Raw genomic sequence first — 72089 nt, forward strand, 5'->3', positions numbered from 1 at the left:
AGCTGTCAGTATGCATTGTTACTGTCCAGCACAAATGCAGGTGAAATCTGAGGTGAGCCCAGGGGATATGGGGTTGGACATCAACAGCATCTGCTAAATATCTTTGAGTTCATTATGATGATACTAAAACAAAGAAAGAAGAAGAAACACACCAGCTCATTGTTCTGAAAACCAGTAAATGCAAAGAGTCAGATATTTACTGTGCTTTTCCTATATGATATATACCTAGAGGAAATCATATCATTGATGAAAGAATGTTTCTTTTATGGATGTATCCCTGATAATATAGAGGAATAATGGAATTCAAATATCACCATTTTAAAACCCCAGCACTATTAATGATCTAGGCAAAGATCATAAATGTCTGCTACCATTACAAAAATAGCCAGACATCATGCACCTCTTTGTGGAAGTACACAAATGCTCCAATAAAAAGGCATCACCAAAAATGTAATATTTTTGGTGAATTTGACCAAGCTCCTAAATTTAACTATCATTTACAGAAAATATAAGAGGTCCAAGGAACATATTAAAAAACAGGGAGACAATCGACACACTCTAGATTGCAGGAAGGTCTCCAAGACAAAAGAAACAGTTTACTTAGCAAAATAGCTGCGATGAAAGGGGAAAAAATTTTCTCTCATCTTGTTAGGGTGGCAAATATCTGAGTCTCACAGCACCAAATATGTTACCAGCGGAAGATACCTGAGTTACTGGCAGCGAATCCGTATGGGCCTGCAGCAACCCCAATTCTTGCCTCCTCAGAAGAAAGAATTAAACTGAGGGGTATAAGGCAGAAAAAGAGACCAAGGCAAGTTTCAGAGCAGGAGTGGAAGTTTATTTAAACAGCCTTTAGAACAGGAAAGAGAGGAAGAAATGCAAATGGGCACATGAAGGTCAAGTGCAGTGTTTAACCTTGATCCTAGGACTTTATAGGCTGGCCCCTTTCCCGTAATTCTTCCCTTAGGGTGGGCTTCCCGCACGTGCAGTGCCCTCCTTACCCTTGGGAGGTGAGCATGCGCAGTGTGTTTAGGAAGTTGTAGTCACGCCCATCTGAGACTTTCTTCCCTTTTCAGATGGAGTGTACCCAGAAGGTCATACTCTGCCATTTTGTCTCTTAAGGCACATGCCCGGGAAGTTGTGCCTCCCTGGCATCTGCATTCAATTAACATTTTAGTGCAACAGGTGTGGACCATCAGGAAATGGCCTCTCCTTGGTCTGGCTGCCAATTTATTACTTTTAGAGAGGCAATGTGATAACTTCCGAACCATCACCCATCATTCCTAGTGGGTGGGGAAGAGCCCTTTTCTGCCCCACTCATGACCGACTAACTACCTGCCACAACATTACCCTGAAAAACAGAGAAAGCCAGATAAACTAGTTCCTTTTAGTCTTCTTAAATTAAAACAAAATATTGTTTGAAAACTCATGATTTGTTCTTTTTGGCTAGAGTTGCTTTAAGCAAAGGTGTGAATTCCTACAAACAGAGGAACTGAAAGATAGTTTTTTCTGCTGTGAGTCTCAGAGAGAAACTGTTAGGTAATCTCTTCATACATCTCTCTAGATATTCCACATGTCCAAATATATTCCATTTATCTCTACATAACTACAATTTTTCTATATATATTTAAGTCAATCAATACAAGAAAATCTTTAAAAGTTAGATTGGGTCAGGATAAATGCTGAATTGGCACCTGGGCAGTTATGACTTCGAGTCTTCCAACACTTTCCAGCTAAAGGAATTTGTCTTATGTCTATTAGGCTGCCTCCTTTCCCAGGCTGTGAGTATTGGATACTTCTAGCGCATGGCCTAAGTAAGTTCCTCCCAGTTTCCCGTGGTACTATGTACGTACACCAGAAAACTTTTGAGCAAAGTTCAAATAGGAAGGTCAAGGAGGGGAGGCAGTCTCTGGTTCTTTTTGTGCCTTATAAGTGGTTTTGCTCTTAAGAGTTGGCTGCAGACTTGTCCAGGTGTCCCCTACCTCCTTCTTTATGTTCTCTGCTCTCTTCTCTCCCACAGCCTTTGATGACCAAGGTGGCAAGCTCCATTGCTGGTCGGGGTAGCCGTTTGCTCTTTATTTCCCCATCTGGAAAGCTCTGCCTACGTGATTTCTAATTTTCAGCCCTTGCCCCAAAGCTCCTGGCAGTCAGCTGCCTGAGAAGCGGTTTGGATGAGGCTGATACCTATCTTCCTTCCCAGTTCCTTCTGCCTCCTCAGCCAACAGTCTAGGTCAGTGACTGAGGGAACTAAAAATAGCTGAACATGCTCTAGCTAGTCATTCTTTAGTAGCTGGGTCAGATGAGGCACCGGAAAAGGGAATTGTGGAACCTGATGTACAACCCCAAGAACTGCAGGTGCCTATTTACTGAAAGCCAGCGTGTGATTTTGGCAGCAGAAGAGCAATAGAATATACATTCACACACATACTCATGTGTACTTGATACTGTGCACAAGCTGCACACACCATGACCAAGCACTGCAAAACCTCATGGAGAAAATACAGTGCTACCTGCAAGTCTAGAGGCTGACAAGCATGGCTTGGAGGGACCTTCCTGGAGGAAGTGACTAGAAAACCAGATCTGGAGTGAAATGCTGAATGTGGACAGACATAGGAGAGTAAAGAGGAAAGCACTGTTTCCTACATAGTTGGTACAACAGTCAGGAAGATGAGAGTGGTGGGCTCTATGGAGTTGGACAGCCGTGCTGGAAATCTACTTTGTTCCTTACTAGCTGTGTGGCTTTGGGCATGCTCCTTTACATCTGTACTCATCCATTTTTTCATCTGTGGAGTGGGGATGATGCTTACCATAGGTGGTTGTTGAGGGGATTAAGGGAGGCCATTCATATAAAGACCTCGCATGCCCACCTGGCACAGGGTTGGCACATATAAATTCTTTCCCTTCTAATCTACCTTTCTTTATATAGGAAATGGCACAGAGAGCAAGTCAGTTTATTCACTGCATTCTGAAGCTCATCTGGTTGTAGCTGGAGCCCCTAGGTTTGGCTTAGGCACCAGCTTGACTTGGGGCTTCCTGAAGAACTATGATCTTGTAAATATGAGATCAAGGTGGGTGATGCTATACTAGGTCAGTTTAGGTCAGGGTTTTTGGACTGCAGGTCATAACCATTAGTGGTTCAAGAAATCAATTTTATGATCTGAAACCAGCATTAAGAAAAAAATAGAATAGGTAGAACAGAACTGCACAGAGGAGATCCAGCAATATCAGACTGCATGGCACAAAGAGCTTCGCTAATACATGTGTGTGTATGTATGTGTGTGTCCTGGGTTGCAACGTGAACCATGTTTCTTACTGAGGCTTGTGGTCAAAAAAGTAAAAACAAAATTGTGGTCTAGAGGATGAAAGCTTTTGTTGAGAGAGTTCTAAATACTTGAAATCCAGGCCCTCTAAATGGTAAATTCCTGAAGAGTTTCATGCTGCTTGTAGCAGTTTTGAAGGCCTGTCAGGGAATTATCTACTTGGACCTTTTCTGGGTAAAGCAGATGGAAATGTTGGTCCAGAATTCCTCACAAGGTGCAGATGACTGAGAGCTGCTTGATTTGTTAAGGAGTTCCCACTGATCATTTTTGACTGTAAAAAGCACCAGCATTTGGCTCGATGTAGTAAGGAGGTGGAGGTATGGAGTGGAAGCGGGTAGAGAATGACATGTAGCTTGACAGTGGGTGTGGTGAGAGGTAGAAGTGAGACTTCTTTTATGAAACTTCCTTTGCTCAACACATAACTCCTGAGTGTCTACCGTAGGCCAGGCCTGTGCTCAGGCCCTGGGAATACACAATAGGTGTCAGGCATTCTTCCTGCCCTCCTAGTATTTAGTGGTAGAAACCAGTAAGGGCCTGCCAAAGAAATAGTTTTATTCAGTGAGTTAAAATTTTTGCTTATCAAGATTTTTGGCCAGGCGCGGTGGCTCATGCCTGTAATCCTAGCATATTGGGAGACCAAGGCGAGCAGATCACTTGAGGTCAGGAGTTTGAGAACAGCCTGGCCAACATGGTGAAACACCATCTCTACTAAAAACACAAAAATTAGCCAGGCGTGGTGGCACGTGCCTGTAATCCCAGCTACTCAGGAGACTGAGAGGCAGGAGAATCACTGAAACCCGGGAGGTGGAGGCTGCAGTGAGCCAAGATGGCACCACTGCACTCCAGTCTGGGTGACAGAGTGAAAAAAAAGATTTTAAGTATCCCTGGGCATAATATGGGACTGCAATATGCTTTTAAACTATTTGTGCTATATATCATTGTTTTATTCTCTGCTCCTAGTTTAAAAACTAGTTGAGAAAGAACGAGGTATTTCTCTCTTCTACATACATACTTATGAATACACCCATACATACACAATCATACATATACATACACATATTCACACACAAAATGCTAAATTCAATTGCTTTTGGTTCTGTGGCCCTGGTTTTTCAATGGGCCAGTATTCTTTAATAGCAGAAAGCTCTCTTTGCCCACTTCAGGACTGAGAAAACCCCCTGATTCCCAGGAGTCCTGGACACCCCACTCTCTGACTTGTAAGACCAGAATTTGTAATTTTGTTTATAGAAAGTGCTTGTTGTCATTTCTTGATAATAAAATATGTGCACATTATGAAGTATTTGGACAGGTTAATCAATTTGCAGAGCCTGGAAATGATATGCAACTGTCTCCTTTTCCCAGAGCTAAATCATTCTCCTTTTTGCTCCTGTAGGAAAAATACAGAGACCGTTCCTTCCCCAGGCAGGCTAGGGTGATGACAAGTTGTATAAACCTCACAGAACCATTCTTGGCCATCCGTTGTGCCTTGCTAAGCAGAAGGGAGAACACTACTAATGAAGTTTAGAATGGAGGTCATATGGTGTAGAAGGCACTTAGGGATGAAGTCTTGCATCCGTATTTGGATAGTGGTTTATATAGAGCAGCGGTTCTCTACTGGAGATGATATGTGTTTAAAAAATCTCTGGTGGTTTATCTGAACTACAAGGCCCTTTCCATGGTCATATATCCTGGCGTCTATCAGATTTTCAGGAGTACGTGTATGTGGTTCAGAAAAGCCCCACAGCTAATTCTGATCCTCCCCCTCCCTCCTCTCCCTACTGATACAAAAGATAAAGCACCTAAACCCTGATAAAAGATACAGAGAATGGGTGTGAAAAATATAAAAACTGGAACACTCCACAGCAGGTACTATTTCTCAGAATGCATCTTTCCCTGCACGGAACAGTCCTCTGACAGTTCTAAATGTGGTATCCTGTGCAGCATTGTGATCTGAGGGCAGACAGAGAACTCTTTGCCCGAGGCACACGTTATCCCAAAAGCTTGGTAAATAAAGCCACGGCATCGCGCTGGAACGCTCTGTCCTTTTAGAGTGCCGCACGTTGTTGGCACACTGTTCTGGAGCCCAGGGATACAATGCATTGTTTCAGCCAGCCCCGGTCAGAAACCCTGAGCAAACAAGTCATCTGACTGGAAGGAAAATTGCAGCAATTATTTCCAGGAAATTGCTCATTTAAAAATATTTCCAATCTTTTTGCATCTTGTTTTAGATGTGTCTCTTGTAAGTAGCAAATAGATTTTAAAATTTCTTTTAACTGATTTTTTTGTTTGTGTTTTGTTTTGAGATGGAGTTTTGCTCTTGACACCCAGGCTGGAGTGCAATGGCATGATCTCAGCTCACTGCAACCTCTGCCTCCCGGGTTCAAGCAATTTTCTTGCCTCAGCCTCCCTAGTAGCTGGGATTACAGGCATACGCCACCAGGCCTGGCTAATTTTGTATTTTTCGTAGAAATGGGGTTTCTCCATGTTGGTCAGGCTGGTCTCGAACTCCCAACCTCAGGTGTTCCACCTGCCTCAGACACCCAAAGTGCTGCGGTTACAGGTGTGAGCCACTGCGCCTGGCCTCAACTGATTTTATGTGTGTGTGTGGGGATATATGGATCATTCACATTAGTTACACAGAATTTATGTATTATTATCTTTAATTTTTTGGTATTTGTCCCACCTGTTGTTTTGCCTGTCATTTTATTTTGAAATATTTTAACCATTCCACCACTTTTTCCTGTTAGTTTGAAAGTAACATACTTCATTTCTACATCTACTAGTGCAATAGAGTAAAATTAATCACTTTACTTCCTCCTGACAATTGAAATGTCTCAGAACACTTTTAATTCAATTTACCCTTCTTCTAATATATGCTGTCCTTGTATATTTTGAATATTGTTTAATTTCAATCCATAAGACATTGGTTTACAATGTTTTAGTTTGCTCATACACACTTACTACCTTGATGGCTCTTTATTCCTTCATCCTTTAGAATTCCCTTTAGTGACAGCATGCTAGTGTCGAACTTTCAGGTTGTGGTGGTCTGAAAGTGTCTTTATTTCATCTTCTTTCTGAGTTTTAGGGGAACAGCGTTCTCTCTTGGCAGTTATTTCCTTTCAGGACATTGCACTGTCTTCTGGCTCCCAGTGTTGCTGCTGAGAGTTGAGCAGTCAGTCTCCTTCCTCAGATTACAGTCTTTTTTTCCCCTCTGGCTGCTTTTAGGATACTTTGTTACTTGTGATTTGCAGTTTCACCACAATGTATCTGGATTTAAATTATCTTGCTTGGGATTCATTGAGCTTTAATCTTTAGATTGTTGCTTCTCATCAGTTCAGGTAAATCCTGAACCCTTCTCTCTTAAAATATAGCCTCTACTCCACTTTCTCTTTCCTCTTCTTCCATTGCTCTGATTAGACATATGTGAGGCCTTCTGTTTCATGTTGCTTAACTTTCATTCCATTTGCTTTGTGTTGCATTCTGAATTTCTTCTGATCTGCCTTCAAAGTCATTGGTGCCCTTTATAGCTGTCTAATCTGGTTGTTAATTTCAATTACGGAACTTTTTGTTTTCACAAATTCTATTAATCCCTGTAGCAAATTTGTAAGGCCTTTTAAAAATTTTCCTGTTAGCTGCAGATAGATATTTAAGTGTACGCTTCATTTTTCTTTTTTTTTTTTTAGGCAGAGCCTCACTCTGTCACCCAGGCTGGAGTGCAGTGGCGCAATCTCAGCTCACTGCAACCTCCGCCTCCCCAGTTCAAGTGATTCTCCTGCCTCAGCCTCTCCAGTAGCTGGAATTACAGGTGTGCGCCACCACATCCGGCTAATTTTTGTATTTTTAGTAGAGACAGGGTCGCACCATGTTGGCCTCAAACTCCTGACCTCAAGTGATCCTCCCGCCTCGACCCCCGCAGAGTGCTGGGATTACAGACGTGGGCCACGGCAGCTGGCCTCACTAAAAAAAAAAAAAAAAAAAAAAGCACAATGATTTTATGTTTCATAATTTCAGTATCTGAACCCTTTGTGAATCATTTTTCTGCTGCTCTCATTCATGGTGTCTTGTTGCCTATGTGATTATTCTGTGAGCTGTTCATTTTCCGTAGAAAATTATTTTGGGAATTCTTTGGGGTGTAGGATGAAAGTATCCCTTCAAGGAGAATTTGCATTTACTTCTGTCGGGCATTTAGGGAACCCTGGACTCTGCCAGTCCAGTTTAATTGAAGTTTATAGTTTAAGGTTTCTGTAATATGTAGGGGAGGTAAATTTGGACTGCAAGGGCCAGCTTGCAATGTCAATTTCTTAGATTTTTCTTGATTTGCTCAAGCTAAAGCAACTCTTCTTGCAGTTCCTCAGAGGTGTGGGGATAGAGTAGCACTGGTTCGTCCTCCTCCTGAAGTGGAGCCTTTTGGGAGACCTGCTTTATGGCAGGAGAGTCTTTGATTTCTGTTCATGTCCTTTCAGGCCCTAAAAAGTGAAGCTCACAGTCCCCAGGTTTGGTAAATACTCTAGGGCAAAAGCATCGTCAATGCCTGGTTACCTCTTGGGGTTCCATTTTCACTTGGATTTGACCTAGCCTGTTCATATTTCTGGAAACAGAATTTTCTAGTTATAAGAAAGAGAACCTTCTAGTTATAAAAATACAGAGAAAGTTTTTGTCAAAAGCTTGGTGTTGCTGGTTTGTACAGAAGATTCCTGGGTTTATTCTTAATCTTCTTTCATCATATGGCCAGATTTCTTAATTTCACTTCCTAAGCTTGTTTCTCCACCTACAAAAAAAGGCATTTAAAATAGCCACTAAGTTTGAAATCTGCATCAGTGAAGTCTGTAGAATCTTTGAAAGTGGAATTAAAATTATATTTATGTTGACTTGTTCCAAAAACAATTTAAATTAAAACCTTAAAATTATTAAGACTACTACTAGAAGTTCAGACAGAGAGGAACATTTGCTAGAAACAGCCCTGACATCTAATCTCTGCTCTGTCATTAACTTAAGAGTTCTCAATTAGGTGCCTGTGAAATGAACCTCCTCAAATTTTAGGCAAATTTGTTGTTTATTCACAAGTGAGAATTTTTCTGAGAGAGGCACAACTCTCATCAAATTCTCAGAAGCCTAAGACCCAAGAAAAATTAGGAACTACTGAACTACATACAGGGTAACCTCAGGCAAATACCTTCTCTATACCATAGCTTTCTAATCTGTGTTTTGATGAAACACCTGTACTTCATGAATTTAAGAATTAAAAAAGACAGTAATATGTGAATATCCTTTAACATGTTCAGGGTACTTGTATTACAGAGAAGTTATCAAAACACCTTAAAAGTGTTTATTTTAATGACATTCATTTACTCAGCAGACATTTCAATGTCTACTATGTGCTGATGAAGGAAATATAGATGAATGTCTCATATAGGACACAGACCTTTAGACCGTAAATGCTAGAGATACATTCAACACCTACAGAGGCCAGAGGAAGGGCATGTGAAGTGGGGATGGCAGGTGAGTTGTTGAAGGCCTCTTGGAGGTGTTATCACCTAAATTGCGTCCACCTTAAGGCATTGTCACCTAAAATAAGTACCACCTACAGGGAAGGCATTCCTGGCCGAGGAGTTAGAATACACAAAGGCAGAGAAACGCAGAAAATGGTGTAGAGAATGTGTGCATGTGTGAGTCTAAGGTACAGCAAATCAGTGATGCTGGACAGGAAATGGAGTGGACATGAGGCTATATACGCAGCACAGGCCAGATCGGGACGGGTCAGGCTGGATACTGAGCAGCATCCTGCAGGCTAAAGGAACACTGAGGTGCTTTCAGCAGGGGACTGACACTGATTTTGTTAGAATACTCTGGTAGCAGAGTGGAGGGAGGCTGGATTGGAGTTACGAAAACTAATTAGATAATTTCTGTATTACAAGTTGAAGTAATACAGAAATTACTTTCTGAAATGCTTGGGACCAGAAGTGTTTTAGATTTCAGATTTTGGAATATTTGCATTTACTTACTGGTTGAGCATCCCTAATTAGAAAATCTGAAATCCAAAATGCTTCAAAGGACGTTTCCTTTGAGTGTCATGTAGGCATTCAAAATATTGCATGTTTTGGAGTTTTTCAGATTTTGGATCTGGGATGCTCAGCCTGTACTTCAGGAAGAAATTTGAGAGCCTGAAGTAAGAGTTGGAGAGGACACAGATTATACATTACTCAGTAGGTAAATCAATAGGATTATGTGGCCGATTAAATGTATAGGGTAATGGAGAGGGAAGTTTCATGTTGGGGGCTGGCTGAGCTGCCAAATGAGAGAATCAAAATAAATACAGTAAGTTCTGGGGGAATATGGTAAGCTTGGATTTGTTGCATCTGAGTAGAAACCTATCACTGACAGGTAGAATAATCATTCTATTTTGAAGTCTAGGCTGGAGACATAAATGCATGGAAGCTGTAGTAGATAGCTCACAGCTGACACCACGTGAATGGCTGACAACAGCCAAGATGAACATGGAGATAAACGGGACATGCCAACATTTAAAAGTGTGTGAAGAAGAGACCAAGAGAGAAGGGACAGTCCATAGGGATTAGAAGACGCAAAAACATCATAGAAGAAAGTAGTAAATAAATGAATTATTAGTAGTGGCAAATGCAGGAGAGCCCTCAGATAATACAATAACTAAATTTATTCATTGGGCAATTAGAAGGTCACTGCTTTGCCCAGTAAGGGGTGAGAACCAGATGGAAGATGACTGAATGGGAGTTGAGGCAGTAAATGGAGAGAAGTCTGATGTAAATGGGAGAAGGGAGGCTAGAGCTGGTGTTATCAAGGGAGTTCTTTAAAAAGGGTGTGAGAAAAAGGAACATGTTTGTTAGCTGAAGAGGAAGGGATAGAAAGTGAGAGGCTCAGAGATCTGGTAGAACTCCTCTGGCAAGTCAGGAAGACCTAATCAGAATTAAATGTGTAGCCAATTCTAGAGAGTTTGTAAGTGAGATCGTTAATCCATCTCTATAAAAATTACAACATGCATTCCCTACTTCATGTCAAAGAAATAATAGCTCAGTATCCAATTACAGAATTAAAAAAATAAATAAAGCAGGTCAGGATAACTGTGTTTCTAACTGAATTCTGTTGCTAACCATGAAGAATGGCGCTTCTCTGGGGTGAACATAAATGAATAATAAACCATGTACAAGTGGGATCTGGCCTCTGACTTCACAGAACACCCAAGTAGACACCTGCTCCCATCTTCTCCTTTCTTCTAGAATAGAAGGACCCCTATCATTTAAGGCCAATACCCTATCAAGTGCTTTGGATCTTACCTTTCTCCACCGTCTCTGGAACACCAAATCATCACTGATCTCTTTTTGCTTTTATTTTCAACTCCTTCCTCTTTCCTGGACCTTTTTCAGAGGTAAGGCTACAGCTAGAAGGACAAAGATACTATTGCCTCACTCTCTCCTCCCTTTTCACACCCCACATTCAAAGAGGTATATAAGGAAGCTTCTTTCAGAAATGAGCCTCTTCTACTATCTGGAAAGGAACATGTCTAAGGCACCAATTATTTCCAGGTGGCTAAATCCAGTAGCTGTTTTAAATTCTTCACCCTATTTGAGCTCTCGGCAGCATTCAACACCTGGGCTGAAAAATGTTTCCTCTGGCTTTTGAGACTTTACTCCTGGTTGGAACTTTCATCTCTTTAGCTATGCTTGTCATTTGGTCTGCTCATGTTCTGCCACTTAACCTTCAAGAGTTACTCATGGTTTAGCCCTAGATTCTCTTTATACTCTATAGCAGAGATCAGCACTTTTCCTGTAACGGGCCTCACAGTAAATTATTTTAGTTTTTGCAGCCATAATTTCTCTGTTGCGACTAATCAGTGTTGCCACTGTGGCATGAAAATAGCCAAAGGCAATAACTAAATAAATGGGTGTGGCTATGTTCCAATAAAATTATTTACAAAAACAGATGGTGGGCTGGATTTGGCCCATGGCCTGGGGTTTGCCAACTCCTGCTCTATATTCTCCCTAGAAAAGTATCCTTTACTGTGTGCTTCCAATGACCTTGTGCTTCCAAAGATGTATACCTTCCAAGGTATACATCAGTCATACCTTGAGGCCCTTCTATCCACAAACCTGTATCATCAATTGCCTACTTAATACCTGCATTTAGATGTGTCAAAGGCATCTCAAGCCTTACCACAGGAATCATGCTCTTTTCTCTCAAATCTGGTGTCCCTCCAGTGTTCTTCCTTAGTAAGAGGCACTGTCATCTATACAGTTGCACAAAGCAGAAAAGAGGAGTCAGCTTTGACACTTGCCCTTCTCTCATCTTCTAATTCTTTGAACTGGAGGAATACTTAAAACAGGTAGGCCTGAAAATGGCATTACTTGAAGCACACAAATTTAACACTTCACTAATAGAGCTAAACTTTATTTCCATGTTTATTACATGTTTATAACTTGATGTTGAGTACATATTAGAATAGACTTAACATACAACTTGGGAGAAAAGCTGACATTCTCCACTGACTGGGTTAAAAAGGAATGTAAAACTACAAATACTTAGGTTTGAGTTCTAAATTATGGCAAACAGAACAATAAATACCTTGCCATTTTTCTTTCTAATTTTCCAAGATAGATTTCATTATAAAAATTGTTTGATAACAATTTAAGAAGGGAAAATAAGGGATACTCATAAAAACCATTTTACTTTAATTATAGGGTACAAGTAAGAGTCTTAACACAGAAATCCTACCTCCTATTTAAAATATAAATACTTGATGATATAATGAATCAAGGGGGATTAATTAATGTCAGTTTAAAATCTAATGACTTAAATCCGTAAATGCCATTTGCTTTTATCGGGAAGAGTTAGGCTGATTTAAGGGTGACACACAGCAGAGTTCTACTTGACATTCACGTTAACCGTTTGGTGCTCAGAATGGAGATGGCCAAATACCAAGTGCTTAGTGACAGAAAGTCAGAATTAATCAGTTCCAAGTGACTAAGAGCCAATAGAATTAATCTCCATCTCCTGATTTATGGTTGTGAACAAATGGATAGCTTTTTTCACTGCAAGTTTCAAAGTTAAACTCTATTCTGAAGCTGCTGAAATTCACAGAACACAGAGAATACTGTCTGTAGAATAATTTCAATGTTTAAATGGTTTAAATACAAAATTACGGGTGATTATCAAAACTATTACTGGTAATAGTTTCTTTTCATTCTTTACACGCCCCTTAGCACATTTTGTGAAGAAATGTGTGTTCTTTTTAATACTCATCATTACTCAAATACATTAAAAAATCATTTTAAAATTATTTTCTACCATAGATTACAGAAGGCTCTTACTAAAAGTGAATAATGCTTATTGTTCTCACTAAATGTTTAAAGCATCATCTGAAAAACATATTCTAATACCACTTACAGAAAACATTTAATGAAGATAACTCACTTCTAATTAGGTTATTCTAGTGATAAAATATTTTCTCAGGTAACTATTTAAAACATGATTTATGGCTTTTCAGTTTTAAAAATTTCACATTTAATGTCATGTTAAAACTTTTCTAAATCAGTCTTCCAGAATCAGATTCTTAAATGAGAAAAAAAGAGGACAAAAGAGGAAAATTCCTTATCAACTATTTAGCCTCCTCCCTTCCCTAGAAACCAATATTTCCCTTTAAATGCAAGGCACACTCCTTTTCTTAGAACAGAGATCAGGAAACTTTTTGTGTGATTTTGTGTAAAGGGCAGGTAAATAAACATTTTGGGCTTTATGATTCTCATTTGGCTTCTTATGATTCTCATTTGGCTTCTATTGCAGCTGTTTACCTTTGGCTGGAGTAGTGGGAAAGCAGCCATAGACAATCTGCATTTATAAAAAGGAGTCCGAATTTGGCCTTTGGGCCATAGTTGGCCAACCGCTGCCTCAGAAGAACAGAGTTAAATATATAAAAGAATCATTCGAAAGAAACTGGTCTCTAGATGTGATGTCTGATTCAGAATCTAGTAGCTAATCACTCTATAACATTTTGATGTCAAGCACTTTGAATTTAGCCAACTTAAGATTCTTCTATTGAAACACGTCATGCTTTTCACTGGAGATAATTTATCTTCATTTAAGAATGTGCTTCAGTATTACTTATTGAGGGGATTCAGTTTAAAATTAACAAATGATGTCCATACAATTTAATATCCAATTTAATTTTTAAAAAACTTAATAAAAAATATAACAGAATCAAAACATTTAAGATAAGTACACTCACTACCCACTCCAGTAATTCATTTAAGTCATACCAACTATAGAATATGAAAAATAAATTCAGAAGTGTAATTACTTTAAAATACATTACTTCCACTTTTGTCAGTATTTTACATTTATGTATATATTCTATAGTGGAAGCAGAAATTCTCTCTAAAAACATTATCTCCTTAAAATCTTGAGGTGCATATTAGAGCCACAGGCAATCTCTGACATATAAAATTGCAGTACAGGCCTTTCAAATTTGGCATTTCACTGGTACAATACAACGACCAAGATATATAATAACTGTACAGTGCCTAGACATTCCAGTAAGAACCATTATTTTCTTTAATGTAGAATGATTAATACATATTCTACAAGGGGCAGTGAGGTTAGTAATTCTACAGGGTATGTCCTGACATAATTTTCAAATTGTACAATAACACAAACAACTTTGTTAAGGCCATGTTTTATTTGCTGATTAATGGACAAAAGGCAATGTAATTTATTTTCAAGTATTTTCTTGAAAGTCTGTGCTCATAAAAATCATGAAAAGTTGGAAAGACTGTTAAATCACTGAAACTTTAAATATATCTTACACAATCTTGTTTGTACAAAAATACAAGTTAAATATAAACATAAAGCAATCATGGTAATTTTATGCAAATCTGTTTTATGTGATCAATTATATATAAAAGTTTCTCAGTTCTGTTATTTGTGAAAAGATCAATACCACATTGAGTGACTACCTACTGGCAAAAGGCCCTAAAAAGCTTACTTTAGCACTGATCTTTTACATGGTTAAGTGCATTTCCTATTTTGATATCACCTAAACACTGGAAAAAAAAAAAAAAGGGCAGTATGTCCATAAACCAACAAATAATTTGGCTGTAATGTATCATAAAACACAAAGAAACCCCACACATCTGTACAATGAACATTATGTATTACATACACACAGGTGTATGTGTGTGTGCATGCACATATACACACACACACACACACAAAAACACCCAGTCATAAAACAAAGCCTAATGAGGTGCTGCTTCCAGTTCAATATTCAGCTGTGCATTTTTTCTTACTTCATCAAATGAATAGCTTTTTGTCACCTTGCCATTCTTGAAGACAGTATGAAGAAGATCCTGCATAAATGGAAATTTCATGATTAGATTACATTATGAAGCAAAATACCTGAATCCTGGTGTGATGAATTAGACCAACCAATCAAATACACAAGAGATGCCAATGGTGTTCAAATTGTGAGATGATTTGATGCATAGAAAATGCTAGTGGACCAAGGTAGTATCTAAAATGGCCAATCACTGAGTTGCCTGGTATGTAGAAATATTTAACTTTTATGAAAAGGAATGACCTCAATACCACATTCTTAAACCAGTTTTCTTAAAGGAAAATCAAGAAACCTAGCTGACCAATCTTTTTTTCTTTTTTTCCTTCAAGTTGAAGGAAGATGCCTGGGTGTCAAGGAGAACTGTGGCTGTCACTGACAATCACTCTGATGGTGCAGCAAAAAAGCCTGGTAAACCTTGCTTTGTTCCTGGCCAACAAACTCAACAGTGATTAAACTTATCAACTGGAAGTTTAATAAATTTGCTAGTCACTAAATTTGGTCTAAAAAACCCACAAAAAGCCCAAAACCAATCCCAAAACAGAAACAAAGAAAAATAGGTATTGCGTTCTTGACTAACGCACAGTGACTGGGTTAAAGTTTCTGTTTACACTACAAAAGTTGATGATAAAGGTAATCCACTTCATCTATACAGAGTAGCAAAGACAGAATGAAGAAATTAAATTCCCTTTGGGTCTGGTAAAGCTTATCTGCTTCTGGTTTCTCTCTGAAAAGTCCACAGAAGTAATCTCAATTTTCCATCTAGTCTGAAGATTGAGGTGCATATGACATTATCTAGTATTTTTGTGATCGTGTTGCTTCAAACCACAGTGCTTTAGCTGTAGCATTTTCTTTCATAAATTTAAATATAAGGGAATACTAGTTCCTACTCTTAAATTGCCTAGATGATTATAAATTGATTTTCTAGTTTATTCTAGTATCATTCACATACTCTTTTAAAAATCACACTTAGATTTTTACTTTTAGTTTGAAGTGAGTTTAGCTCATCTGGGATAAACTAAATCTGCCAAAATCTTAGTAGGTACAAGAGTTATTTTTTCATTAACGGTAACAAAATTATTTCAATTCTGGCTCAAAACATTAAAAAATATAAAAGTAACATGTTATAAGCAGTAATTGTGATGTTGTATAAAGAATCAAAATAGGACGTAATAGTACATTCATGTTTAGTATTTTTTCTGATAATATGAATATTCATAAATAGTTCTGTCTAAAGTTTTTTTGATCAAGTGGCTTAAAAACCAAAATTTTTTTAACTCGAGTTCACAAATATAAATGTACTTTTGTATGCTAAAGACCATTAGATCATTTGAATCAGAAAACTTGGTTAAATCAAGGTTTCACCATTTATTATGTAATCCAAATCAAGTCACCTTGTTTTCACATTTTATATTAACACAGTTTGCTTTTAGATAAAGTATATACAAACTTGCTGTCAATCACTATACTTACGAAATATTTCTCCCTGTGTATACACAGGCCCCATGTTTATGACGTAGAAACTTGTTTTGTATCTTATTCTGGTAGGCCAGGTCAGCAATTGGACATTTTATAATAAAATATAATACTTTGTCTTCCACAAAAACAATAACATAAGAACCTCCTTTCTTATTAATCAGTGAGCCAACCTACTACTGTTGAAAAAAAACAGCATAGATACATACATGACCATATTCCTCAAGGTCTCCTTTTCCTTCCTCCAGTGTAACAAAATTCCCTGCTGGCGTCCTGTGTAAAGATAATCGGCCCTTTTTGGACCTTTTGTTGGGATCAGCAACTGGGTCCTTGAAGACATTAATCTGAAATCCAAATTAAGAAAGTTAGAGAAATAGAAGACTAATCATCAGAAATGTCTAAACACTCCCTTACAAGAAAGCATATACATAATTTACATTTAAGTTTTAAGAACTTAATAGGTGTAATTGAACCAATCCACATCTGGCTTTTAGAAACATAACACTTTAACCTGTTTTGAAGGATAGTCATTTGTAATAAAGAAAAAGTATGACATCTTGGATATCCTTTTTGCCACTGAAGAACACCTAATACTCCATTTGTAGGAAGTCTGTGAGCATTCTAACACGTGACCCTTAAGGTATCTCTTTTTATATTACAAACTGCCTTTAAACTGTTAGTAAGCAAAGCACGTACATGCTGTTGAAAAAAAGCCCAACTATACCAACTATGCCAAAACCACACACACAATCTTTGGAGAGGGAACAAGAATATTTCTAAGGTAAAGGCTTTCCTATTTCATAACGTATCCCTCTTTTGGTACTTTTTACTTTTGCCTTGTTATTGTCAGAAGCAAAAGACTTAAAGAACCTCAGGAGAGCAGAGTGTTTCTGCATCAGAAAGGTAGGCAGCAAAGCCACAGAAACAAGAGGCAATGGAACAAGCAGCAACAAATCAGTCAATCCCAGAACTCTCCAAAGAACGATGGAAGAGTAAAGCAGGGAATCAACTCAGGTGTTCTCAATTCTTAGCATCCTCCTGCCTCTGTCCCTTGCTCTATAGAATCTCCAGCTCTCAAGACGTTACAAAGAAGCGAGGGGGTGGTGGTTCAGTTGCCTAGCTGTTCTATGGCTACTAGAATATGATTGTGGTATAACAATCCAAACCTCATATTCTACCTTCCTAAAACAGTTTGGTCAGTGATTATATACTTGCTTGTCTTTAATATATGATGGCTAGGTAAGCTGATGTTCCCAAATATTACTTTTTGATCCAAAGGTATAAACGAAGGCAGTGGGAAATGACTGACCTGTATTATCTCTCTTAAATGTTTTTCCTTATTGGTCTTACTTTTTCCGAATCTGTCTCCTTATGTCTGTTATTACCTAATATCTCCCTTCTCCTTGTTTCTGAGTTAAGGTCAGCAACACCCAACAACATATTAACAGTCCAGGGCCACACCAATCTTTGACAATTGCACTCAATAACCACATTCTACCTAGATATATAAGGAAGGTACTAACACAGAAGTAATTAAAAGGTGACATACCCCAAGGCCATTAGTTACAACGTAACTACACTTGAAGGAACAATTCAAGAGATCTCTTGTTAACTTCTGTAGCAAAGCTCCACCAGAACCGAAGGAAACATTTTCAATACTCCACTTTTTTTGTTTCATGCCTTCCACAATCTAGAAGATTAAAACCAAACAAAACCAAACAAAACCTTAATTTGGAAGACAATGGAGATTATTTTCAAAGGACAATATTGATGAAGCATCCAAGAGCTGTTTTATAACACAGTCAATAAATAGATAATCATAGCCTGCATTTTGTTTTTAAAGACCCACCCACCCCCAAAAGATGGATATGTGTGGAAGAAGAGGATTTCATTCATAGTTTCTGAATCTGTATTACTGTCACTGTGGTTCTGGTAGGATTCAGGGAGTGAAGGAAATGAGAGAAAGTGAGAAAAAAATAGCTATAAATATCTAAGACTACTTGAGTCAACTTCTCTCATTCACCTCTTTAAGTTATTGTCCAGATGTCAGCAACAAAAGCAACGGAAGCCAATTTACTAGACTCTAGGAATGACTGTAATCATCACAAATAAGTCACAATACACCATATGATTACACGTCATATATAATGGAACATGTAAGAATCAAAAGATATTGGTGGCAAAAGAATATAAAATACTTCTCCTATATAACAGTTGATATACTGGTAGAGTCATTTTATTACGGCTGGTGCACCAGTGCCAGAAACAAAATTATGGACAGATGCTCTGGGTGTTAAGATTTATTACTGTATTATTTTTGGGAGAATGATTAGTTATAAACCAGCTAGACAGACCTGTATGAACAGTTCTAAAAGAGTTCTTTCAAGGGACATACAACTTTAAAGATGTGTTTATTATCAATGTCATTTGTATTTCTTTCACCAAAGTCAAGTTTATTTACCTAGCACCTGCCTTCTTATTTAACATATTCAATCAGTTTGATGACAGAATGTGGCAAGTGAAGTTTGGTAACCATTTATTTCATGAGAATAGTCGAACAGGAAGTAACTGGAAAGGCTGGCACTGTTTTAGTTAAACAGAACTTTCAGAAGTTATTAGGAAATCTTAACAGCCTCATGTGTATCAAAGTTACCACATTCTCACCAAATAGTCTCAATTTGACTTTTTTTTTTTCAACATTGCAAAGGAAAAAACCCAACAAATCCCAAGCAACTTCATTTTTTAAACAAATCTACATTTAGAAATGCAACTTTCTTTTTAAATGCCAACCATCTAATTTGAATCAAGATGAATCTAGAAGAATCAAGATGAAAACATACAAAACTTATTTAAAAGTGATTCCTTTAGGATGTACACAAATCCAGTCTCAGTCTCATGTCTTTATTGTACCTGAACCTAAAGGTACCCAAAGCCCCTGAATTTAGGTTTTCCTTTAAATTTGTGAACAAAGTGAATTTCAATACAGAAGAAATGCAAAGAGTAGAACAGAAAAGGGGAAGAAAGGGAAACAGGTAGATGGAGGGTAAGGTAAAATATAGAGAAAAGAGTTTCTGACCTGTCACCTCATTTTAGATATGCTTCAGAGGCAAAAACAAAATGAGGAAATAACAAAGAACAGTATCATCTAATATCATATCACTGTATTTCAGGCTAACTTTCTTTACCAAAAGTTTTAAAATTTAGACAATTTGGAGTTAAAGTGAATTTTGAGTCTGGGAAGAAAAACATTTAATACATGTGAGACTTGAAAGAAAGCTTCCTCTTGCCAACTCTGAGAATGCAATACTATGTTAATGTTTTAATAAATCACTCGAATAGAGGTTTCAATGATACCCAAGAAGATTGAATCCATAACTGAAACACAATAGAAAAAGTAGACACTCTGTATTTTGTCCAACATGAGAGATTTTTATTTTCCTAAATAAGCAGTTTCATTTTGGTACACAGTGCAAAGTGAAAACCTAGAGCAGGGTTACACTGTAAACCTCATGGGATGTCACAGGGGTGACAGGTTAAGTAGCAAAGTCCAAGAGTGAGGCTGACAGTCAAAGAAGAAAGTAATTGTTCCAAACAAAGCAGATTTTTCATTTTATCAAAACTACAGCATCTAATTTAGTGTACGTACAGAGCAAAACTGAATTCTTTTTCCTGCTTCTAAGAACATATTTTTCATACCAATGTAAAGAAATTACAAGTACAGATGTTCCCAAACATACAATGGTTCAACTTAACAATGGTGTAAAAGTGATTTGCATTCAGTGGAACATCAATAAATTACTTGAGATATTCAACACTTTACTATAAAATAGGTTTTGTGTTAGAGGACTACTCAACTGTAGGCTAGTAAGTGTTCTGAGCACCTGTAGGGTAAGCGAGGCTAAACTACGAGGTCTGGTAGGTTAGGAATAATAAATGCATTTTCCACTTAATATTTTCAACTTAAAAGTGGGTTTATTGAGATGCAACCCCATGCTAACTTGAGAGGAACATATGTATTATCCTTTAGGTACACCTATAGGCCCAGCTTTTTTTTTCTTTTAAAGACATTTTTCTGGCCGGGCGCAGTGGCTCATGCCTGTAATCCCAGCACTTTGGGGGACTGAGGCGGGCAGATCACCTGAGGTCAGCAGTTCGAGACCAGCCTGGCTAACATGGTGAAACTCCTTTTCTACTAAAAATACAAAAAATTATGGGCGTGGTGGCACACGCCTGTAATCCTAGCCACCCGAGAAGCAGAGGTTGCAGCGAGCCGAGATCGTGCCATTGCACTTCAGCTTGGGCAACAAGAGTGAACTACGTCTCAAAAAAAAAAAGAGACATTTTTCCTTCCTGAGTACATCTGCATTAACACAAAACGATTCAATGCCCTATTTGTTCTGTTGAAGTTTCACTAATGCCAAAGAGTATTTATCTCAATATTTAATTCTTGTTTATGTAGTTTTTATTCATGTACAGTTTTGGGCTGATTCTCAACTACAAAGATGCACATACGGGCTGGGAATGGTGGCTCACACCTGTAATCTCAGCACTTTGGGAGGCTTGAGTCAAGGAGATTTTGAGGCCAGCCTGGGAAACAGCGAGACCCCCATCTCTACAAAACATAATACTTCTCACTCCCAAATCAATCTTTGGAAAACTGTAATTTGGGAACTGCCCTTACTTTACCACCACCGAACTTTCAAACAGAAAAAATCCTGTGTTTCATAGCTGTAGATACCATCTGAGATTGGTATACATCAAAATGTCAGTGGTTTCTGAATGTGGACGGCCTCCATTATGTTAGTGATATTCTACAGAGTATTTTAGATGTTAGTTATGATGAAATTATGGCTCCTAGGAACTTTATTTAGTAAACAAGAGGCAAAAATTTTAAGACAATACAGACATACTTTGAAAATACTGTGGGCTTGCTTCCAGACCACTGCAATAAAGCAAGTCAGGGGAATTTTTTGGTTTCCTCCTGCATATAAAACTTATGTTTACACTACATTGTAGTCTATTAAGTGTGCAATAGCATTATGTCTTAAAAATACTTTATTGCTAAATAATGCTAATGGTCACTTGAGCCTGAGTCATCTTTTTGTTGGTGGAGGCCCTTGCACTGTTGATGGCTGCTGACTGATCAGGGTTGCTGAAGGTTGGGTGCCTGTGGCAATGTCTTAAAATGACAACAATGAAGTCTGTCGCATCAATTGACTCTTCCGATCACGAAAGATTTATCTGTAGCATGTGATGCTGTTTGGTATAATAGCATTCACCCACACAAGAACTTCTTTCAAAATTGGAGTGCATCTTCTCAAATCCTGCTTTGGTTTTATCAACCAATTTTATTGATATTCGAAAGTCCTTTGTTGTCATTTCAACGATGTTACAGCATCTCTGCTAGAAGTAGATTTCATCTCAAGAAATCACTTTCTTTATCCATCCATATGAAGCAAATCCTCATCTGTTCAAATGTAATCATGAGACTGCAGCAATTCAGTCATACCTTCAGGCTCCACTTCTAATGCTAGTTATCTAGCTATTTCTACCACATTTGTAGTTACTTCCTCCACTGAAGTCTTAAAGTCAAATCAAGACTCAGTTATCCGTGAGGGTTAGAATCAATTTCTTCCAAATTCCTGTTAATGCTGACATTTTAACATCCTCCCATGAAGCCTGTTCTTAAACGGCATCTAGAATGGTGAATCCTTTTCAGCTATACACTTAAGACTATATTTCTTCTTTTTTCTTTTTTTTCTGAGATGGAGTTTTGCTCTGTTGCCCAGGCTGGAGTGCAGTGGCAGGATCTTGGTGCACTGCAGCCTTCGCCTCCCGGGTTCAGGCAATTCTCTTGCCTCAGCCTCCTGAGTAGCTGGGACTACAGGCACGCATCGCCCCGCCCGGCTAATTTTTGTATTTTTAGTAGAGACGGGGTTTCACCGGGTTGGCCAGAAATGGTCTTGATCTCCTTACCTCGTGATCTGCCCACCTCGGCCTCCCAAAGTGTTGGGATTACAGGCGTGAGCCACCGCACCTGGCCAAGAATATATGTCCTAAATAATAATATTTGAAATTACTCTTTGATGGATAGGCTGTTGAATGGACATTGTGTTAGCAGGCACGAAAAACAACATTAACCTCTTTGTACATCTCCATCAGATCTTAGATGCCATCTGCAATAATATTTTGAGAGCAATCTTTTTTTTTTTCCCCTGAGCAATGGGTCCAAACAGTGGGCTTAAAATATGCAGTACACTATGATGTAAACAGACATGCTGTCATCCAGGCTTTGTTGTTCCATTTATAAAGCACAGGCAGGGTAGATTCAGCAAATTCTAAGGGTCCTAGGATTTTCAGAATGATAAATGAGCACTCTCTTCCACTTAAAGTGACCAGCTGCATTATCCACTAACGAGAGTTAGCGTGTCCTTTCAAAGCAGGCGTTGACTCTTCCTCTCTAGTTATGAAAGTCCTAGATGGTACCTTCTTCCAATGGAAGGCTGTTTCCTCTACACTGACCATCTGTTGTTTAGTGTAGCCACCTGCATCAATGATTTTAGCTAGATCTTCTGGGTAACTTGCAGCAGCTTCTACATCAGCACTTGCTGCTTCATTCTGCACTCATGTTACAGAGATGGCTTCTTTCCCTAAATCACAGGAACCAACCTCTGCTAGCTTCCAATTTTTCTTCTGCAGCTTCATCACCTCTTAGCCTTCACAGAATTGAAACGAGGGCCTTGCTCTGCATTAGGCTTTGGCCTAAGGAAATGTTGTGGCTGGTTTGATCTTCTATTCAGACCACTCAAACTTTCTCCCTGTCATCAATAAAGCTGTTTCACTTTCTTATTCATATGTTTAGTGGAGTAGCACTTCTATTTTTCTTCAAGAACTTTTCCTTTGCATTCACAACTTGGCCTACTGTTTGCCTTAAGAGGCCTATTCTAGCTTTCAACATGCCTTCCTCACTAAACTTAATCATTTCTAGGTTTTGATTTAAAATGAGAGGGATGTGACTTTTCCATTCACTTGAACACTCAGAGGCCATTGTGGAGTTATTAACTGACCTAATTTAAATACTGTTGTGTCTCAGCGCATAGGCAGACTTGAAGTGAGCAGAGAGAGACAGGGAATAGGTAACTGGTGAAGGAGTCACACCACACACAGTATTTATCAATTAAGTTCACTGTCTTTTCTGGGTGCGCTCTGTGGTGCCCTAAAACAATTATAGTAGTAACATCGAAGATCACTCATCACCGATCACCGTAACAGATATAATGACAAAGTCTGAAATATTGTGAGAATTTACCAGTAAGTGTCACACAGACACGAAGTGAACACATGTTGGAAAAATAGCACCAACAGACTTGCTCAACACAGGGTTGCCACAACCTTCAATTCGCAAAAAATGCAATGTTTGCAAAGCACAATAAAATGAGGTATGCCTGCATAACACTTACACTATTTGGCTAAAACTAATAGTGATGACAGTCAATACTTAATTTCGAAGAGGTGACAGCTATTCTATAATTTCTGAAAAAGCACCCATTAATATGAGTTTTACAGATTTGTGAAGCTCCGGTCTATGAAAACTCACACCTATGCCAGCAGAGTCAAGGTTTGGTTTTATATTCCAAGGAATATTTCTTGACTGACATTTTCTTGTTTCACAGTGATACTTCTTTAGATTCATCATTCAGGGTGGCCAATGACAACTGGAAGAGTAAGTATGGCTTGGCTGGCACTTCTGTATTTTAAACTAATATTTCTAAACTTTAAGCAATGCACAGAGATTTATACCAACATAAACACAAAGACTTAAAATTGTATTTATGTTGTGTTCTTTATCCAACAAATATAAACAAGCTTAATTATAAGAATTGCCTTATTGAAACTTTTAATATAAAACACATACCTCTTGTAAGGTATTAATATCTACTCCATCCCCTTGAATAACTCTAAGATAGGGTGGCAGCAACTTGTAGCCCTTTGAGTTCTCAGTAACAGGAAACTTCTTACCTAAAATCTCTAAAACCTATATGGAAAAATATACATGCAACATAAATAATTAAAGCTGAAAACAAGTATAAGAGCTTTTCAAAGTTAAATGATTTTGCTTTGATAATCGAGAATATAAAAAGTAACTATTTAAAAAATTTTATAACACTATGTATACGCCTTCTAAAATTTGGTCCAAACCCTTTAAAGTACATTAAAAACAAGCATGTTATTTCCTATGAAGTGAATTCACATCATAAAGTGGCTCAAAACAAGTTTTTCCCCTTAGACCTTTCAAATTATACGGATTCAAGAAAAAAAAACCTTAATATTAAGTACATTTTAAAGAAGTATATAAAGCATTTAACAAACTCATGATTATACTTTTGATTTGGATTTATTCTGCTTGTGCCCAATGACTTTGGTTTTTGTCTGATGTAACTCCAACATGAATCCAGTTCAATCACAAAGTTCAGAGAAACTGTGATAGGCAGACACAGCATCTAGAACCCATAGTCTCTTAAGTTCTCCTTTGCTCTTAAAGGCAAATTGCACAATACGCAAACCGTCTTACTAACTACTAAAAGTGTTGTACACCAATTTAAAATTTCTCAGATAAACAAAAGAGTAAATACTGACATTCTCTTCCCACAACAATCATTTCCTTTTCCTAAATAAACTGATTAAAGATTCTAACAATGAGAAAATTCCATATTGATGAAATCAGTTTCTCATAACTAGCTGTGTAGAATTTTTATGGGGTAACAGTAAAAATATGAAACCTGTCAAGTTTGCTAAAACCAAATATTGCAGGCTAAGACAAGACCTTCAGATTGGCCTATCATTTAATAGAGTAAGAAAAGACCTCCTTAATTCTGTGTCTCCCTTTCTTAAGGGGTAAGTACTCTATCATTAAGTATCAAACAGTGTGGTCAAGTAGCAAGGCTGCAGCCGAAAGACCTACACTGGATATCTGGCTCCTTATCTTCCATGTTGTGTGACCTTGAGCAAGTTACTTTAACCTTTCTAAGCCTCTGTTTTTTCTTCTATAACAGAGACAGTAATATTTATCATTGTGTTTTTTTGTAGAGATTAAATGAAACATCTTATATAAAGCACCTAAAATATTTTTCTAGTAGTAGGCATCAAATAAGTCTGCTATTATTACTTTTTGAAGAAGATAAACCAAGTCCTTGAACATTTACAACAAAAAGCAACATTGCTACATTATGAATCAACAGTATTTCTAATGAACCTCCACTTGAGTATTTTTGAATTATTTTTATTCCACATCACCCTGTTCCTATTTCTTCTGTGCTAACAACTTCAATGGTCTAGCAGTGACTTATGCTGAAAAAGAAAGAAACTGCAAATAAGTCTGGTGCCCAAATCATAGGATTAATTAAAATGGCAATGCTGTTAAGTTTGCAGGTAAGCAGAAAAGAAAATATCTATTCAACTGTCTAACTGACAGTAAAATAATCCGTAACTCTTGGTATCCTTCTGTGCTATTACTGTGTGACCTCAGGCAAATTTATTACTCTGTCTGGGCTGCAACTCTAAAACAAAGGGGACAGTCCAGACAGCTCTGAAATTGTGTGTAAATGAAAAGTAGTGTTGATGCAACTGGGCTACACAGGCATTCTAATAATCAAGTTACATATGAAAATTTACCTTTAACACAGTGTCAAGAGGGTTTCCAGAATCAGGTCTGATTATTAGTGGTGCCTCTGTACTTCTCGATACAATTAAATGTCTTAGATCCTCACCCCATATTTTCTCACACGCATTATAAATGTCATAGCTATCGCTGACCACAGATACAGGCACTGACGAAAACTGTGTTACAATATGTTCAAAAGCATCTTTTTCATGGTCTTTCCCCCAAGCTGTTATGGTACTAGAAAACAAAATGAAAATACAGATTTACTTAGGCAGACACATGATCTATCCCTGAATCACCTTTAACCACATCTCATGTGTGCTATACCAAACCATCAACATCACAGAGGTGAGTGACTTAGTTTAATGAATACACATTGTAAGGCAAATGAATATCTGGGTCAACCACACCTTACCCAGTTAGTTTTTAACACTATTAAGTAGCCTTACTCCTCTTCAACAGTTAAGTTTCTAACCTCTTATTTTCAACCAATTATCTGTGTGTGTGTGTGTTTTGTACTCCTGAATCTACTCATTTAAAATCAGTCTAACTAAAACGCACTTGCTGAGTGCCCTTTATACTATATGTCAAGATGTCAGAATGACTACATACTCCCATTATTTTGTTAGGCAATGAGAGCACCTGGCTCCCTTCTGTGAATTTGTGAAACTATATACCAATAATAGTACAGACATACTTTTTTTTTTTTTTTTTACCTTTCAAAATCTTATACTTAGAGGCAATTATTTATACTATACTATACATACATATAGTCAACTACCTGTTATATCTTCAAATGGCTAGTAATAGGAAGTCATACATTTTGTTTGTAGATTATCTACTATGAATTAATATATGCCCAGGGAATAAGAATTCAAATACTTAGTTTAAGCCAAACATAATTAAGATGGAAAATAAAGTATGAGAGTTTCTACTGGATAAGAATGGTTATAGTGATTTTTGCAATGTCCTTAATTTCAGTTCTTTTTACAGGATAGATTCATATTTAATATGTAATCATAGATTGGGTTTCACTTATTTGAAATGCTTGGACTGGAAGTATTCTGAATTTCAAATTTTTTCAGATTTTGGAATATGTGCATTATACTTATCAGGTAAGCATCCCCAGTTCTGAAATCTGAAATGCTCCAATGAGCATTTCCTTTGAGCAAAAAGTTTCAGATTTTGGAGCATTTTGGATTCGGGATGCTCAACCTGTGTAAATATTTGTTAATATATAATGTAAATAATTTTAAAAGATCTCAAACAACTTAATAATTTTGAAAATTACCATTGCATTATGCCAAGCAATTGGTCATTCTCCCTAATTTTCTAGTCTGTCTCTAATCTGTTCTCCTCAGGAAATAATAAAAAGATAGCACATTCATTTATTATAAAGCCCAACTAGGTATAAGTTTAACTTATAACTGTTTGAAGAGTCAGACTTTATGTCTGAAATTATCACTTTATACAACGTGTGTGTTTTTTTTTAAAGGACTAGAGTTATAACCTTTTCCCATACTGTCAATGGTACACCTGGGGTAGTGCAGCATGTACATTTCAAGATTGTAAAGACTACTACCCAGAATCCAAAATTGAGAGAGAACCTGTTTATATAAAACTCATTAGTGAACACTCTTCTTAACAGCTACAGAGGCTGCCAGTAGCTATGTCGATTCTCTACTTCATGCATCTGTAGGCTAAATGAAAATTAAGATATGACTGAAGAGAAGCTCCTCTTCATATTCAGATCTGCAACCTTCCTCTTTAAAAAGGAGAGAATTAAGATCAGTGAATACCAATACTGGAGAACTTTACAATGTATAAAGTAACTCCTACAGTTAAGGGGTCATTGCTTATAATGTTGTATCAACAAGTCATCTAACAATCTAGTTGTATCATGTCTAGCAATTTTCCTGATGCTTTCTTTCTCTTGACTTCAATGACATCTCCCATGTTTCACCTTTTTTCCCCCTATTTCTATGGTTCCCTTTTCAGTCTTCCCCAGATGCTGTGCTCTCCTTCTTCAATCTAACATGTCAAATGGCAGTATTTCTCATGGTTCTAACTTAGGCACTTGTCTTCTGTAACATCTTGTGTGAAACACTCAAAAGCTTAAAAAAAAAAAAAAAAAAAAGTCCCTGCATGAGAGTTTCCAGTATGTGTATCTTAGCCTCTGTTTTTCTTCCGGGCTTTGGATCTACTTTGTTAGATGGAAAGTTGAATATCTTCATCTCAGTGTCCCACAGACACTTGCTCTGGCACCCTCTGTCTAGTCCAATCATAACCTCTATTAGTCTAGTACAGTATTTGATATATGAAGATCATAAATAATCATCAATGAATTCTACCAATGCCATAAATCCTAATTTCAAGCACCAAATTAAATTAGATAACTTTCCAAAGTTTGAGAAAAAAAGCTTCTGTAATTAAGTATTTCTAGGTGCAGACTCGTCTATTAAGATACATATGATAATGGTAAACCTCTAAATTTATAGAGTTCTCTATTTTAAAGTTATTTTAGATGTTAGCTCATTTATCATCAATGACCTTGTCATGTTGGAGATGTAAAACTTCAGCTCCTCCTTTTGTTTGGTTGGATGGAGGAAATGAAGAACAGAGAGATAAGTGACTTGAGAGAGATAAGTGACTTGCCCAAGGCCACCCACTATGTCAGCCGGAAGGTAACCCAGATTTCCCAACTTTCAGTCCAGTCCTCTTTTTGCTATACTATGCTGTTGTTTAAAAGACATTCTATTAAGAACATGTGAAGCATTTGTATATATTAAGGAGTCAAATTTTACAAATGCAATGAATATGAGACCATAAAAATAAAATGGATTTTTATCCCATGCCCACATACAGTATCCTTTTCATTTTGACAAGAAAGTCCTGAAGAAGATAGCCCTAAAGAAGATATTATCTTTGTTCTCCTTATCATGATGTTACTACTTTGAAATAACCATCAGTGGAGAGTCTAATATGTGCGTACTACATTAGAGTTTTAAAAGATGTATATACATCTAAGGTCAAACAAAAAATAACTCTTAAAACTTTTTGACACTCTTATTTTCCCAGTTTCCTAGTCTTGAAAGTTGTTTGTAAAAGGTTCAACAAGGCCTTACTAATACAATGCTCATAAACATCGGCTGAATCTATTTTCTACTGAGTCCCAACTCAAATCACCAACTAAATCACCAACTTTGAGCAATTTTATCTCCCAAGCCATTGCTCATCTTTACCTATTTCTTTCCATTTATTTAGTACCTTAGTCTGGGCTTCATCACCTTAAGACTGTTGGAATAGCTTCCTATAAAGACTACCTTCTGGTTTTTCCTTTTTTCAATCCATAGGATAGATATCCTGCTATAAAAAAAGTCCCTAAGATATTTATCTCATAACATCACGTCTTTGCTCAAAAATATCAGTGTCTGCTTCCATTTGAAAATGCCTAATTTAAAACAACCTAGCACGACGTGCACATAGTTAACATTCCATGCCAAAATATGAGGGCCCTTTCTAACCTGAATCTGTCTTCTCGGTCTCCCCTATGCTCCCGACAAAATCTGTGTTTCAGCCCTTATTCTCTCAACACATTCACTCTCTCCCTATTCTTGCCCTTTCACCACAATGCTTGACACAAGATAAGCATGCAATAAATATTTACTCAGAGAATGAGTAAGTGCCCAATGTTGGCTATTAAATTTTACCAATCCTTCAAGAAGTGAAGATTTTGCATATTTCTATAAAAGCTTTCTTGATCCTGCTAGTGAAATATGATCCTTCCTTTCCTATAGGAATATGATTCTTCCTCTCCTTCCCTTGCAACACTAAAGCATTTTAATTGTACCTTCTTCCAAGGAGTTAACCAACCAAGCAGACTATTACTAGTGTATTATTCTCATCCTGAGGATAGGGTCAGTTTTTAAAAAATATCCTTCTATCCCTTGTTGCATCCAGTAGACTGCCTTGCATGAACACCAGCCAACTAATATGCCTCAAATAGTAGTACCGATAAAGCTTAGCCTGATTCTAAACTCACTGTTGGTTTTAGCACTCTGCAATTTTAAGTATTAGCAGAACTTAAATATTCCCTAATGATTATAGTAAATAATTTTGTTATAAAAACCAGTGATAAGGTTTGACAAACATTTTAAAAACCTGATTTACTTTTAACAAAGTTAGCTCTAGGACCAGAGCAGCCACAGTTTAGATTATAATTTTTTTCTTGGGTAACTGGAGATGGTTTAGTGAGAGCAAACAAGGAAGCATAAAAAGAATCTGAACACCCTTTCTTTCCTCAATAGGTCCTGCTTTCTCATCTGCAACTGAAGATACTGTACAGATGATAATTTCTAGGGCAAATATAGATAAGGTCATGTAGGAGGACAGGGAAAAGGCAAAAAGTGGCTGGTACTTACAGTGAGTGCTTCTAAATTTAATGAATAAAATCTATCTACATATGACAATACAGTCATTGAAAAAAAATTCCTTAAAACTTCTATGGCAATATAAGTGTTGGAAAAAAGCTCTTATATTGTTTCTTCTAGGATGGATAAAATTTCTCTACCTCTCTAAGACTAATGTTTACACTTCTGTATAAATACTGAATTTAGGTTGCTCAAGTTCATGAAGATTTATTGTAGGTACCTGGCTCTGCAGTTAAGTAAAATGTCACTGAGTTACACACACACGAGTGAAAACATTAGTAGTTTTAGAAAACAAACAGAATTTTTTACCTGTGTTCTGCTGCTGGAACAGAATAGCCTGGAACAGGATCTTTCGTTCCATAATATTTTTTAATTAGAGCAATTCCTGCTACTGTATCTGTTCCTTTGAAGTTAACCAAATGAGCAGATGCTCCTATGCCAGCAGTCTGGAAAATCAATCATAAACCAAAATCCAAAAAAGAAAAAGAAAAACCCACATTAATAATAAGACCAGGATGCAGTCAACCACATTTAAGGTATATAGCATAGCTCCCATGAGAATCGTCTTTATTCTTAGGAAAGTATTTATCAGCGATAACAGTTCCTAATGACAAAGATTCAGTTTTTCCTAAATATTTAAAAAATCAACTATTATCTCCTCAAAGAGACCTAGTTAACAGTGTCCCACCCCCACTTTTCATCACTCTCTCTTCCCTTACCCTGCCTTGAGCTTCTTTATGGCATTATTTCACACCTGATATATTTATTATATCTGTTTCTGTCTATCCATCTGTCCATCCATCTAATATATAAAGGACAGGGACATCTGTTGAAGGACATATCCCATGTACCCTGAACATAGTAGTAGGTACTAAATACGTATCTGTTGGTTGAATCTTTGGAATTTCAAAATGTGGCCTACTTAGAACCAAGATCAATCTCAGTAACATCCCCAAAAGTTTATAGTGGTACTCTAATCAACAATCCACACTACATTAAATGAGGTTGGTTTCAGTTACTTACCTCTTGGGAAGAGACTCCTCTGTAGCCAAAATCATGTAACTTGTATTCCAGACCATCTAAGTTACCAGAAGTTTCTAACAAATATTTGGCCAATATTTTCTTCTGCTCTCTAGAATTTGTGGCCACTGTGATTGGATACCAGGACTGAACAAGAATAGTCTGTAGTAACAAAATTAACCACAAATATTAAGACATAAAATACTGCATTCTTTCTGAGGAAAATCCTAGTTTTTTTTTTTTTTTTTGGAGGTATGTCCTGAACTTCCATACTATTAACTAGACACACAACTGCACAGTAGGATGCCTGCCGTGTGCACTCCAGATATAGTACATAGCTCAGCTCTCAAATCAGCAACAAAGAAGATAAGCACACCAGGCCCACATAGCAGAGAACTTCACATTACCAAATTTCTATACAAAGCTCCAAAGAAGCAAATAATATTTTGAAAGACTATGTGATAAAAGGAAAAATTTTTTACAAGTTTCATTCTGTCATGGATCAACAGTTTATAAAGTACACTGAAACTTGGATGTTGAGGCAATGTCAAATTGCCCCAAGTTTCTAAATGCTTACTCCTCATTTCTGTACTTAATGTGGACTTGGATCAAACAGGGCATGGACCAGCACTGGTCCGTGGACTGCATTTTGATTAGTATTGGTCTAAAGCAGTTGTTCATTTACTCCTCAAGGTAGTCTCAGATCTAATTTTCCCTTGGATTCAATATGACAACTAAATTAAATACTTGAGGCACTTTAGCTTACTACTAGAAAATTCTATTTACTGAGTTATGCTTATGTGCTTAGCTTTTATCAAATATATAAGTATTTGATAAAATACTTATGTAAGTTACAGGAAACACTTCTGCTTATGTTGTATAATCAAGGTCACTGTCTACTTTGTAATTCAGTGACTATTAAGTTCCCAAAAGAGAAAACTGAAAGAATTGTTGGGTTCCTACTTTCTGATGAGAACAGTTCCTTGATTTCTCCTTTTTTCTTGGTTGTCAGGAAGCTCCACAGAAAAGTCTGTCTAATCGCAGCAACCATAATAATTATCATGGGTTAGAAATTCACTTCTTCATTCTAAGATCATAATTTTCTATTTTCATTTTATAAACCAGATAGTATGTCATTAGAAGCAGCTTCAAATCTGTTTGAAAAAGAGCTGCTAAGATGTCTGTGCTGAACCAAAAAGATATTTATTAACTAAATTTTACAAAGCAAGCTTTTACTGAATACCAGCTAAGTGATACATAAATAAAACAAAAAGATTAACCTTGAACTTTCCAATCTAGTCACCTTTTTAAAAAACCCTGTAGCATTAGACTCCTGTGACTGATTAAATATGGCCTTTGCAGCTCTTCTCATCAAGAGATGGAATCTACTTTCTTATCTCTTGATTCTGTGCTTCCCTTATGACTGGCTTTTGACAAACAGAATGTGGAGAAAGTCATGTGTGACTCCCAAGCCCCAGTTTCAAGATGTTTTGCAGCTTCTACTCTCATTCTCTTAGAACCCCAAGACTACCATGCTCTGAAGAAGCCTCTTACGGAGTGAGACCTGGTAGTCCCAGCTATCTGAGCTGAGGCCCCAGACACGGGAATGAGGCCATTAGACTGTCCAGCCCTGGCTGAACCCTTAGCTAAATGCACATGCGTATGTCTAAGCAAGACCAACAGACGATCATCCAGTCAACCACAGAATCAGGAGAAATAACAGTTGTTTTAAGCCATTAAGTTTTGGGGTAGTTTGTTACACAATAGAAAATTGGTACAATTCTTAAACTCTATAACCAATCACCTCCAACATCTGACCATTCTGCTTCTGAAATTACTCTTTCAATTCCACTGCCAAGGCCCATGATTATCCTACCTTTAATCTTTAGCCTCTCTAATTATTCCTCATATTGCCACTGGTTATCATTCTAAAATAAATTTTTTTTTTTTTTTTTTTAGGTTGCATCTTTCCTTAAAAGCCTTTAACAGTCATCTACTGTCCATGGGGCAGGGGTGGAGCTGATTCATACAGAATTTGAGAATCTTCCAGAATCTTGCCTTGTTTACCATCTAAAGGTTTATCTTCTACATTTTTCACTTTTATGCTGCAGTCCCCATAGGACTATTTGTCATCCTAAGAACACTGTGCCTTCTCCTTATTAAAAGCTTATTTTCCATTTCATGATTCCTTTAGACAGAATTACCTATTTTCTGCTGCCAACTTGCACTAATTCTTAATGATATTAGTGATTAGTTCAGAATGAATCGTCACCTCTCCCTCAAAGGCCCTTTAAGTGAGACATCTTACTCTAACTTCTGTGCCCAGCATTTTTTTGGGTACACAGCTGGTACTTAAATCAATATTCACTTGTTGAATTTAAGTCAATCAGCTCTTACATTTAATTCAACTCAAATACTGATATTATCTAGGAGTATGAGAAAGATATAAAACATAATGTGAAAAACTCTAGTTGAGTTATAAAGGTAGAAGATTGACCTTACCCCTCGAAAAATGCCAGGGAAGGAGAGAAATAACTATGAGACACAGTGATCCTTCACATCACCGTTTCCTTTCCATAGTCCAACAAAATCAGCTTAAATTATACTCTTAATAAAATCACTCCCCTTTTAAAAAGATCACTGTAGGTGTAAGCAAGGGAAAAAAAGGCAAGTTAGTTTGGGTTAATCCAAGGTCTAATAAAGTAGGCCTTGTTGGAAACTTTTCCAAAATAGCAATTTGCCCACACAAATCAAAATTATTAGTTGAAACTAAGACTAAAGGAAGTAAACCTGTAAATTTCCTTCCGGAAGTGTTATTACAATGCTACCATGCAGGATGCAGGATAAAGGCTTTAAAGAATGAGAAATGGGATGGTACAGCAGAAAGGGCACTGCACCTACTCTGTTCACCAGTCCATCTCTCAGGACGCAATTTCCCCATCTGTGAAATGACATTTGGTCAGTATAATCGTTTTTAAAATCAACTTTCCTTTTCTTCTTAATAGTAGAAAGGTCTTGTTTTGCTTTTTGGTGGAAGAAAGGGATAAGTTTAGCCCACTATGCTGGTTCCTCAGCCCCCTTGTAAGCCTGAGACACCTCTGCAGAACTCCTAGGTGCTCTTAAAATTGTTATGAAATGTGAGAGGACTAAGGTTTCTTCTGGCACCAATATTGAAATAAAGCAACTCAATTTCAGTATTTTAGAATTCTGTGTGCTACTAACAGGTGAATAACAATCAATAGTTATTAATAACTGAAAATACAGTGGGAAAGAAAACTGAAAGAAATACTATTTGATGCTATTACTGAAAATGTTTTAAATCAAGATCTGTTTAAAGAATATTTTCAAATTTGAAAATAACAAGTTTGTTGGGGATGGGAACAGATTTCAAATACAAGGTGGTAAACTTAAGGTTGGGGATTGATAAGAGTAGGATGAATTTCCTCTGTCCCCACAAGAGATGCAAAATATCTATGAAGAAGTCTATTCTGGAGATCTGATATGCAGAATAAACACATTTTAAAAAATAGGATCTGTCAGAAACTACAATAAGGGATAGACAGTATCAGACTATAAGTTTTTATGCTTTAGCTATAAATGCCTATTTAGGACGGAAATAACTTAATATATATTAGTATAAAAAAGGTAAACTCAATATAAATTGTTTCATGTTATAAGCAAAAAAAAGCAAGGGTCTATGTACTACTAAAAAAACAGTATCGAACAGTCCCATACTAGATTTATGTTTAATAACTTTTAAAAATATTTATATATTTGGTAAACTGCTTTAAAATAATTGATTTTTTTTTTTTTTTTTACTTTATGGTTTCCTAGTTGGATACACCAAAAATAAGTTTTTTATTAAAAATTTATTTAAATGTTTTAAAAATTTTATTTTAAAAAATTTACTTTTAAGGCCAAAGAAAACTGTACAAGGAAGCAAGGTGAAATGATATCTAATTCTCTACTTCCATAAATATCTGCTTTAGGAAAGTTTAATTAGACATAAGGAAGAGTACTTACTGACTAAATCCCCAGTCAGACAACTAAAAAGAACAATATGAAAAAGGTTAATCCATAGATGACAAATTTTCTAAGTTAGGTTTACCTGGTTGGGATCTTTGGCATTTAAGGTAAAAGGCTAGCCTAGATGACATGCACAACTCTTCTACTCTTGTGTTTTTGTAACACCATCCCCTCAAAATCAAATATTTGCCAGTACAAACACTATTTACAGCTCTACAGAAACCAGTAAAATATATTCTCTTTTACGGTTCACAGCTAATAGTTTTAGTATATGGTATAGACTATTTAAACCCTTTATTTAACTGTACCTATTTTTTTTTAGTCTATTATTAGTTAATGGCCCATCAAAAGTCTATTAATTTTCTGTCAACTTAGCAAAATGTGTTTCAAACATATTCTTGGACCTCTTATATTTCAATGTTTTTTCAATTTTTTAAGTGAGCCTCAAATGTACTATTTTACAATATAATAGCAAATAGCAAATTACTTTAACCAACAAACTAATTAGTCAGTTCTAAGAACTAAGTAAATTGCCACCAGATAGTAAGGTGTTATTTCTATAGTTACTTTCGAGGGTATATTTCCTCTCACAGATTAAATCTATGATTAAACTGTTCAGAAGTCAAGTAGAGTATTATTATCAAAACTCTGACCATGTGAAAACATATGACTACTTAGGTATACATACAAGAAAAACAAAAAAAGGCTTGCAGTATAAACCCGAAGCCCAAAATGTACCCTTCCTGAGAAATTAAACAATATGAATAGCAACTCTTGTTTATATTTAGATGAGACACTGAAAAGTAACAGATGGTAGATCCCAGGACCTAAACTGATTCGAGAAAAATGAAGAAAGTAGTTACTAAAAGTTGGAACAAAGTTCCTTTAGTCTAACTTGAACATTTATCATTCATTGAATGTTGTAAGTTACTAGAAATGCTGTTATAAGTTTGCTCTAAGATAATACACATTTAAAATGGCAATGAATTAGATGAAAGGATAAGTTTTAAGCCAACTAAGTTTTGAAAACAATCACTCTCAATAATTTGATTTAAACAAAATCTCAGAACATTCTATTCTACTAGAAGAAACCTTAAAGATTAGTCTGTCATTTTATAGATGAGGAAATTGAAGCCTGGAAAGGTTAAGTAAATTATAGGAGATTATATATATAGCTTTATTAGTAACAAATTCTAAACTGTAATCTCAGTTCAATGGTCTTTATTCAATTAATGTTAAATAAGAATTAAAAAAACAAAAAAGCAATTTACCTCAATCCAATTTGTAAGCCAGTAACACTCTGGATCTGTGTTTTCCACCGTGAAGAGAACATTTCCTCTGGGAATGACAGAGCCCTCAGGAACAGCTTTTACTTCTATTGGAAGATGCCCATCATATTTCTGGCAGGAGAAAATGATAAATTTATTTATTTAACAGATGACACTCAATTACCTGCTGTTTTACTAAAGGTTCTTTACATTTTATAGAATCTAAATTTACTGTCATTGAAATTGCAATTGTAGATGTTACCGTAATCTAGTCAGAATGTCCTTATCCTTCTAAAAACTAGTTAAAATTATTAACATAGGTACTGATATTAATTGTTAAGTTTAATGATGACATGTGCTTCTGCTAAGAACATTTATCACTACAAGTGACAGAAAATTCCAAACTGATCAAAACAAAACTGTTGCTTTTTCCCCGCTCTTTCAGAAAACGAAAAAGGATGCGTTTATTCCAACATATTCTAAAAGTATTCCAAGAACACTATCTTTATTTTAAATTCGTCATTTTCACAAAATAAAGGCTGCAGACTGAAAGATAAAGGACGGCTATTAAAGAACAAAAGAAAACAAAACGAGAGAGAAGGAGAGCTAGGGAAATCCCTGCAGAAGAAACAAAATAGGTTCCCTCTTTATTCTGGTGGTGGATATGAAACTATGAGACAGACCAAACGCAGAATCTTGGCAATTAACACTCAAGTCTGACTTAACTGACTTCCTCTTAATGCAATAATTGCCTCCAAAATTAAAAATTAGGCTGAAGATTATTTGTTATGTGACACTGTGCCTCCCTTTTAAAGCTAAAAGCTGTACCTAACTATTCACTAGAGGAAGGCAAGCTGCTTCAGAAATCCTGATAATTTATTTATGTGATTTGGGACAAGGTAATTAAATAAAAGAAAAATCTGTTTAAAAGAAGCACTGGAGGCACAGTGTATAGCAAAAAGAACATTGCCCTACAGGTTCTAGTTTGGACTCAAAAGCACTGGGGAGACCTTGGGCAAGTCACTTGCCATCTCTAGGTGTCAGATTCTGTTTGTAAAATGGGGTTAGACCAGATTATCTCTAGAGAACCTTTAGTTCCCCAAGATTTTCTGATCATATAATCAAACGACTTACAGCCCTGGCCACTGGACAGTATAGTAATAAGCATAGCACGTAAACTTATTACTGTACTATGCTTACAACAAACCTCATAGAAGAGAAATGGAGCAAGTGCAGGTGATAGCTCACAGATTCTACTGACCTTATTTAAGATTCGGGGAAAGTGCAGCACAGAGTGCTTACCTGGCTTTTTCAAGACCCATAAGTACCAAATAGTATAGCTCAGTATTGTCATATAGGCATGAAAGTTAAAGTATTTCTAATTATTCTATGTTTGACAGTCTGTTCAATGTAAGAAACTTTCGTTTGTGAGACTTAAAGTAACACTCAACATCAAGATACACCAAAAGATTCCATTCCCAACTGATCACTGTAATAAAAGGAAACCACCACGGGATATTCAACTCTTATAATTATATTACCATGTCTTTGAGTGCCTTGATATCTAAGCAATAAATTCAAACATACTAGATATAAATATAATACAGTCAAGACTACTAAAAATCAACTTTGTGGATCAGCACCAAGCCATTCTCACTATTCAGTGAGAAACTTCCCAGAACTGTGTGTAGTGATAGACTCACAGCATCTATTTTCAGTCAAGAAAACAGACCTACATTTTGAAACTGCCAAATAACCATGCTCTTTCCTACCTATAGTGTATTTTCAAGAATGAATTCTTTCTCAAAAATGTTATTTAAGTTATAATTCATTTTTATTAATTAGACTTGCTGTAGATTCTATATGCTAATGATGTAACATGGGGAATGTGGGGAGAGGGATAACATGTCAACCTTAACTTTTCAAAAGGATGTCTAAAATAGTCATTATATTCAGATCACAAACAAAAAAGAACTGTAATGATACTCTAATCTCCTATTCAATTCTGGCTGGGGATAGTGGCTCACACCTGTAAGCCCAGCACTTTGGGAGGCCAAGGTGGGCAGATTACTTGAAGTCAGGAGTTCGCGACCAGCCTGGCCAACATGGTAAAACCCCATCTCTACTAAAAATACAAAAATTAGCCAGGTGTGGTGGTGTGTGCCTGTAGTCCCAGCTACTCAGGAGGCTACGGCAGCAGAATAGCTTGAACCTAGGAAGCGGAGGTTGCAGTGAGCCAAGACTGTGCCACACTGCACTCCAGCCTGGGTGACAGAGTGAGACTTTGTCTCAAAAAAAAAAAAAAAAAAAAAAAAACAGAAACAAATTCTTTTGCAAGAAGTTTTGAACTAAAAGAAAAACCAAAACAGACCAAAACATGAAACCATCTTTTACCTCAAGAATGTAGTTCCATCCCTTTTCATTAAAGACATCATCTTGGAAATGTTCTTTGTAGACCTCTTTGGCTTCCTGGATTTTCTCTTTGGTTACTACTTTACCTAAAAGAATATACACGTCCTGTTTACATTTCTAAAGGTGCATTCTGTGAGTTGCTGAACTGTCATAGAATTAATAACTTTGGCTATTTCACCCATTCTATGGATTAAAAATACAACTAAGAGGTTAAATGACTCACCCAGAATCAACAGCAGAGTCAGAAAAGGAGTTTGTACTTCTAATCACTCAAAGTATAAATGTTAATTTATTGTAAAAGCAGATGTGTAATAGAAAACACTATTACTTGCATAGCTTTTAAAAATTATATTAATTTTTTCTCTCGATTAATTTTGGTACTTTTCAACTCTGAGATGACTCAAAAGCTTCTTACATCCAAATGAACCTTCTCACTTCGTTCGTAAAGAATGTGGCATCTTCAGGGTTGATAAGCCAGTAATTTCCACGATTACTAAATGTTTGCCCCCACAAACAACACACTTTTAATTAACTTTTCTTATCCGTAAATGAGGATAAAGTTGAGTACCCACTTATATGATGGTTGTGAGAACAAAATGAGTTAAGACATATGAACCACTTACAATAATGCTGGCCTAGAATAGGTAATCAATACATTTTAGTTATAATTAATAATAATATTTTACAAAGTTCTTAAGTTGTATGGCTAAATTAAAGTGTGCTATCAGTCTCTGGTAACTTAATACAAGTTAACTAGTAAACTCATTTGAAACATCTTGGGGCCAGGCATGGTGGCTCATGTCTGTAATCCCAGCATTTTGGGAGGCCAAGGCAGGCAGATCACTTGAGAACTCAAAAGTCTGAGAGGAGCCTGGCCCACATGGTGAAACCCTGTCTCTACAAAAAATACAAAAAGTAGCCAGGCATGGTGGTGTGAGCCTGTGGTCCCAGTTACTTGAGAGGCCGAGCAGGGAGGATCGCTGGAGCCTGGGAGACGGAGGCTGCAGACAGCCAAGATTGCGCCACCGCACTCCAGCCTGGGTGACTGAGTGAGACCCTGTCTAAAAAAAACAAAACAAAAAAACTTTTGTATTAACTTTGGTATTCTTGCCACTAATAATTACTTCTGATATCTAGCTAGGTTTTCAGTAGTATAAGACTATCTGAACTGCCTAATCTTAAAAGAGTCAATATTATAGAAAAGAGTTATTTGCCTAAAATTCAGCTTACTCTGTATTCAATTCTGAAATTATGTTTAATTCAAAAGGTTAGAGATAAACTTTTCCAACATGTATAATGTGTTTGGGAACTGTTTTCCCCCTAGAAACACCATTACAAAAATGGATTAGAAATGGCCTTTCAAATAAGAAAGCACAGAAATTGTTTGGGGGATTTTTGTTTTAATATGCATTTGCAACTAAGTCCAGAGACACAGGTAGTTTTTAAAAATGGGTTTTTTAAAGAAACTGGCTAATATAAAAACATTCTAATTATGATTGCTACCATAATTCAAAAGGAGTTTCCAGTTCAGTAACAAATCCTTTACTTTGAATTAATAACTAAAGTATAAGAAACCAGATTAGCCTCCAAAAATTACCGACTTTTCTAAACTCATTTCAAAACTTTTATTTCGGCCAGGCACGGTGGCTCATGCCTGTAATCACAGCACTTTGGGAGGTGGAGACGGGTGGATCACCTGAGGTCGGAAGATCAAGACCAGCCTAACCAACACGGAGAAACCCCATCTCTACTAAAAATACAAAATTAGCTGGGTGTGGTGGGGCATGACTGTAATCCCAGCTACTCGGGAGGCTGAGGCAGGAGAATTGCTTGAATCCACGAGGTGGAGGTTGCAGTGAGCTGAGACTGTGCCATTGCACTCTAGCCTGGGCAACAAGAGCAAAACTCGGTTTCAAAAAAAACAAAAAACCTTTTATTTCAGAAAACTTTTCTCATACTTAGAACATCAAACACAAACACACCAAATTATAAGATTTAATGCATCCAAATTAACAGATTTGTTAGAGTAATAAGCAGTGTTTAAAATATACTAGGAAAAGTAGTACCTTTTAAGTACTTATTAAGAATGTACTGCAACCCATAAAATACTGTTTCCTCGTATTTCACCTTCCTTAATTTGGAGTTTTCTGTCTTCTTTTCACGGCATTCAAAGTAGGAATAAACTTTGCTTGTGTTGGGTGGATACTGTTTATAGTGAGTAACCTATGTAAAGAAAAACACTTCTGTTAGAAAACACCGATGAGCAGACTATAAATCGCAACAGAAAAGGCTTGAAGTTACTCCAAAACCAGAGAAACTATACTTCTTGTTTGCTATTAACCAGTTTCTTTCCCTGGCTATATCAAACAAAAAATAAGTATCTTACTAAGATATTTTCATAGTTCAGTATCTTAAAACCACAGGAGAGCATTAAATCTTACATACAAGCACATTAAACCTACTACAAGGCCTCTACGTTGGAAAAGTATTTCATTTGGTTTTGGGGAATAGTCCCTTCATTCAGGCGAAGAGAGAGAGAAGCAGCTGCCTAATGGGCAAAAGAATGAACTGAAAGACAGCAGAATTTGGTACTATTAATATCTCAATGCAATATGTTCCAAAAGTCAATGACTTATCATGACTACCTTACTTGTATATAGTGACACTATGAAAACCTGGATGACAGCAACAGCAGCGGCAGCAAAGGAAAAAAAATCCTGTTTTGTAATCTCTTTTTCTCAAATCACCCACCTAATTGGAAAATAAATTCTTATACAATGAAACATCAAATCCTTGTGAGTTTAAAATATGAAGAGGTCTTCCTTAAGCACAAAATTCTTTTCCATGAACTTGGGTAAGAGCCACTACGTAAAAAATTTATCTGCTTTTGTTTTAAGAAAAAGCAAAAAGTGAGTGTTCATTATACTTTGAATTTATTTCCATGTTTTAACCATATTAAAACATTTTACCAATAAAAAATAAAGTGGAATAATAATGTGTATTTTCCCAATTTCAAGACTAAGAATAATAGTGCCTTAAGGTATAGGGTGAATCATGGCAATGGTGGAATAAATCTTTGCAGACCATTTTTCATGAGTGATCACTGTGAACATAAACCATTTTTCCTGTTTAGCTTTGATCTCAAGTTTAGGAAAGTCAATGCTGTCTTTGGGTACACAGTCTCAATCTCAGTAAAACTTGGCTCTATCCTCAAGAATCTTCATAGCTTAGTACAAGAATCCTAAAACGAATATATTCCCATTGATGTTTCTGAATGAATGTGCTGTTTCCTTGCCAATGGTAGCATACTTGCAAATCTACAAAAATAGCCCCTAATGCAGCACACAGACAACCTTGGAGGTAAATCTTTATAGTAACAGGTGATCTGAGAGTTTAAGTCAAGCAGGAGACCAGGAGCTTTCTGTTTTCCTCAGGTATAATAGATAGCAATATACTAAAAGGTACAGGGAAGTCTCATCAAAACCTAGAAGTATATGTCAGGGCTTATTAAGGTTAGAATCCGGGGCTGATCCCACTTTAATAAAATTTAAGAAGTAGCTAAGCAAGATAGCTAATACAGAATCTACAGCAATGAAATTTATGTCAATTCACTAAAATGCAAAAACAAATATATTTACGAATGAGTCTGTAGTAATAAATATGACCACTACTTCAACTACTTATGAAACTGAAGAAAAAGACACCTCTACCTAAAAACACACCCAAGATGTACCTAAAAATTAAAATATCCAGTTTACAATGTAAATAACTCCAACTTCTTTAGTGGGACTAAGTAGTGAGGTAGAAGAAAAGCACACATGATGAAGTAAAACTTGAAAAAAGGTGTGGATCTTATAGCACAAGTTTCTAAGTCTGATTCATAGTTTTATTTCTCAATAGTTTGACCCTTACTGTTCAGATACTTAATGGTGCATTCTATATCAGATTTAAAATTACTAGAAGGCAAGTTATTTTCTTTTTCTGAGAAAATGAAGAGTCAAATCTAAATGGGAATGTCTCTAAGCTATTTAGCTCCATAACTCCGTCTAAAAGTATACTAAAAATTTTCCTTTATACAAATACAGCTCCAATTCTGGACAATAATTAAATATTTACAATTTTAAAGCTTCCGCTATGTTCTCTAATTACAGTACTTTAAAACCTACCTTTACTTAGAATGCCTTTTCTGAAAACAAATATTTAAAATACAAAACTGTCTAAACTGCTTCATTAGAAACAAAGTATGAACTCTAAAAATCTTTGGAGAACCTTAAGAGTATTGTTTTAGAATACAGCCAACGAATCTAAGTTATCTAGGCAAACTTGCAGATAATTAGCCAAGAAACACCATTTATTAACCATCTACTAACACTTAACAAGTTTACAAAAGAATACAGAGCATGTTTAGGTCTACTTATAGAGGCATATGTACATGTTGTTTAATGGGAAAATGTTTTTAAAGCAGAGCTTTTTAAGAAAATATTTCTAACAATATACTCAAAAGGATTTATAATGATTCTAGTTTTGCTAGTTTACTGTCCTCTTCATTTCACTTTCTCCTAAACAGGCCATTTTGAATCTTCACCAGAACATGGAATAATATAGCATAAATTCAAATCAACTGTTATTTTATAAATACTTCATTCACAAATACATATTCTGTACCTACTTCAGACACCGAGGATGAGAAAGAAAACAGACTGACATGGTCTCTATTTTCACAGGACTAATAAGTGCTGAAGAAGGAAGAAAAAAAATACATAAACCAAGTAATTTCAGATCAAGATAGATGCTATGAAAATGTAAGAGAATGATGGGCTAGAGGGGACCAAGACGACTTCTTTGAGAAGGTGACATATGAGCAAGACCTAAATGACAAGGGGACAGGAAATGCTTTGGCATAAGGGACAGAACAGAAGGCAGGCCAGTGTGGTAGGTACTTAAAAGTATGGTGGCAGGGTGGGGACAGTAAGTACACAATAAGGTCAGAGGTAGGCAGAAATGAGATCATGTAAGGCTTACAGGCTACCCCAAGGAGCCTGGATTTTATGCCAAGTGCAATGGAAAGCCATTATGCTTTAAGCTGGGGTGAATATGACATGATTCACCTTTTAAAAGGATCAGCCTGGTGGTGGGGTGGATAAGAATGGATTATAGGGTGACTAAAGAGTGCAGGAGTTAGGGGCTATTAGGTTAGATAGGAGAATTCGCCCAGTGTTTTTGGAGGTAAAGGGGAACGAGGCTGGTAAATTGGATGTGGAACATAATGAGGGGGAAGAATTAATACATCCTACATTTTTGGTTTGAGCAACTGCATTAATAATAGTGCCATTTACGGAGATGGGGAAGGCTGTCAAATGGTAGGGAAATGAAGTGCTGAATTTTAAATGTTAAGTAATACCAACAAAAAGTTTCATAGTATTCTAAAGTAAACACAAAAAGAAAGCTCTTAAATCATGTTAACTTTTTAGCACTGACTTGACTTCTATTACTAAAGAAAATGGTTCTGCAATAAATACAAAATTATTCAGCAGATGTAAACAAAACAAAATACCTAATAAGATCCTAGCAAACCTTACCAGTGAAAATGCTTCCTAAACTGGCATGGCCCTCCTGCTGCTAAAAGACCACCTGAACATTAATACATATGTGGTAAAGAACTGGCCGGGCACGGTGGCTCATGCCTGTAATCCCAGCACTTTGGGAGGCCAAGACAGGTGGATCATGAGGTCGGGAGATTGAGACCATCCTGGCTAACACGGTGAAACCCTGTCTCTACTAAAAATACAAAAAACTAGCCAGGTGTGGTGGCACGTGCTTTTAGTCCCAGCTACTCAGGAGGCTGAGGCGGGAGAATCGCTTGAACTCGGGAGGTGGAGGTCGTAGTCAGCTGAGATTGCACCACTGCACTCCAGCCTGGGCAACAGAGTGAGACTCCATCTCAAAAAAAAAAAAAAAAAAGAACAGGCACACACAGAAAAATGTAGTTATTTTAACATAACTCTCTAGTTGTGTGATTACTTCATGAAAGGATAAACTTCTAAAAATTATTACATACTAAATAACAATAACTGGTATTATTTTAATGTCTAAAACAAAAAGGGTCTAGCCCTAAGTCAAATAATAGACAGCTTTTTCCATTAAGGAGTGCTGGCCAACCAAGTGTATCAAAAAATTCTATTCCCAAGGCTAAATATCCTTGTTCCAAGTATGACAGTTTAAAAAAAAAGGTATGAGATATGACACATATATTTTAGTTGAACAGAATCCTTTTGGGAGAAGAAAGCCTAGTTTTCTCTAGATGCTTCTCTAGATGTTCCACAGGGCTGATTTGATGTCTTAGAGTTGATTTGAAGATCTTTCCTCCCACGATGGGATCACATGATCAAATGCAAGTACTACTACCTTACTTTTTCAGTTATACTTTTAACTGCTAAAAAAATCACAAGCCAACATTTAAAAAATGAGCTGTATATGTAAGATCACATGGGATAACATACCCAAGGTCACAGGGCAAGTTATGTTAGCTATATAATATCTAAGGGCAATCAGAAGAGGATACACTCTGCCCAACACTGGCTAAGAGTTACTGCTGCTTCAAAGCCAATGTGCTACAAACAGCAAAAACCGCAACCCAGTCTTCTTTTCAGTATTATTTAAGATTTCTTAAGCCCTGGAAATCTGTTGCCCCCAAAAATAATTCACTGCTATTTGGCTTTGAAGCAATACTCACTCATAAATATGACTTAAGGATTTTGGGTTATATTATTTGGGGAAGGAGAGAAATTGTAAAACCACCTATAATCATATTGCCTCTTCCCTTAAAACCTCTTGCATTGAGTTTCTAATGACTTGTATCTCTTTTGCCACACCTTTAAACCAGATTTCATTACCTCACAATGAGAACACCGCTTAATTATTAATGACCTAAATTAATCTCCCTATGAAGTATATTCATTTATATATATTTTATTTATGTTGCTCAAGTTTTTCCTATAATTTATAACATAAAACAATGGAAAAATTAAATAAATGGACAATGTCACATATATCTTTATGAAAGCATAGTCTCTGGAGTACAAGCTGCAACAGTACCCCACTCATGAGGCTCAGGTTGCCTCGGGAGCCACTGTGACAATACCGAAGCATCCGTTCAGAAGCAGTGAAGGACAAGCGACAAAAATTTGTTATTCGGCCGTTGGAGGAAGCAAAATTTTCTTTTTTTGAATAAAAGGTGCCTTGAATTCCTAATCACCAAATATAAATTGCACATCTCTTTGAAATTTCTATGAAATCAACTTCCCTCCATCCTGGATTTCAAAATACTACTTATCTTTGTCTTCTTTTATAATACCCAATAGGTGACCAATATTTATTAAATGAGTGGTTAAAACTATGCTGAATTCTAGATAACCAGCTTACAGATGACCCTTTGAGAAGCAACCTACACAGGACAGCACATTTCCTAACTAATGGGTAATGCGGTTTAAACTGTGTCCCTTCTTAATTCTAACAAGAACCAGGATGAAAACAGAGGAACTACATTTGTCTTTGTCCTTAATTCCTTCCTATATACAATAAAGTATGAGGTTACAGAAGTGAATGTATATACTTCAAATGCTCCTTTGGTCCAAATTGTTCTGGACTCTCTTGACAGGATACAAGACAAAACAAAATTCCCATTGTCATGTGCTTGGCTACCATACCATCTACTCGCAAAATAACTTTTGTAGTGCTTAGGCAATCAATTATTCTTCCTTCAGTTTTAGATGAAATCAACAATATTTTGCTCTCTTCATCAACACATTTAAAACTACTAGAGTTCCCAATTTTGGCCAATAGTTTGTAAGCACTGATAAGGATATGTAACATTCTCATGTAATTTCTAAGTAAGTTTCATTACTCCTAACCTCAAGATTATAATTTTTGTTCTTTTGGCTAGATAAAAAGACATAAATGTAAAACAGGTTATAAGGACCCCTAAAAACATAAGGGAAATGAAACTTAAGACTTAAATGTGACTGTGGAATACACAATCTATTTCAGCATACTGCGGTAAGCCACTGGTATAAAACGTTATCAACTTGATTGAATCCCCTAGAGGTGACTTTTGGGGAAAAAAATGAAAAATCTAAGATGAAAATATTCTGAAGTTTCATATTATAAAGGAGATAAAACATACCAGCCTAACTTGAAAGTTTACTTCAAAAGTAAACTTTACTAAATAGGTGCAAATTCTAATAGTGCAATTAAGTATGGCTCACTAGATGAGAAACCTTTAAGGTAATTCACTATTCTAACTAAAAGCACCCCAGAAAACTGATGTTAAAGTAATTTTACATTCCTTATGTATAATGGTTAGAGGAACTGCAAACGAAAGGAAGTTGCACTCCTCTTTGTTTTTAAAATTTAGACTAATGATCCTCCCTTTACATTTGGCTAACATGTAAAAAAAAAATCTGACATTTTAGATTTAGTTAAGAAAAAAATTCTACAAAACTACGAATGAGGCTATTCTAAAATCACTATTTAAAATTTTGAAAACACTATGATTGAACCAAGAGAACACAACAGGAGGTTTTAGGACCAAGTAAAGGACCATAGTTAGGGTATTATCACGTACACTTGACAATGTTATCAAGGATCATACTTGATAGTGTTCGGATTTTGCAATACTTTAAACTTGCATCTAAAAGACAACTTGTTGATGGATCTTGGCTCGATTTCAACAATCTAAATATATAAACATCATTTTAAGCTGATTGGAAAGAAACAGACAAAATTTAAGTAAAATGGAATTCTCTAAAATACTTTCTCGGAATATCAAAGGAGGGCTAAAAACAAAGGAAAAAAAGAATCAAAACAAAAACATGAGAGTACTATGTTTTACCACTGTATTCCAAAACCACTATGTTGCTCAACTAAAATTTACTTTACCTCTTCCCTTTACTACCGCGTGCTTCCTATCAACTGAATGTGGCAGCTACCCACGCAAAGTGTTCAAAGGGCATGTGAACGCAACGTTGTGCCATTCCCTCTCCACAAGTTCTCTAGGGTTAAAACTACAGTTCCTTTAAATCCTCGTGTTTCACTTTCCTTTTCACAGAAATCCTAGTGACCCTAAAGCAGTTAAGAGAAGGTCGGTCTCTACACCCAGGGATAAGGAGCACGAGCAATCACTAGGTGCGAAGGAGTTTGAAACGGAACGCGGCAGAGTGGGATAGGGGAATCCAGTACGGCTACTGGGGCCAGGCAAGTGTCCGCCGCGCCGGAGCAGCAGACAGAGGACCGCAGCTGCTCCGGCGCCCGTGCCAGGACTTCTCCCACCTCGCCCCCTGGAAGACTTACCTGCCCAGCCAGGGGCGAGCGCGCCGGGCCGGCTCGGCGGGGAAAGCCCCGCTCACTCTCCACTGCGGGTCCCCGGGGCCGTTACCTAACTGGTCCCAGCTCCAGGCCAAGAGGCCGCGCTTCAGGGGAGGGCGTGCACTCGCCGGCGACGCCCAAGCCCCGAGCACCGGAGCCCGGGAGTCCGCTGGGGCCCGCCTCAGCCCCCCGCCGCGCCCCCGCCGCCGCGCGTCCCCAGGCCCCGCCTCCACCGCCCAGCCCTCCATCCTCCTCCAGCCACCTTCTGCCCACTGCGGCGCCTCCTCACCTGCTCCAGCCGCCGCCGCCGCCCGCGCCTCCCCCGGGCCTCCCCGCGCCGCGACCCTAGCCCCAGTCCCAGCCGCCCCCGCCCCCGAGCCGCGCGCTCGCCTCCAGCGCGCCCCGCTCCTCGTCACCTGCCCCCGCCCCGAGCTTTACCTTGTAGGAGTCTGTGGCCAGGAGGATGTTGAACTCGGCTTCTGCCGCAGCATTCATCTCGGGCCGGAGGGCAGGGGCCGCGCGCCGCGAACTCCCCGGCGCGGCTGCGAGGAAGGAGAAAAATGGGCTTCACCGCGCTCCGTTGCTTAAGTCACTGCTCGGTCGGAGGAGGAGGGGGAGAGGAGGGGGAAACGGAGAGAGGGGAGGGGTCAGTGGAGGGCGGGTCCAGGAGCCGTGACGCGGCGCGGGTGACGGCGGCAGCAGCTCGCGTGCTCGCAGTCTGGGATCTCTGGAGGCCTCGCCACCTCGGTTCCCCCGCCCTCACCCCATCACCCTCGCGGGGCCAAGAAAGGGCGGGGCGCGGCCGCGCGTGCGCACTGCGCAGGGGGCGGGGCGGGGAGGAGGACGTGAGGCACGCGCTCTTCCTCCGAGACGCCAGCCCCGGGAAGCTGGAGGCAGCGGGGCCGCCTCGGCGCGTGACCTGGGCGCTCGCCCGAGTTCGAGTTCCCGGCCCGGGCGCGGGAGGGCGGGGCCTGGAGGGGGCGTTCTCAGCCTCGGCCCTCCCAGAGGAGCCGGTTCGCCCGCCCCTCCTGGGACCTTCCGTCTTACCCAGTCCTGGCCGGTTTTCTGAGTCCTCCTGAAGTCACACCACCCGGCTGGAGGGCCAGGAGCCTCCTACTCCCCATCTCCCCGTCCACCACGCGCAGTTACTCACCTTTGTCTCCAGCCTGGATTAAGGATCCAGCCTTTCGCTTCCATCCCTCTTGTCCCTCCTGATCCTCCTGACCCTGTCTTTAAGATCCCAGGAGCTGCGGTGAGGAGTGAGGCTGAGGGGCCCCTTTCATCTGACGCAGCGACTCCGCTTTCCTCCGGCGGCTCTGTCTATGGCTGAGCTCTTTGATCCTTTGAGGGATGGTTTGACTTTCCCCGAGCAAAGAGCCTGTGTTGAATAGCGGGGATGGAATTCAGTCCTCACAGACAATGAGAGGACAAGACCTAATTGAACCGAGTATTGCCGGGAAGGAAAAGGCAACGGGCCAAGCCTTTGACAGGGTGCGAAACTGACTTTTACCATCGTTATAGTCTTTAAATCCTGGAAAACGAGTTGACAACCCCCAAATAAAGGAGTGTAATGACGTCGGATGACTTCACCCAAATACAGACCATTCCAAGAAAGACTTGCGCAGTTATTATGCATGGTTGCGTTTTTGCATAAAACGAAGATTCCCTTTGTCCGCATGTTTAATAGCTTAAAAATAAAATGAGGTTTTTATCGGATACAAGTAGCCAGGAAAAAGTGATACAGTGAAAACGATTACAGGATCTTTGTAGACTTGTCTTTCAAGTTATTAGAAGTCTTATTCTATCTGGTGGCAGTGATGGTGATGGTGGTAGTGGAACTTGTGAATTGAGATTCATCTCGGAACGGGAGGCACGGCTGAGACTTCTAATAAAGACAACTTCAGTGTACACTGTGTCTTGAAGTCAGTACCTATTTTTGACAATCACGTCCATCTACACGTAGATACAATACAGGGCAAAGATCATGGAAGTGGAAGGTATCCCCAAGCACTCACCAATGTAGTAAATACTAATACACTTAGAATTATTTTCAGCAACGAGGTTTGAAACAAGAGGGCTTATTTATTTATTGGTTGATCTTCCCTGTGTTTTACTGGGGAAAATTATTTGTACACGCATTTAAACAAATTATTATTATTTTGAGACAGAGCCTCGCTCTCTCGCTCAGGCTGGAGTGCAGTGGCGCGATCTCAACTCACTGCAAGCTCTGCCTCCCGGGTTCACACCATGCTCCTGCTTCAGCTTCTCGAGTAGCTAGGACTACAGGCGCCCGCCACCACGCCGGACCAATGTTTTGTATTTTTGGTAGAGATGGGATTTCACTGTGTTAGCCAGGATGGTCTTGATTTCCTGACCTCATGATCCTCCCGCCTTGGCCTCCCAAAGTGCTGGGATTACAGATTTGAGCCACCGCGCCCGGCCTAAACAAATTATTTTTTAATATTTGATTTTGGGAGGTCTTTTTATATTACTTGAAGGAGTACAATTCAAAGAAGGAAAAAGATCATTTTTGTCCTCAATTTGGTGTTTCTTCCTTCATTTAAAATTTATATAACTTACTTTACTTATAGTACAAATTCTTATTTGTTTAGCTTCCTGGAATTCATGTATCTATAAATGACCACTGTTCTATGCTGCTTTATGGAGAAAAGAAAGTAGGGTTCTGATTATAATGTGGGCTTTGTTTATGGTAGTATTTTTTTCAAGATGCAAAATTTGATCTTGCAATCTTTGAGTTGAATTTGCAGTTTTAAAATAAAAAGGTCTTGGCCGGGCACGGTGGCTCACGCCTGTAATCCCAGCACTTTGGGAGGCTGAGGCGGGTGGCTCACGAGGTCAGGAGATTGAGACCATCCTGGCTAACACGGTGAAACCCAGTATCTACTAAAAATATAAAAAATTAGCTGGGCGTGGTGGCGGGCGCCTGTAGTCCCAGCTACTCGGGAGGCTGAGGCAGGAGAATGGTGTGAACTCGGGAGGTGCAGCTTTAAGTGAGCCAAGATTGCGCGACTGCATTCCAGCCTGGGGCGACAGAGTGAGACTCTGTCTCAAATAATAATAATAATAAAAAGGTCTTATATCTGTGCAAATAAAAAATATTATTGTATCGACATTGCTTGTTAAATTAAGGAGTGAGGCCTGCACACGTATTAGTAATACGATTCCTCACAGTAGTCTACAGAGGAAAAAAATGACAATGAAGTCATGTTACCAATAGGACAATCATCATTTGCCTGAGATAGAAATAGGCACATTTCTCTATGTAACTACATGCTTAAGTTGGACCAATTCAGAATTAATTGGGGTTTAGAACTATGAAATTATCACTGAAAACAGAGCCAAGATTTCATTTTGAAATGGCCTCCCCTGAAAGACAATTTAACAGCTAGCATTTAAGGTTGGATGTGGTGGCTCACGCCTATAATCCCAGCCCTTTGGGAGGCTGAGACAGGCCGATTGCTTGAGCCCAGGATTTCGAGACCAGCCTGGGCAACATAGTGAAAACCCGTCTCCACAAAAAATACAAAAATTAGCTGGGCGTGGTGGCGTGTGCCTTTAGTCTCAGCTTCTCTGAAAGGAGGATGAGGTGGGAGGATTGCCCGAGCCGGGGGAGGTTGTAGCATGTAAAGGACCTGAGAAACTGTTTTTCATAGGTCACAACAACATGACAAATAATAACACGCAGACTCAAACGGGCCCCCTTGCTTGATTCAAAGCCCTGTTTATACCATTAGCAGTCAGGCACTGCCAATTGGGCATGCAGCTCCTTGTATCTCTCCCTCAGAGTGCTACGAAAGACCTAGGGCTTATATATTTGTTCAGGCAAAGTGAGTGTATCTGTGCCACTCCTGTTACCACACACCCTTGCAGACAGCCGCGGCTGCATCTTTATATTTCAGTTGCCTCAGATACTACAATCTGACCTGAATTGACCTCAGTAAAAAACATTGGCGAAGTAGGCATGGAACTCACCTGCCTGCAACCCTTAACAATGGTCTTATCCGTCTCCCTTTATCATCTCCTCTAGACTCGCCAATTAGCAACAATTGTCACAAAGACAAATGTAAAAAGAGAGCTTTGAAAAATTAAACTTGAACTTTTTTTCTTATTCAAACTTCCAAGGCCCTTTGGGAACCTTCCAGAGTTTTAATTTCCTAGGAAAAGGCCTCATCCACAGAAAGACATGGTCTTCATAGATTCAATGATTTATCAGTGCTATATTCCATAATGACTCAGTCAGCTAAGCCTGTACAACCACACAAAGAGACGCACAGGAAACTATGGAGTCCTCGTCTAAAGGTACAAAAGTGATAGAGCAACTGTCATCCACACACAGTAAAAATGAGTGCACATGTATAGACTGTCCACAGACATTCCACTGCAAAATGTAATTATACCCTTTCTATGGTGTCTTTGTAGTCTGCACTCTCCTAACCAGCAATGCTGAGTCGATCATCTATCTGATGTGAAACTGTCTTCAAATCTCACACAGGACGTCTATCGGAATCTATGTTTGCTGCATGGCAAGTCTCGATTTTCCCATCTCTATTAGTTGTGTTTTTGTTTTCCGTTAAATTCAAGTATACATTTTTCTAATTCCAACTAAATTCAATGGGAAATAAAGATAAGCAAAAATAAAAGGTTTAAATTCACCTTTAAAAGTAAGGTAAATGTGCACATTATGATGCTACATGTGGGGATTCAGATGTCATCATTTTGCTAATTTTGCTAATGGCCACTTATTCAAAATTCGCTATCCCAAATCAGTGACTGAGAGAATAAGACCGTTTGAAGTATATAGACATGTCAAGAGCTTTGAAATCAGTGTTTTCCTAAATGAGGTCTGCTTATCACTGATGTACATGAAATACCTATCAGTGGTACTAAGATACATGTTTTTGTCTTTAATAATTATGTATTTATCTTAAATGAGTTTTGTTTTGTTTGCTTTTTGAGATGGAGTCTCACTCTATCACCCAGGCTGGAGTGCTGTGGCATGATCTCGGCTCACTGCAACCTCTACTTTCCAGGTTCAAGCAATTCTTGTGCCTCAGCCTCTTGAGTAGCTGGGACTACAGGCACGCACCACTATGCTTGGCTAACTTTTATACTTTTAGTAGAGAAGGGGTTTCACCATGTTGACCAGGCTGGTCTTGAACTCTTGACCTCAAGTGATCCGCTCACCTTGGCCTCCCAAAACGCTGGGATTACAGGCATGAGCCACTGCCTCTAGCCTCTAATGAGAATTTAAAAATGTAACTAGCACATAAAACCTGATTTTTTGTGGGAGGGGTATTATTACTTAGGATGAAGCTGAAAGATGTGGGCACTCAGACTGGTGAACTTTACTATTTCTTTTCCTTACCCTTCCCTAGCCTCTGTGCTGTTTTCACATCCTCCATATAAGACTGGTTTTCTTGAGGAAGCTGAACATGAAAGGCTATATACTGTCTGATTCCATTTTTCTGAAGTTCTGGAAAGGGCAAAGGTATAATGAAAGAGAGCAGATCAGTGGTTGTCTGAGACTGGGATTATGAGAAGCAGAACGACTGCAAAGAGGTCTGAGGAAATTTTTGGGGTGATGAGGATGATATATGTGGTTATACAACTGTACGCATTTGTCAAAATTCATTGAATTCTGAGCTTAAAATTGGTGAATAGCATACACATTAGATCTTAATAAAACTGAACTAAAAAAAGACTGATTTTCTTGTAATCATTTTAAATATTTCCCCTTCTTCTCCCATTTTGTTTCCTCTGTTTCCATTCTCATCTTCTGTTGTTACCATGTTGCTTTACATGATAGGGGATGAGCGCCATTTTTGCCCTCCTCCAAGGAAGGATAGTTCTTGAAGTTGCTGAATGTTTTCAGATGCCAAAAGGAGTCTGAAAAATCCTGCTCTTGAGTAGGAAGCAGAAAAGGGAACAATCTCAATATGACTCAATTCAAGACGAATGTATGAACACCTAGTATACAGACAGTACCATACAAAGAAGCACTGGAGGACTTTAAAAAGAAACGTTATATTTTCATCAGCTCTTTTTTCCAAGCAAGTGTGAAATGACTGGGGTCTGGAGTAGGGAGGGGGAGACACAACAGTATAGGTAGTTAATTCATTATTCCCAGGAAACTCAGCATTTGAGTCAATCAATATAAAGCTGCACATGGACATAACCCATGACTACAGGCACAGTGTCTTAGGAACAATTAAGACCTCGATAATCATAAACCAGTCCCCACCCAGTTTCCACACCCTGGACTCTTCTAGATCAAGAACTGCCCCACCTATGAAACCTTAAACTGCAGCAGTGCATTTCTTGATCAGTTCATCCTGCCTTTCTAGGTCATTCACTCCCCTCCCAATACACCTCAACTTAGCTCCCAACACCTTTGTCTCTTGCTCAGCATTTGCCCACATGACTTTCCTTCCTTTCTTATTGCCTAGCCAGACCCTATTCCTTCATATTGTCAACATCATCTCTGGCTCCTGTGTCTCCTAGCCCTCCGGCCCCCCAGATCCTTACCTTTTTTGCTCTTAGAGTATCCGGGAGACTAAGCACTGATAGGGAACATAGCTATGAGGTTGCCAACCACAGTGACACATGTAATGCTGACAGGCAATCCATTTATTTCCCCTATTCAGCTTTCCTTCTCTTTTTGTTTAGTGGTGATTTGAAATATTTACCCTTCTCCTCAAACTCCTTACCTTCAAACAACTTTCTCTCAGCAGATGATGTAGTCCCCTATGCCAGTAAGAAAAACCAAGGCCATCAGGTGGAAATTCTCTAAACTGTAATATCTACAAGACCAAAGGTCTGTCTTATCTAGAGGTCTATGAGAAAAGTGTAGCACCAGGCACAAAGTAGGAGCTTACTCAATATTTATTGAATGAATGAAGGAGCAACTTTTTCACCAGCAAAAGCAGGATGGCCCAGTAGTAGATTATATTGTTTTCCCACAGTCAAAGCCCCTGTCTACTGGGTTGTTCTCCATATTCATAGGCCCTCTCTATGTCCCTGTTCTGGTGAACTCAGACATGAACGTGGGAGTTGCTCCGGCCATGAAATGTGTACCGAGATAGTGTGTTTCCCTTCCCAGCAGCAGCTTTAAGAGCTTGTGCATGGTTTGGCATTCTCTCTTTTCCTTCTGCCACCAAGACTGCAGTATTCCGGATAGGAGCTGATACTTTCACTTAAATCCTGAAATGTGGACAACATGGAATCAAGTCAGAGCCAACCACTTCTGGACATGGGTATGAGGGAGAAAGAAATCTTTTCTGTTGTAAGCCACAGAGATTGTGGGATTGTTGCCACAGTATGACCTGGTTAACCTTGACAGGTACAGGGCTACACACACACTGTATTCTTTCGTCTCCTGGCTTAGGAAGCAAAGTGTTCCTCCTTTTGCCACAGGTTAATCTCCCCAACCCCCAGCAGTCTCGTTGGGTCACTTCCCTCAGTTGTCACTTCTCTCTTCTGAACTTTCAAGCACTCCCTTTCTGTTGACTTCTCCTTAGCACATAGACGTATTTGAATATCTCCCATCTTAACAAAACCAAATGAATAATCAAACTCTTCTTAGACACCACTTCCTTTTCCAGTTATCACAACTTCTATTTTTCCAAAAAAGAGGTTTCCACCTCCCATCTGTACTTTCTTTTCTTACCTATTTTCTTAGTCTATGTGGCTGTGGCACTGACACTTTGGCCATACAAGTGAGACAGCCAGGTGAGGGGGCGTCCCTGGAGAAACTCTGACCAGCCTGCCCACTGAGGTGGAGCCTTGGGAAGTTTACATCGTTTGCAGTGGGGAGACTCTGACCTTGCGAGAGTCCCGGTTTCCCACTTTTCTCCCTTTTCACCCAATAAAACCCTGTCTTACTCACCATTCAAATTGTCTGAGAGCCTGAATCTTCATGACTGTGAGACAAAGAATGCCATCTTTAGCTGAACTAAGGAAAAGTCCTGCAACGCAAGCTGACAGACCCAATGGTTATATTTTGCAGATATTGACTAGTAACACCAGGAAAAAAAAATAGTTTGTTGTCTTTGCCTCTTCTAACCATTATTCCTCATTTTTTTCCTCTGAAACCAGGGTAAGAGAGCATTTTCTCCAAAGGAAAGCTGAACCTACTATTACTTCATGGTAGTACAGCATGGAGCTTGGTTGTAGGTTCCAGGAGAAATCACTGTTGCTTACCTCAAAATTTACACACACAATGTGGAGTCCTAGGCCTAGGCCATGCACCTCTTTCTTTCCAGATGGTTCATCTATAACATCTGTCAATCAGAGGGTAGGGGACATTGTGTATATTTGTCTGGGATGTTAATCATATTAGACTGTCCTGGGGCCACGTATCAGTCCCAAAATACTTTTCTCTATTATTCATAGAATGTTGGGGGGCTCCTCATGCAAAGAAGGATGCCTGTGGCCTGATCTGAAATTCGGAATTTTGGAGTTAGACAAATGGACTGGATTCTCCACAGATATGTTACACTATAAGTTGCATGTAAGGAAATTGATCTGCTCTTCAAATTTATTTAAACTCAGTAAGAACGAACATGGCACTATCCTAAAAACTGACAGCATGTCTGTACATACTGTTTAATTAAAATAACCCAACGTAATTAAAGCCCCTGGTTCTTGCCAAGGGTTTTTAAATGTTCTCTTCTGCTCAACTGCACCTATGATGCTATAGACACATAATCATCATTCGAGATTTTCTTTTATTTCCCCAGGTCATAACAACTTTGTGGAACAATTTGTTTAACAAACATAATGGTTTAGGACTTAAAGTCCTCTCTTTCCCTTCCAAATTATCCCAGCCCCTCTGATACAGTCTGGATTTGTGTCTCTGCCCAAATTTCATGTTGAATTGTAATCCCCAGTGTCGGAGGAGGGGCCTGGTGGGAGGTGATTGGATTATGGGGGTGGATTTTCCCCCCTGCTGTTCTCGTGATAGTGAGTGAATTCTCACAAGATCTGGTTGTTTAAAAGTGTGCAGCACCTCCTCTCTTCTCTCTCCCTCCTGCTCCAGCCACATAAGACCTGCCTACTTCCCTTTTGACTTCTGCCATGATGCTAAGTCTCCTGAGGCCTCCACAGCTGTATTTCCTGTGCAATCTGCAGAACCATGAGCCAATTACAGCTTTTATTTATAAATCATCAGTCTCAGGTAGTTCTTTATAGCAGTGTGAGAATGGACTAATACACCCTCCCTTCTCACTGTCTCTAAGACAGGGGTTCCCAATCTCTGAGCTGTGGATTGGTACCCGTCAGTGGCCTGTTAGGGACCCTGTGGCGGGCGTACCCCAGGAGGTGAGCAATAGGCAAACAAGCACTACCGCCTGAGCTCTGCCTCCTGTCAGATCAACTGCATTAGATTCACTTAGGAGCATGACCCCTATTGTGAACTGTGCATGCAGGGGGTCTAGGATGCATGCAGCATATGAGAATCTAATGCCTGATGATCTGAGGTGGAACAGTTTCATCCTGAAACCATCTAACCCTCCACCCCCACCCCATCCTGCCCACTGTGGAAAAATTGCCTTCCACAAAACCAGTCCCTCGTGCCAAAAAGGTTGGGGGCTGCTGCTCTGAGACTCATTTCAATGCATTGATTGCTTTTGGATCTGGAGGTCATTCTCATTGCTGTTTATTCTGATGCAGGGTGGCCTCTTCTAGCCTGACTGCCATCCTTCTGCAGCCACATTTCCTACAGCTGTGCTCATCTGGTAGTTTCATGCCTTGTAAATTGTAGTGCCAGGTAAGGCTCTTAGTCCATCAGTGATTGTCGCTCTTAAACACATTTCAAAAGTATCTGGTTTTAATGCTTTTCTCACCTCAGATACTTAGGACAACTTTCCAAGAATTTACCTAGAGGATATTTGAATGGTAGCAACCTGTTTTAATAAAAAGGTCCTTCCTCACTTTTCTGTTACGATACTTTTGGTTGTGAGTAACACAACAGCTCTTTAAAAGTAGTGGCTGAAGGAATAGGGATTTAATTTTCTCCACGACGGGAAGTCTTGAGGTAGGCTTTTCTAGGGTGGGGTCAGTAACTCAAAAATATCAGGATTCTTGGCTCTTTCCCATTTTTTTCCTTTTGTTATCCTCAATGTATTGAAGATTTGTCCGTGTGTGGTCACAAGATACCTACCATAGCTCTAAGCATCATGGCTCACACAAAAACACAGAAGCAAGAAGGGAAAGTGGTGTTTTGTTTCATGTACATCTCTCTCTCTTTTTATTAGGTGTGAAAAACTTTCCCAGAAGCCTCTAGCATATTTCCCTTGGGCCCTACTGGCCAGTATTGGATATACACCCATGCTGTATCTGCAAGGGCAGCTGAACAGGGAGAAAGCTGGCATATTTAGTCTCTATGATGGGAGGAAAGCTCTGCCAGCAAGGAAGAAGGGAGTTAGGAATGGCCATTGTGTGAGCAACATCAATGAATACCGCATCACTGCCAACTAGGATCCCAGGTGCCTTGGGTGTCTCCTGCCTCAGAGTGAATTCTATGTCTAAATAAAGGAACCTGCCCCTACACTTGGCCTCTCATGTCCCCTTTGTTAGGAAGCAATAATCTCACCTTTCCAGACAGTTCCACCATTCGCAAAGACCTCTTAATAATTTCTTCCCACAGCCTAAGGCAGTCTTAATGCAAATAGAACTCCTAGTGACTTTCCTGGTACTCCAGAATCAACCTGAGCAGGATATGTAGATTAATATCCTACTTCTTCATTCTTCTGTCCTCCCATCCCCCCACCCAATTTTTGCTAATTTAAAGCAACAGAAAGCCATGTTTACTCCTTACGCAGGCTCAGAAAAAATGTGTATGGGCTAGCAAAAATGTTTGTACTTTTTTCCAGGGTGATCATTAATATCTCTGAGGAGTAACAACAAGACGACTTACTCTCAAATACACTTATTGACCTAATCTCATTTCTTTATAACCTTACATCATGTGCTCATTATATCATTATACAGAATCTAAAACAGTATCAGCTCTCATGTTGTCAATAACTGTTGTTAGGTACAATCTAAATAAATCCTTTTTAACATATCCTGACTAGATTTTCAAAACTTAATGTTGGTGAAACCCTGTCTCTACTAAAAATACCAAAAAAATTAGCTGGGTGTGGTAGCGTGCACCTGTAGTCCCAGCTACTTGGGAGGCTGAGGCAGGAGAATCACTTGAACCTGGGAGGCAGAGGTTGCAGTGAGCCGAGATTGTGCCACTGCACTCCAGCCTGGCGACAGAGCGAGACTGTGTCTCAACAAACAAACAAACAAAAAAACTTAATGTGAACTCTTTTTGTCATTACTACCATCTGAAAGCATTTATTAGGCATCTAATTCCATGTGGTACTATCCTGGCTCGTATATAAAACAAAGCAATGCAACAAATTTTGCCTAGGAGTTTAACATCAAATGTACACAGAATAATTAATAGACTTAAAAATTCGTAATTATCAACTGACAAAGAGGGAGGGCAAGCTCAGGCTGGTCTCAAAGTGGTGGCACATCTCAGAAAGGGCTTTATGCAATTTCATTAATATCTCTTGAGCACTTACATGCTCAAGACCCTGTTGGGCCTATAGAGATTGATGTGATAAAAATCTCTGCCTTCTAGGGGCAAATAATCTTATAGGGAAACATATATTGCCCAAGAATAAGTTTTCCTCCTTCTAAAGGACAGTTTCTATCCCCTCAGGTATACTTTAGCCTTGCTCTGCTGAAATCTTACCTTGAACCATTGCTCACTTTGTCACTTCTAGCAGCCTGTGATACACAGGCTGTATTTTCCTTTGAGGTCGTGATGCTATGTTTGCAAGGGCCTTTTGGCAGGGAAAGATGGGACAGGCTTTGCTTCTTTTAAGGCCATGTCCTTCCTTAGATCACATTCCCCCTCATAAATTATGGATTAAGATGCAGTTATACTTAGTTGGCTGTCACAAAACCCAAAAACACAGTGGCTTCAGTAACATTTAACTTACTTTGAGAATAAACAGTGCAAGAATGGCATAATGGTTCAGGAATCTATGCTCTGTCTTTTTCCTGTGCCATTCTGAACTCTAGGCCTTCATGCTGTGGTCTAAGTTGGCTGCTCCAAACTTTGCATAAATATGGCTGCTGTGTGCAGCATAGACTATAGCAGGTAAGGGAGAAAGCATGGAAATGAGTCAAGTCATCATTGTAGCCTATGTGAGAGAGGATGATGGCTTAGACTAAGATGATAGATGTGGAAAGAGAAAGAAATGGGCAGATCTAAGATATTTGGAAGTAGCACCAACAGGATTTGTTGAGACATAAGATGTGTGTGGGACCATGAGGGGAGATTCATGAGGGTTGTGCAGAGGGAAGAATGCAATCAATGATGACTTTTAGGTTCTGGCTTTAACTACTGGGTGATTCCATTAAATGAGTTGTGGGAAAGGAGAGATTTAGGGGATCAAATCAAGTGTTCAATGTAGGCATTTTAAGCTTGAGATTCCTATCAATTATGAGAATACCTGCTTGCTTACTGAATTTTTGACTATTATCTGGATTTCTCCTTCCTATGTCCTAATGCCTAAATGGGTGCTCAATCCCAAAGGCTTCCATAATTGGGAATAAATCTATGCCCCTATCCATTCTTCAGATTTGTTGCTGGAATTTCCTGGCTATATGTTTTCAGACCAGAGTTTGTAGCTCTCAATTTCCCCAGCTCCATTCTGCATGGTGCTGGGTTCCCATTTTCCTCTCTCTTCCTGACCCTGTGTTTCTGCAGTCATAGGATGCCTTGGGACCAAGTCAACACAAGTCAAGCTTTTGGGAATAGACTAATGATTTTTTCAAATGAAAGAAGATCTTGGAAATTTTTGTCTTGTATAATTTTCTTTTTTTTTTTTTTTTGGTGTTGTCCATTCATTGGGTATAGGCAAATTAAATAAATACATTTTTAGAAAATGGCCAAACAGCAAATAAATGTTAATAAGTTGGTATTTATTATTGATAATTTCCTATTTTGATAATAAATGTCTATTGCAAATGAAGGCAGAAGCAAAAGGGAAGCTACTGTGTTCTTTATATAAAAAAATATATTAAGGGCATCTTCATGGCCTTAGAGCATGCAGATATAGTTCTATCGGGTTGCTCAAAGCTCATCAAGACTGAGAAATGCTAACTAAACTGGCAAGCAACTGATTGGTTTTTTTGAGGGAAAATTTAAGAAATTGTAATGTAGACCAGGTGCGGTGGCTCACGCCAGTAATCCCAGCACTTTGGGAGGCTGAGGCGAGTGGATCACGAGGTCAGGAGACCGAGATCATCCTGGCCAACATGGTGAAACCCTGTCTCTACGAAAATACAAAAAATTAGCCACGCATGGTGGTGCATGCCTGTAATCCAGCTACTCGGGAGGCTGAGGCAGGGGAATCACTTGAACCCGGGAGGTGGAGATTGCAGTGAGACGAGATCGCACCATTGCACTCCAGCTGGGTGACAAGAGTGAAACTCCATCTCCAAAAAAAAAAAAAAAAAGAAAGAAATTGTAATGTAAAATAAACCTGACTTGACAATGAGATCCTGTTATCTGTACTGAAGGTATCCTCTGAAAACCAGTTTACATATCAATAATCTGCTTGATAGGTGCAGAATAAGATGTAATATAGAGTGTTAAATGTCCTCAAAAGATATGTTCATTAACCCTTGTAAACCTGGGATGATTTTGTATACTGAGACTTTGCTGAAGTTGCTTATCACCTTAAGGAGATTTTGGGCTGAGACAATGGGGTTTTCTAAATATACAATCATGTCATCTGCAAAGAGGGACAATTTGACTTCCTCTCTTCCTATTTGAATACCCTTTATTTCATTCTCTTGCCTAATTGCCCTGGCCAGAACTTCTAATACTATGTTGAATAGGAGTGGTGAGAGAGGGCATCCTTGCCTTGTGCTGGTTTTCAAAGGGAATGCTTCCAGTTTTTGTCCATTCAGTATGATATTGGCTGTGGGTTTGTCCTAAATAGCTCTAATTATTTTGAGATACATTCCATCGATACCCAGTTTATTGAGAGTTTTTAGCATGAAGGGCTGTTGAATTTTGTCGAATGCCTTTTCTGCATCTATTGAGATAATCATATGGTTTTTGTCATTGGTGTTGTTTATGTGATGGATTACATTTATTGATTTGTGTATGTTGAACCAGCCTTGCATCCCAGGGATGAAGCAAACTTGATTGTGGTGGATAAGCTTTTTGACGTGCTGCTGGATTTGGTTTGCCAGTATTTTATTGAAGATTTTCACATCTATGTTCGTCAGGGATATTGGCCTGAAATTTTCTTTTTTTGTGTGTGTCTCCGCCACGTTTTGGTATCAGGATGATGCTGGCCTCATAAAATGAGTTAGGGAGGATTCCCTCTTTTTCTATTGATTGGAATAGTGTCAGAAGGAATGGTACCAGCTCCTCTTTGTACCTCTGGTAGAATTCAGCTGTGATCCCATCTGGTCCTGGGCTTTGGTTGGTTGGTAGGGTATTAATTACTGCCTCAATTTCAGAACTTGTTGTTCACCTATTCAGGGATTTGAATTCTTCCTGGTTTAGACTTGGGAGGGTATATGTGTCCAGGAATTTATCCATTTCTTCTAGACTTTGTAATTTATTTGTGTAGAGGTGTTTATAGTATTCTCTGATGGTAGTTTGTATTTCTGTGGGATCAGTGGTGATATCCCCTTTATCATTTTTTACTGTGCCTATTTGATTCTTCTCTCTTTTCTTATTAGTCTGGGTAGCAGTCTATCTATTTTGCTAATCTTTTCAAAAAACCAAGTCCTGGATTCATTGATGTTTTGAAGGGTTTTTCATATCTCTGTCTCCCTCAGTTCTGCTCTGATCTTAGTTATTTCTTGTCTTCCTCTAGGTTTTTAATTTGTTTGCTCTTGCTTCCTTAGTTCTTTTAATTGTGATGTTAGGGTGTCGATTTTAGATCTTTCCCCCTTTCTCCTGTGGGCATTTAGTGCCATACATTTCCTTCAAAATACTGCTTTAGCTGTCTCAGAGATTCTGGTACATTGTGTCTTTATTCTCATTGGTTTCAAAGAACTTATTTATTTCTGCCTTGATTTTGTTATTTCCCCAGTAGTCATTCAGGAGCAGGTTGTTCAGTTTGCATGTAGTAGTGATGTTTTGAGGGAGTTTCTTAATCCTGAGTTCTGATTTGGTTGCACTGTGGCCTGAGAGACTGTTTGTTATGATTTCTGTTCTTTTGTATTTGTTGAGGAGTGTTTTACTTCTAATTATGAGGTCAATTTTAGAATAAATGCAATGTGGTGTTGAGAAGAATATATATTATGTTGATTTGGGGTGGAGAGTTCTGTAGATGTCTATTAGGTCCACTTGGTCCAGAGCTGAGTTCAAATCGTAGATATTTTTGTTAATTTTCTGTCTCATTGATCTGTCTAATATTGACAGTGGGATATTAATGTCTCCCACTATTATTGTCAGGGAGCCTAAGTCTCTTTGTAGGTCTTTAAGAACTTGCATTACTGGCTGGGCGTGGTGGCTCACACCTGTAATCCCAGCACATTGGGAGGCCGAGGCGGGAGGATCACCTGAGGTTGGGAGTTCGAGACCAGCCTGACCAACATGGAGAAACCCCATCTCTAGTAAAAATACAAAATTAGCCAGGTGTAGTGGCACGTATGCCTGTAATTGCAGCTACACGGGAGGCTGAGGCAGGAGAATCCCTTGAACTTGGGAGGGGGAGGTTGCGGTCAGAAATCAAGCCATTGCACTCCAGCCTGGGCAACAAGAGCAAAACTCTGTCTCAAAAAAAAGAACTTGCATTATGAATCTGGGTGTTCCTGTATTGGGTGCATATATATTTAGGATAATTAGCTCTTCTTGTTGCATTGATCCCTTTACCATTATGTAATGTCCTTCTTTGTGTTTTTTGATCTTTGTTGGTTTAAAGTCTGTTTTATCAGAGACTAGGATTGCAGCCCCTGTTTTGTTTTTTTTTTTTATTTGCTTTCCATTTGCTTTTGGTAAATATTCCTCCATCTCTTTGTTTTGAGCCTATGTATGTCTTTGCATGTGAGATGGGTCTCATGAATACAGCACACTCATGGGTCTTGACTCTTTATCCAATTTGCCAGTCTTTGTCTTTTAATTGGGGCATTTAGCCCATTTATATTTAAGGTTTTTTTTTTTTTTTTTTTTTTTTGAGGCGGAGTCTCGCTCTGTTGCCCAGGCTGGAGTGCAGTGGCCGGATCTCAGCTCACTGCAAGCTCCGCCTCCCAGGTTTACGCCATTCTCCTGCCTCAGCCTCCCTAGTAGCTGGGACTACAGGCACCCGCCACCTCGCCTGGCTAGATTTTTGTATTTTTTAGTAGAGACGGGGTTTCACCGTGTTAGCCAGGATGGTCTCGATCTCCTGACCTCGTGATCCACCCGTCTCGACCTCCCAAAGTGCTGGGATTACAGGCTTGAGCCACCGCGCCCAGCCTATATTTAAGGTTAATATTATTATGTGTGAATTCGATCCTGTCATTATGTGTTAGTTGGTTATTTTGCCCATTAATTGACGCAATTTCTTCATAGTATTGATGGTCTTTACAATTTGGTATGTTTTTGCAGTGGCTGGTACTGGTTTTTTCTTTCCATATTTAGTACTTCCTTCAGGCACTCTTGTAAGGCTGGCCTGGTAGTGCCAAAATGTCTCAGCATTTGCTTGTCACAAAAGGATTTTATGTCTCCTTCACTTACGAAGCTTAGTTTGGCTGGATATGAAATTCTGGGTTGAAAATTATTTTCTTTAAGCAAGTTGAATATTGGCCCCCACTTTCTTCTGGCTTGTGTGGTTTCTGCAGAGAGATTCACTGTTAGTCTGAGGGGCTTCCTTTGGTGAGTAACCCAGCCTTTCTTTCTGGCTGCGCTTAACATTTTTTCCTTTATTTCGACCTTGGTGAATCTGACAATTATGTGTCTTGGGGTTGCTCTTCTTGAGGAGTATCTTTGTGGTGTTCTCTGTATTTCCTGAATTTGAATGTTGGCCTGTCTTGCTAGGTTGGGGAAGTTCTCCTGGATAATACCCAGAACAGTGTTTTCCAACTTGGTTCCATTCTCCCTGTCACTTTCAGGCCACAAATCAAATGTAGGTTTGCTCTTTTCACATAGTCCCATATTTCTTGGAGGATTTGTTCATTCCTTTTCATTTTTTCTCTAATCTTGTCTTCATGTTTTATTTCATTAAGTTGATCTTCAATCTCTGATATCCTTTCTTCCACTTGATCGATTCAGCTATTGATACTTGTGCATACTTCATGAAGTTCTCATGCTGTGTTTTTCAGCTCCATCAGGTTATTTATGTTCTTCTCTAAACTGGTTATTCTAGTTAGCAATTCCTCTAACCTTTTTTCAAGGTTCTTAGCTTCCTTGCATTGGGCTAGAACATGCTCCTTTAGCTTGGAGGAATTTGTTATTAATCACCTTATGAAGCCTACTTCTGTCAATTTGTCAAACTCATTCTCTGTCCAGTTTTGTTCTCTTGCTGGCAAGGAGTTGTGATCCTTTGGAGGGGAAGAGGAGTTCTAGTTTTTGGAATTTTCAGCCTTTTTGCACTGATTTTTCCTCATCTTTGTGGATTCATCTACCTTTGGTCTTTGATGACCTTCATATGGGGTGTCTGTGTGGTCATCCTTTTTGTTGATGTTGATGCTATTCCTTTCTGTTTGGTAGTTTTCCTTCTAATGTCAGGCCTCTTTGCTGCAGGTCTGCTGGAGTTTGCTGGTGGTCCACTCCAGACACTGTTTACCTGGGTATCACCAGCGGAGGATGCAGAGCAGCAAAGATTGCTGCCTGTTCCTTCCTCTTGAAGCTTCGTCCCAGAGGGGCACCTGACAGATGCCAGGCAGAGCTCTCCTTTATGAGGCATTTGTCAATCCCTGCTGGGAGGTGTCCCCTAGTCAGGAGGCACAGGGGTCAGGGACCCACTTGAGGAGGCAGTCTGTCCCTTGGCAGAGCTTGAGCACTGTGCTGGGAGATCCGCTGCTCTCTTCAGAGCTGGCAGGCAGGAAAGTTTAAGTCTGCTGAAGCTGCACCCACAGCTGCCCCTTCCCCCAGGTGATCTGTCCCAGGGAGATGGGAGTTTTATCTATAAGTCCCTGTCTGGGGCTGCTACCTTTCTTTCAGAGATGCCCTGCCCAGAGAGGTGGAATCTAGAGAGGAAGTCTGGCTACAGTGGCTTTGCCAAGGTGTGGTGGGCTCTGCCCAGTTCGAACTTCCCAGCGGCTTTGTTTATACTGTGAGGGGAAAACCACCTACTATAGCCTCCCCTAACCAAGCTCAAGCGTCCCAGATTGACTTCAGACTGCTGTACTGGCAGTGAGAATTTCAAGCCAGTGGATCTTAGCTTGCTGGGCTCCATGGGGGTGGGATCCGCTGAGCTAGACCACTTGGCTCCCTGGCTTCAGCACCCTTTCCAGGGGAGTGAACAGTTCTGTCTCACTGGTATTCCAGGTGCCACTGGGGTATGAAAAAAAACAAAAACAAAAACAAAAAACTCCTGCAGCTAGCTAGGTGTCTGCCCAAATAGCTGTCGAGTTTTGTGCTTGAAACCCAATGCCCTGGTGGCATAGGCACTGGAGGGAATCTCCCAGTCTGCAGGTTGCGAAGACCCTGGGAAAAGCATAATATTTGGGCTGGAGTGCACTGTTCCTCATGGCACAGTTCCTCACAGCTTCCCTTGGCTAGGGGAGGGAGTTCCCCAACCCCTTGCACTTCCTGGGTATGGTGATGCCCCATCCTGCTTTGGCTCGCCCTCCATGGGCTGCATCCACTGTCTAACCAGTCCCAATGAGATGAGCCAGGTACCTCAGTTGGAAATGCAGGAATCACCCACCTTCTGCGCTGATCTCGTCGGGAGCTGCAGACCGGAGCTGTTCCTATTCCGTCATCTTGCCTGCAACCCCGCCAATTTGTTTTTGTATTAATCACATTTTCAATTTTATGCTTTTGCTGTCATATTGTCAGATTAAGTGTTTTTACTGTTCTACTTTTTTGATAGATTTTTCTTTCATTATTATAAAATATTCCTTTTTTATGTAATGATTTTTCATCTTGAATTTTATTGCATGCAAAATTAACATCATGGTATTTTATTTTTATTGGCATTTACTTTAGCTATTTTCTTTCCAAAACTTTATTTCAATTGTTCTGGGACATTTTGTTTTAGATACGTTTCTAATAAAAAGCATATGACTGGATTAAAAAAAATACAGAGTTTTTTTCCTGTCAATAGAAGAACTTAATTCATTCATATTATTGGGGCACATCCTGACATTTTCTGTTATGCTCCCCAGTTAATATTCCCCCTTGTTAATTTTTTTTTCTTTCGTCTGGAGATCAAGAGACAATCCTAAAAGTTGCCAGAGGAAAGAGGGTAAGTTACTTACTGAAGAATAAGAAGCAGAATGCTAATAGACTTTGCATCAGCAATGCGAAATACTGGAGGACAGCAAGCAGTATCTCTAGTTCTGAAGGAAAATTAATTTTAAACTAGAATTTTTAGTCAGTCACAATTGAATTCAAATATGAGAGGTGGAAATGACAATTTTTGAACATGCCAATACTGTCTACTGCTTAGTATAGAGTCGAGGAAGCCATGCTAAAAGGGCAGAAGTCTCATCTGAGGTCCCGTTCTTTTTACTGCAGTCTTTCATATTCTTGCCCAAGCATTTCCTTGCATTTATGGATCTTGAGCTTAGAGCAGGGGTCAGCCACTACGGCCTTTGGCCAAACCCACTCTGCCGCCTATTTTTGTAAAGGTTTTTGTAAAGGATGTTTGGTTGAAACACATCAATGTTTGTTCATGTATGCATCCATGCAGACTTCTCCTGCCCTGGAAGAGTTAATTGCTACAGAGACTGCCTGACTCACAGGGCTGGGTCTAGGTGAGGAAAGAGAGGTGCCCAGGGTGCAATATGGAGGCACTCCTTTTTAAGGCTGGCCCTGCACTTGTGTGACCCCGAGCATGAACACTGCCTTAAATTGTACTCACCAGCTTCCTCATGCCTAGTCCCTACTCTGCCCAAAATACCTCCAATGTGATCCTTAACAGAAATTGTTCCCCAGCACCTGGTTTAAAGTATTACCACAATTGTTTGCATTCCTGGGATAGTTTTCTCTTGTACAAAGTATGGACCATGGTTTCCTACCTTCAGCTTTCTCTCTGTTTTTTATCACACATGCTTTTTATTTTGTGATCCATTATTTTTTAAATACATTTTTTTTCTATGTGTTTTGGGTAGGAGGGTGGTAGATCTATTTTACAAAGAGATCTAATGACAATTTAGTCTAAAAGATAGCATTTTAATATAAACTGCTATTCTTTTCTTGTTCCATTCAACGACCACCAACCGCCCCCCCAACCGCCCCACAACTTTTCTTGTAGAATCTGTTATTGGAAGTTTTACCTTTTCAGAGCAAATCTGACAGTGCTGCAGAGGACATGGCGTGGAGTTATATATTCTTTCCCAACCACCCTCTTGTCGAGTTCCTAAAAGGTTCATAAATATGTCACTAGAAATTGTATTCATATTGATTTTTTTCCTTCTTTGAGTCCTTTTGTATTTATTGCCTGAGGCATAAAATTAAGATCATTCTTACCCTTGTATTGGCTGCCTGCCTTGCACAGTAAAACATCATTACTGACTTGTTTATGTATTCAGCATCTACTTTGTGCTAAGTACAAGTGCTGTGCAAGGGGCTAGGGCTACAATGGTGGTGAGAAAACTGACCCTGTTCCTGCTCTCATTGAGCTTACAGTCTAGTGTGTGAGGCAGAGATTGATTAAGTATTAATTATAAGTTGTCGTGAGTGGTATGAAAGAATGATACAAGAGGTGCAATAATGTCTAAAAGGTGGTCCCAACCTAGTCTGAGACTGCTTCCCTGAGAAAGTGATCTGGGAGCTAAAATCTACAAGAAGAGTAGAAATCAACTAGATACACTTAAGGGGAAGAAAAAAAGAGTATTTGGGGAGAATGAGAACTTTATGCAAGAGTCCTGAGGCAGGACAGAAATGACTGAAAGATAAAGTGACCAGAAGAAAGATAAAGTGACCAGAGGGCTGACAGTCACTTCCATGAGGAAAGAGTATGAACAGAAAAAGGCTAGAAAAGTGGTCAGTGGCCACATCATATACATGATGTAAATTTTGGTCCTATTTTTAGAGCAATTGAAATTCACCTAAAGCTTTTAAGCTGGGAAATGGCTGATCATATTTAAATAATAATTAAAAGTCAGTATTGTAAATGTCAGAGGAGAAAAGAGAGTGAGTGTGGGTAAAATTATGTGAGGAGTTATGGCAGGAAATGGGAAATGGTCCAGACTTAATGGCTTTCTTTCACTTGATGATCTGTGAATCAATGTCATCTGCTGAGAGCGAGGAGGGAACAGATGTGAGGAGAATGGAGAATTGAAGTCAGTTTTGTGGAGCATGGGAAAGGAAGTTGACTAGAGCCATGTGTTGAATTTTGGGCAGCCTAGATAAAGTTGGTTATCATACATTTGTAGCAACATTAATGTTGCTACAAATGTATGATAACCAACTTTAGGTCAGGACCATCTTTTAGACATGATTGCACCTCTTGTATTGTTCTTTCACACCACTCACCATGGCAACGTGATTTCCTCTAGCAGACCTCTTCTGGCTGAATGTAAGCTTTTTGGATAGGAAAAGCTGGCTGACTGGTCAGGGAGCCCCTTTAATTTAATACGTGCCTCAAAGCACCTAGCACAATGCTAGGCCTAGAGTAGCTACTAGTAAATATTCGTTAACTAGTTCTTCCCAAATGCTTTTGAAAAATACCTGGTCAGCTCTACCCACCATTTCTTCTCCATTCCTCCTTGGAGAGCCACTTGGCCTCCCATATTCTCAGCATCCTGTCCATGCTCAGAAAAGTTAGGTGTTCTGGAAACTTGTTCAGTAGATGCATGTTGATGACTGTTTTTTTGTTTATTGTTTTTGGCTCAGTGAATGAAAATGAAATGGAGCAGGACCATTTAGGTCATTTGCTCCTGCTATGATTATTCTAACATTAGGTACAAGGCAATTTTCTTTTTAAAATACGTTTGTGGCATGTGCTTTTTCAAGGACTCTTTGCCAATGTCGTTTTATATCTCCCCTAGCTCTTTTTGTGGGATTCAATGTTTTGACTAAAGTCTTGATCACAGCTAATTGGGGAAGATGAGGTACAGGCAGTTCTCCCTTTTCATCATTGCTGCTGCCTTATTTGGCACTACCAGTACTTCTCTGTTACCCTGAAGGCAGTGGTTTCTGCATAGACTGAAATGGTGAAAAACAACAGCATGTGAGCAACTGAAATAATACTCATGCTGTCAAGAATTTATCCTACTTCCAGGTAACTGAAAACATGGCTTTCAGAATACATTACATCTAAAGATGAGCTAACCTGTAACTGAAGATTGGTATCCCATCTTTTATCAGCCAGCAAGAACTACAAGGACCCTTTGAACATTAACCAGGTAAGACATTTTACAATTAAGTAGAAAAATGTACCATTTCAAAGAAAAGGTCACTGTTGTATCTTTTTTTGCATGTTGCTTAATAATATTATTCTGCTAAGCAAAGGTGAAAAATCTAAGACAATGTGAGAAAAAAGACTGAGCTAACCTAGTAACCAAGTAGTTATGATGCTTATAATCTTTTTTTTTTTTTTTTTTTTTAAAACAAAGGAAATCTCAGAATGACATTTGTACCTCAGGCCTAGAAAGCAATACATCCAAATTAAAAGTCAGTGTTCTTCAAGAAGAAGAAAAATGGAATGAATTTCATGTAATATCTAGCATGAGTAAGAGGCTTGACTCCATTTATAACAGGGTCTCACTCTGTAGCTCAGGCTGGAGTGCAGTGGCACAATCATGGCTCACTGCATTCTTGACCTCCTGGGCTCAAGCGATCCTCTGACCTCAGACTCCTGAGTAGCTGGGACCACAGGTGTATGGACCTCCTTGGCTCAAGTGATTCTCCCACCTTGACCTCCCAAAGTGCTAGAATTATAGGTGTGAGGCACCATGCCCAGTGGAAGATATTCTCAAAACAAACAAACAAACAACCTAAATGCAATCAGAACTACCAGAAAAACAAAGACCTACACAAAAATGTCAGGATCCAAATATGCAAATTTAAAATGTATAATGACTTTCAATAATTGAGAGAGAAGAAGAAAGAAGAATCCATTTGACCTCAACTCTAAAACGTTCTTCTTTGAGTGGCACAGGGGTTGTGATGTTGGCACTAGACAAAAGAAAGGTCAAACTTGGCCGTGACTGTGCTTCTTCTCTACAGAAGGTCACTGCTCCTGAGGAGCAGCTCATCCCTTCCACCACAGCTTACCCTGGAAATTCTGGCAACTCCTTCTTCTATAGTTACTTCTGGCCTAGAGATTGCCAACCATGGCTGAATCACTATACCTTGCTGGTTTCCCTTAACCCTGCTCACACTTTTGTAAAACATCCTTCATGAAACTCTCTTCAATCACCTCTCTTGAGAGTGTCTGTCAGTAGGCTGATACTATGAGGAAGAAAGTGAGATAATGCTTTAAATTCCACCCAGTGATGATTGCAGGCCATGAGGTCATGGGAGATGAGAAACATGCAGCAGGCCCCATGTCCTTAGACCTCTCATAGTGTGCTCATCTTGTTGTGGCACATATGATTCCAAAGTGTGTG

General features: G+C 38.8%; 1 protein-coding gene across 1 annotated transcript; it reads right to left on the reverse strand.

The window, feature by feature from the left end:
* Nucleotides 1-11709: 11709 nt before the first annotated feature.
* On the reverse strand, nt 11710-48955 carry NAMPT (nicotinamide phosphoribosyltransferase). The gene is made up of 11 exons (XM_005550471.4): nt 48771-48955; nt 41036-41192; nt 38952-39055; nt 36561-36689; nt 31267-31425; nt 30553-30689; nt 25825-26050; nt 24068-24187; nt 17702-17842; nt 16362-16496; nt 11710-14692 (listed from the first exon to the last, which is right to left on the reverse strand). Exons 1-11 carry the CDS (start codon nt 48825-48827, stop codon nt 14582-14584), a joined length of 1476 nt encoding a protein of 491 aa, XP_005550528.1. The 5' UTR covers nt 48828-48955; the 3' UTR covers nt 11710-14581.
* Nucleotides 48956-72089: the final 23134 nt, after the last annotated feature.

This window comes from Macaca fascicularis, chromosome 3, assembly GCF_037993035.2.
Source record: "Macaca fascicularis isolate 582-1 chromosome 3, T2T-MFA8v1.1".
Lineage (NCBI taxonomy): Eukaryota > Metazoa > Chordata > Mammalia > Primates > Cercopithecidae > Macaca > Macaca fascicularis.

What these genes read in the sequence shown, in the direction of transcription:
- NAMPT (XM_005550471.4), bottom strand. Translation starts at nt 48,827, where the DNA reads ATGAATGCTGCGGCAGAAGCCGAGTTCAACATCCTCCTGGCCACAGAC. An exon ending in TCTTAATAAGTACTTAAAAG is followed by an intron (nt 39,056 to 41,035) that starts GTACTACTTTTC and finishes ATATTCTTTTAG; the next exon opens with GTAAAGTAGTAACCAAAGAG. An exon ending in GGCTTACAAATTGGATTGAG is followed by an intron (nt 31,426 to 36,560) that starts GTAAATTGCTTT and finishes TTGTTACTACAG; the next exon opens with ACTATTCTTGTTCAGTCCTG.